This window comes from Apteryx mantelli, chromosome 3 (assembly GCF_036417845.1).
Source record: "Apteryx mantelli isolate bAptMan1 chromosome 3, bAptMan1.hap1, whole genome shotgun sequence".
Lineage (NCBI taxonomy): Eukaryota > Metazoa > Chordata > Aves > Apterygiformes > Apterygidae > Apteryx > Apteryx mantelli.
Genome location: NC_089980.1, coordinates 980,682 through 1,051,245, shown reverse-complemented (window position 1 = coordinate 1,051,245; position 70,564 = coordinate 980,682). Strand labels below are relative to the sequence as shown.

Sequence of the window (70,564 nt, the reverse complement as noted above, 5' to 3'; positions counted from 1 at the left end):
CGCTGGGGATAACTTTTGCCCAGAGGGTGCATGAATCAAGCTCCATAAGGAAAATACAGCCATAAGATGCTCAGGCTATGCTTAGACTAGCAATTTAAAGATGCTTGAGACCCCTCCTGGGACTGAGGCAAGGAGCAGCCTGCATCGATGTTGTTAAACGCTGTCTCCCAAACAGGTGGCCGTGGTGGTGCTTCTAAGTGTCCTGCCCCATTTTTTTTTAACCTTTTCTTGCAATGCAAGAAGCTCGTTTATTTCCTTTACTCTTCTCTGCTGTTATTCTATGAGCTAAAGAATTAATTATTTGCCATTCAAACATGGAGTCTTCAGGACTGGGAGAGAGGGCAGGCAGGGCTTAAGGGGAATGGAAAACTCTCTGGTATGAGTCCAAGAATAACTAATTTTTTAGCTTCCAGCACAAAACTTAGCTCCTTCATTTCTGTGCTTAATGACTATGCTGGAAACAAATATTGATGCTTAAAAAGGCATTAATGCTATTTTTAATGAGCTTTAACATTCCATTTGCACAGAAACTGATGTGTGCTATGGGCTATGCAGCGATTAAGATGACCTATTAGTATTTCCTATTAGGGGTTACAAATATACATCTTGTTATAGCAATTCATTGTGATCCTCAAGCAGGACAGCTGGATCTAAAGGAATGGCTAGCGGCAATTGAATTTTGAGATCGCTCCTGGGAAAAGCTAGCAGAACTCAGTTAATGTCACTCAGAGCGGAGGCAACTAGCTAAGTGCTAAAATGTGAATATATCCAGGGAAGAGAAAGGGAAAAGGAGCTTGGGATGGGGGAAAAAACAAACAAACCTGTTTTCCAAAGGAGATAGATAAAATAATAGAAAGTACAAGTGGTCTTATAATGAAGTTGTTGTGCTGGAATTCAAACACAAGGATGAAGTGAAAGGTATGTGTACAACTGGCTATAAGCCGGAACAGTCTTAAAGGAAGAGTAACTGAAAACTTCTGAAAATTCCCCCTTCATTTCTGCCCAGCTTTGTTTGCCGTCTGGAAACTGTGGTTAATATTTAGACATAGCTACAAAAAATTCACTTCAGAACATCTGGAAAAAAAAATGCTGAAGTTTTTGCTATGCGATGCACAAAGTAGTTATTATCATTAGGCAGGAAAAAGGCCATGGAGACAATCATACGATACACAACCACCGTGTTTCCATTCCTTGCGCCCGTACCAGGCTGCATTTCCTCTAGCGCGAAAAGACCCCGTCCCTGGCATAGGGGGTTTCAGGCTGATGGCTGTAATGCGTCATCAAAGAGTACTTCAGCAGCAGCTCCAAGCCGTTTTAGGGGAGCGTTTCTCCCAGCCTACAACTCCCTCATGACACTGCAGCCATAGACTACCACGTGGCAGTCAGCTTAGCCACAGTGGCATTTAAGAATCAAAATATTGTAATTTTGGGACTTTCTGATGGAAGGAAAAAAAACCATAATTTTCTGAGAAAGGCGGATATATTTTGCAGAAATTTTTTTTCTGGTCAAAGTTTCCATTTCCTATTAACAAAATATTTAGTTATAGCCCAGTTCCAGCCCACCCTACTAGAATACTCTGTATTGAGCTGTCTTGACTATTTAGAATAAATAGCATCTTTCTCAAACAACTGCTAATCTCTGGAATGTGACTGTACAACCTTTGATAAAAAGGAGACCATTTCACAGTGAACATCGCTGGTATGACATTCATTCTAGTTATCAAGTGTTGAAGATGAAAATCATACAAAACCAGATTTAAAGATAAAGGCTGTAGGATTTTTAGAAGAAACGGAATTCATATCTTGAAAATATCAGCATTTTTCACTCTGGTCTGCAAAGGCTGGCAAGGCAGGACATGCAGCTGAGGAAGACTGAGGCTTTATTGAACTCACGGTGCAATAACAATGAAGACATCCAGGATCCAGCAGAGACCTCTGCGACTTCTCTAGACTCCGATGTAGCGTGGTCAGAAATAGGTCTCTCCAAATTCAATATTCAGCTCAACTGAGGGCATCTATGTTTTTCAGCAGAAACAGGTAGATTTGGGTGCCCTAACTCTAGAAGCTAAAAAGATCATATGAAGATCAGTAGAAGATAGGAGTAGAGGAGAAACCTGCATTAGGCTGATTCTGCATCTAGTAAATCTAAGTCAGATTTTCTTGTCAGTAAAGTATTGCAGATAGACTAAATGTGTCATATACTTCCATTTATACTAGTCTGCTAACCTAATAACCCTACAGGAAATATGAAACCGGTATTATATAAGTTGTCTAAACAAGTTTTCACATCTGTCTCTCCTTTTGCTATTTGATATCTGCCAGATAATTATGCCCAGCACTATAGTGAGAGGTCTTCATAGTATCAGAGGAGACTGCAAATTCCAAAACCTAAATTATTAGACTCATTAGATGATTTGATGTATCATTAAAAAACAAAATAGAGGCTAAAAAGGTTTAGCTGTTGGTAACTTTGTGAATCACACGTATTTAAAAGATATGCTTCATTCCAAATCAAGTGGTGGTAAACGTGCTTCATGAGCAGCCACCACATGAAACAGCAATTTGTTGCCAAGAGTTCCTATTTTCTTCTTTGCACTGTGACTGTAATTTGCTATAAAATTGACTCTCTGAAGTGAGAAACAATGTGAGAACCCAATTATCTGGAGGTTTACAACCAGCAAGAGCATCCTCTGTGTCTGACAGCAGATGTTTCTCATCTCCAGTGGCAGCTCTGAGATGATAGATTTATCTGACTCAAAAATGTCTCATGTCAATAAAAATTGGGGTGGGCCTGATTTTCAGACTGCATCTCACTCATTCATATCTGGCTGAAACCTGTAAGCCCCACCTAGAACAGTTTTCCTGAGGTAGCAAATCCAGAGATGATATTGGTGTATAAATGCAGAGTTTATTCCTTCAAATCAACTTGCGGGCACCCTTGTTTGTCACCCCAAGGTGGCTGCTGTCACGTATGCATGCAGCTATGTGCACACTCCTGTCCTTCAAGCTACTGGTTGCACCTAGGAAGCACTCATCCAAACTCTGATCAACCCAAATCAAGTTTTTTCTTTCACCCATGTACCAAAGTCACAGGAGGAAACGGAGGTCAAATGAAAACCAGATCCAGTGCTTCCCTCTCCCCAGACGAGCTAGCTGCATAAAAGATTCTCACTACAGTTTTATGGTCCATGGTTCACAGAGTCACAGAGTGACTGAGGTTAGAAGGCAACTTTGGGGATCATCTAGTCCAACCTCCCTGCCCAAAGCACGGTCAAATAGCGCAGGTTGCTCAGAACCATGTCCAGTCAGGCTTTGAGCATCTTCAAGGATGGATACACCACAGCCTCTCTGGGTAAACTAATCCAGCGTTTGACCACCCTCACAGTAAAAAAAAAAAAGTTTTTTTGTTTAAATGGAATTTTCCGCATTTAAATTTGTGCCCATTACCTCCTGTCCTTTTACCGGGCATCGCTGAAAAGAATCTGGCTCTGTCTTCTTTACTTCCTCCCGTCAGGTGTTTATACACATTGATAAAATACACCCCCTAGCCCTACCCCGAGCCTTCTCCTCTCCAAGCTAAAGAGTCCGAGGTCTCTCAGCCTCTCCCTATACGTCAGATGCTCCAGTCCTTTATGCAACTTCATGGTCTTTTGCTGGGCTCACTCCAGTATGTCTATGTCTCTCTTGTACTGGCGAGCCCAGCCCTGGACACAGCGCTCCAGATGTGGTCTCACTCATGCTGAGGAGTAGTCCATCGTCCTAATTTCTGTCTTTAAGATATGAGCTCAGAAGAAACGTCTGCGAGCACTCGGGCAGTACCTGTGTGGGGTGCTATGGCAAATGCCGTATTCACTGTTTGGTCCTTCATATTCAGTGCACATCTCAATTCAGTGCTTACTAGAGATGGCACTTCGTGATCTAACTTAATGCCAAAGACTGCTGTAGGGTTAGCACCAAGAGTGCCTCGTGTCGTTTCGTATTTACCATAGGAAATGTTCCCCAAGATCAGCTCACATAGGACAGAGTCAAGGATTGAGGTTGAATCAGCAAGACATCCAGCCCAGCATGTTTAGAGAGGAGAGAAATGAAAGTTAGTTTGATAGCAGTGCAGTACCTAAAATGAAGACTTACGCGACGACTTTGATCAGATGCTTTGGCTTTGTGCATCTGCTTTTCCATAGGAACTGGGTTCAAGGCCAGCAACAGGTGCCTTCCCTATTTCTTGCATGCAAAATTTTCCTGGAGCGGGCTTTTGGTCCCCTTGGGAGCTAATTCTCCTGGAGGAGAAGCCAAAGGGTGCACGCTGAGGATAGGAGTGTGTCCAAGAGAACATCCTCCCTCTCTACGGCCAGTCACCAGCTCTGTGCCTGGCCCTACTGCTTCCTGGTATCCTGTTCGCCTTTCCACAGATGTCGCATGACTGAGACTGGGCTGACAGGATCGCCCAAGGCTCTTCTTGGAAAGCCTCAACACGGCTTACCATGAGGACAGCAGGGTGTCCAGTGCCTCAGAGCACCTCCAAGACAGAGAAGCTGGAGGTCAGTGCATGGTGAGGTGACTCCAAAAGGTGGTGGGAAGGCATGGATCACCAGAGAAAGTTTTAACAGGGCAGCTTTCTTTTGAGTGTACTGGCTGAAATGTCTCGCTTTCAATTTATCCCTCTCTTCCTGTTGTATCATCTTTTTCTCCTGTTGTGTCTCCTCTGTGTTGTCTCTTCCTTTCTTCTGCTTTCCCCTTCTGTAGAGTTTTTGCTTGTTTATTTGTATTTCAAAGTATATGTATCAGGTTTCTTGGATGAAATCCCAGAGCTCCACATGTGGCTACTTGTGCTGACTTTAACCCAGACTTCTGGCCAAATGAAAGCTCCTGTTGCAGGAAGAACTTGCTGCTACAGGATCCTGATAGTTATGAGCAGGGTTTGTCCAAGTAAATGAAAGGAGATAGGCACCCAAATTCCACTGACATGCCCCAGGATTTAGTGATCGATCCTTTCATACTCCTGCAAAAATCCCAGCTTGAGTCTGCATCATTTGATGCTTTTGCTTCAGTTGCCAAAGCTCCTCTTCCTTTTGATTGTACCTCCAGAGGAAGGTATCTCAGACATGCCGTAAGGCCCAGAAGTCATTTGCCTCCCAGGTCTCACAGGTCTTTATCTGAAACAGATACCCTGGGTGATGTTGGATGAAACATTTAGCCCTGTTTTCTCTAAAATGGAAGAACAGTCCTTCCTTTCCCCACCTGGTATCTCTTGTTGCCCGAAGAAACTGAAAACTATTTAGGTCAGGGCTTCTGTACAGCAGCTAAGAAAGGCTAAGATCTACCTTTGCATTCAGCTTTACTTGTGTGTGCTTTTGTAAGCCACAAACAGCAAACAGGGGCTGATGGCCTGGGGTTTTAGTCTAACTCGGTGACACGTTTTCCCAGAAAGACAAATTACACCCACCAGCAGCACGCTAATTACTGCTTCCAGCCCAGCGTTTCTGACACCCGTGGGAGTGTTGCCACTCACTTCAGAGGGAGCTGCTCTAAACCCACAGCAATCCCCAGATGACATTTCAGATATTTTTCAGCGGGTAAAGTTCATACCTGCCGCAGGGCTGTGAACTCCGACGTGCATCAGCAAGTTCTTAGGCAAATGCTTTATTTTAAGACTGCAAGAAGCCCTACAAAGGTCCTCGTGTATTTTGAGTTAGCTGTACGTTCAACGCTAGCTCGCTGGTACCTTACAGAGTCAATCCTCCCCTCTTCCTGGGGATTCAAGAGCTGGGTAAATTGCCTGCACGTAAGTTTATGCATATCTGTTCCAACCAGCAGAGTCAATCCATCAGTTCTAAACGAAGTGTTGCTCATGATAATTTGTCCCCCAAAGCTAACACCAAACTATATAATAAAGGAACTTCTTTAGACCAGCATCCATGCTTGAGAAACAAGGTCACACTGCTGTATAAAACCTGCTGACTAAAGAGGCAGCTTCAGGAATGCTCTCCACGATACAAGCTAAGCAGCTGCGATACGACCTTCGCAAAACACATAGACAGTGACTAACCATGAAGTCTCAAAAAATATTTCGCCAGGTGTTTACTTCACAAGGCAGCTGTCTTTTTGCATATTTACTCATCGCACGCTAAGATCCCACACCCAATCTGGTGATAAAAAGGGCATTTTCTCACCACAGGCAAGGAACAAGCACTAGCTGTTGGAGTTACAAATAAGCCCAAGGCAAAAAGTTCAGAGCCAGATCATAACTCCCTAAAGATACATAGGTCCCACCCCCTTCAGAGAGGGAGACCAGATCCAAACTTGAATTCTCATCTCTTTTTTCCAAGGAATTTGGATTTCTAGATCACAATGAGGGCCCATCACTACAGAAAATACTGACTGTGATAAAGAAAGATTATCACTATGAAGACAGGAAATATTAACATCAAAAAATGCCTAGGGTAATTCAGGTATATAAAAGTCAAGGGTCTGGTCTAATTTGATGTGGAGGGAGAAGGCCCTTCCCAGGGCTGGGGGTGGATTCTCTTCTTTCGGGTTGGGATACGTTGTCCTCTGGTAATATATCCACCTGCTATATGCGAAGCACCAGTAGCTAGCTCAGGCTAGGACTGAGATGGTTATGTGAATATGAGATGAACCCCTTGATAAGTTAATGGATGTATTTTCATTACACTGCATGCCAGCTCCTTTTGAAAAATCCATTCACTATTATTCCAGTGGAAACTGCTGGGATGACAGGCACAGAGGTATGGCAAAGCTTGAACTCCTTTGAAAATGTTGCTGCATGTGTCTGTCTTAGACTGCTCCTAGACGGTGGGCTTTCCAAAGCAACCTCGAGTATATCTAATACACAACTTCCAGTCCCTGCAGTAAGAATTTGGCTCCTTAATGAACAGGCAAGGCATCATCTTTGAAAATTCCAGCCAAAAGTTTAATTTTCAAGTGGATTAAAAATTTTCATCGGAACTGCTTCTGAGTAGTTTTTGATGACACAACGTTTTCCCTGAAAAACATCTGTTTTACATGGAAAATATGGAGAATTACATTCAAAGGCAAGGAAGGAGGCCAAGTAGTGAATTTAGCACATCCAAAGACTGAGTTCCCAGGCAGGGTATGCCCTTCATCCAAAGCATTACCATTCACCCATACTCTGCGAGAGCAATCTGTGCCTTTATAGGGTCTCCTTAGGACCCGATAGAGGGGATTTATCAGATCCGTCTGAAGAGAGGACACAGGCTTTTTCTAAAGGTAGAAAAAGTTTGGTTGAGGAAGAGCTGCAGGAAGCCAGCTAGGTCTTGGCCATTAATGCTGGTCTTACTGTTCAATTTTCTGTCTTTAAAAAAAAAAAAAAAATCCTTCAGTTGGGATCAGGTACAGTTCGTCTGGCAACACCTTTTTCAAATCAACAGCTCTTTTAACACATCTTGGTCAAACTAAGGGATAACATTGGCAATTCAGGGCTGAGACTGTAGACCTGTCAAAAATTTGCAATTTCTTTGTCATTTGTCATTAAGAATAACTTTGTTGGGGGGTTTTTTTGCTTTATTTCTTTTGGCTAGGGACAGTGTTAATATTAATTTGCTCTCTGCAATCTGTTTGGCTCTACGTAGAAGAGAAGAAAAAACTGCTTCCTTTCCCCCCCTCCCTACTGATTGTATTATTCTTATATTTAAGTGCCTGTAACTAAACAGGAAACAGTTTGTTTCCAACAGGAGAATGCGCTAGACACAGCAAAGAGATTTCAGCAGTGTCCATTAGCCATATACTAAACATTATCTGCCTGTTTTCCAGACTCTTAAAAAAAGAAACAAGATCTTTCTAATCTCTCACCAACCCCAGACTCAGCAAGCTATTTGAATACAGGCTTGAACTGAAATATGAAGAGATGCACAGTATTCAGTGAGTTTGCTTACGCTGGCTACTGGATCTACCTTTATAGCCAAAGAAAGCAGTGGTTTTAGAGGCTGGTGCATATCTTACATAGCCACAGACACACTCTGGAGATGCTTCCACCAAAAACCTAGGAAGCCCAGGAAAACTATATGTCCTTAATTTACATGCTGCAGGTGGGCTGAATAACGCTAGGTACGGTGACCGTCCTTTTCCAGCTGTCACGTTCTTACTCGGATGCCGGAGAAAGAGACCTGGTATTCCAGACGCTGCCATATTCCCTCGCCCTTCTGCAAGCCAAGCAGCCCCCAGGTGCAAGACCCCAGCTGCCTGAACGTCCCGTGAGAGCGGAAGGGGCGACGCAGGGGATAACCTTCTGCCAGGAGCAAGGCCAGCCTCGCTGCTCTTACCTCGCGGCATCGCTCGGTTTAAAACAAAGCAGTGTCCAGAACGAGCAGGCCAACCTGCCGGGCAAAGGATCTTGGTCTTTGTAATGGATGTCTCTCTTTGGAAAAGACGGCACCCTTCTTTTCTGGCAACTCTTCAGAGAAGGGTGTCTGTGCAAATTTACACACAGGTTATTAACCCGTTGCTTTCAGATCCAGGTGTTTTAGCAAATGCTACCGCCGAGGACTTTCTCTCTCCTTCTCTCCCTCTCTCTCCCTTTAGACACTCGGTTCTACTTGTAATAGTGCTATCTGCAGCCGGATATGTCCACGGAGTAAAAAAGATTTGCATACAGAGGGAAAAGCTGCTTGAGATCTCCAGAGGAGCTGCACACCCTCAGTATTTCCTAGAGTATGACAGAAAATCATGCATATTCCAAGGCAATTGCTGGTTTTGGTGCCTAGTTTAGTATGTGTTAAAATATTTTGCTTCTCCCAGAGGTACAGGGAGAAACAGAAGTTTACAATGTGCCAACAGTTTAAATATGTGTAAAAAACAAGGGTATGTAACAAATGAGCTGTGCGGAGGGTTTATTTGGTAACGAAGGGAAACCATCAGCTGATGCACCTCCTACATTTCATTTTCCATCGACCTAACACACCACTTGTCAGGAGTACGGTGTCAAGGCTGTAGTGAATTAACTCAAAAGTAATCCTCTCTGAAGCGTAGGGAATATATTGTATCACAAATGCCTAAACACAGGAATGAGCTGAAGAGAAAAATTATATGGAAAAAGTGCTGTTCTGCATCAGTAATTCACAGGCAAGAGCCAAAATTGCAGATGCTCTAATGCCAATCAGGTGATGCTGTCCTGGATCAAAGTTCATTTCTAAGAGACCTTGTCTAAAAAAAGGTCTTGCTCAGAGCCCCTTGACCTCAATGGGAGCCTTTCCAGTGGCTTTTATGAGATTTGGATGAGTCCCCACACCAGTAACATTAGCTTAATATCAAAACTGTTAGCTCAATAGCACAGGGGAACAAGAAGTGTTGAAAAGACTTTTTCACACTATTCCAGCACACCAGACCTTTTTTCACAAACCCTGTGCAAAAGGTATGCAGTTGGATCATTTAGCAACTTTTTTCAGCATCATTTAGCAGTTACTTTTCTTCCTTTGCCTCCTTTTTTGGAATAGCACTCAAAACTTTTTCTTGCATTGGTCAAAGTAAGCACCATGTCAGCTATAGGCACTTTTCGGGTACTCTGAAGCTGAAAGGTAATAAGCATGATTATGTGTTCTAAGGGAGAACTTAGAAAATGAGTATTGACCATCTTGTCACAAGACCCAGGCAGAGCAGGAAGGCAGTGAGTTGAGGACATGAGCACTGCAAAGCCCCGAGTTCTCATGGTGGAGCCAACAGCTATGGTAACAGAGATCAGCAGAGCAGCCAGCAGGGACTGGACCCCATGTACAAGGAGGTTAGGGATCCAGGCTGCCAGGACCCCATGTACAAGGAGGTTAGGGATCCAGACTGCCAGGACCCCAGGTACAAGGAGGTTAGGGATCCAGACTGCCAGGACCCCACGTACAAGGAGGTTAGGGATCCAGGCTGCCAGGACCCCAGGTACAAGGAGGTTAGGGATCCAGACTGCCAGGACCCCAGGTACAAGGAGGTTAGGGATCCAGGCTGCCAGGACCCCAGGTACAAGGAGGTTAGGGATCCAGACTGCCAGGACCCCAGGTACAAGGAGGTTAGGGATCCAGGCTGCCAGGACCCCACGTACAAGGAGGTTAGGGATCCAGACTGCCAGGACCCCACGTACAAGGAGGTTAGGGATCCAGACTGCCAGGACCCCAGGTACAAGGAGGTTAGGGATCGAGGCTGCCAGGACCCCACGTACAAGGAGGTTAGGGATCCAGGCTGCCAGGACCCCATGTACAAGGAGGTTAGGGATCCAGACTGCCAGGACCCCAGGTACAAGGAGGTTAGGGATCCAGGCTGCCAGGACCCCACGTACAAGGAGGTTAGGGATCCAGACTGCCAGGACCCCAGGTACAAGGAGGTTAGGGATCCAGGCTGCCAGGACCCCAGGTACAAGGAGGTTAGGGATCCAGGCTGCCAGGACCCCAGGTACAAGGAGGTTAGGGATCCAGACTGCCAGGACCCCACGTACAAGGAGGTTAGGGATCCAGACTGCCAGGACCCCAGGTACAAGGAGGTTAGGGATCCAGACTGCCAGGACCCCACATACAAGGAGGTTAGGGATGCAGACTGCCAGGACCCCATGTACAAGGAGGTTAGGGATCCAGGCTGCCAGGACCCCAGGTACAAGGAGGTTAGGGATCCAGGCTGCCAGGACCCCATGTACAAGGAGGTTAGGGATCCAGGCTGCCAGGACCCCAGGTACAAGGAGGTTAGGGATCCAGGCTGCCAGGACCCCAGGTACAAGGAGGTTAGGGATCCAGGCTGCCAGGACCCCATGTACAAGGAGGTTAGGGATCCAGGCTGCCAGGACCCCAGGTACAAGGAGGTTAGGGATCCAGACTGCCAGGACCCCAGGTACAAGGAGGTTAGGGATCCAGGCTGCCAGGACCCCAGGTACAAGGAGGTTAGGGATCCAGACTGCCAGGACCCCAGGTACAAGGAGGTTAGGGATCCAGACTGCCAAGCCTCAGGCAGGAAGGGACTGCAGTTTTAACCAGCCGGATGAACTGACCCATCTCTAGCACAGGCTTGGAGAACATCATAAATATTATGCAATCTACATAATTTGTAGATTCATAGATTTTTAAAGGCAGAAGGGGCTGGTAATCCATCTAGTCTGATCTCTTGTATACCACAGACCATCTAATGTTATCCAGTTATTGAGTGCCGTTCCTTGCGGTTATCTATAGTTTCCCCTCTGGAAGGGCACTTGTAATTATCTGGAGATGAAGAAGCCACTGGTTCCTTTTGATTTGTTCCAGCGACCAGTCTCTCTCCAGAGAAACAAACTGTGCCTTGCTGAGAAATAAATTGTGCTTTTCTGTAGTTTCTAGTATCTTCCTGCTTCAGGTGAAGGTATGGCCCTGTTGAACTCAGAAACAGAATGTCTGTTCACAGCAGATGATGACTGGCAATTTTGTTAACAAATGTAAAGAAATAGATGTTTCAGTAGGATCTTATGCTAATCATTTTTCTACTGAAGTTATTTAATATATTTTTGTTGCCTTAATTTCAATATTGTAATATCTCCTTTTAAAGAAAACTGGAAGGGGAACTTCTATCAATTCATATATTTATCAAGTGACAACAAGAGCTTGGAATTTTTTGCCGGAGAATATATGTCTTGAGACAAACATATGAGCAGTTTAAGATGAAGTGTGTATGGTATTTCTAATCTGTAGCAAAATCATATGCCAAAATACATTATGCAGAATTGCATTAGAGGCTAACCAGTATGTACCATTGACCTACAGACCAAGAGTCTGCTGTTTGTTTCTCATTAGGATTTTGTCTGGAATTTGCATTTTTAGACTACGCTGAAAACTCTGTCTCTGTTTTGGGGACAGCAGTAAGGTTTGCTGGGTGGTGGCTTGGCTGTTATTCAGGAAAGCTTTCGAACTCTTCAGTTCCATCAGCTCCAAACTTGGGAAAAATGTGTTTTGAAGCCCCCTCCTCCTCAAAGGCTCTGCACACAGCCACGAGGTCAGATTCCTCCTTCATGTAACACTTGGCCTCTCAGTTAACAGCACTGGGGATGAATTTGTCCACCCAGGGAACTGCTCAAAGCAACTTTTTTCTTTTCTTTCCACTATATTTTCGCTCCTGGCTCCTTAACCATTTAATTCATCATTTTCCTTTTCCTTTCTTTCCAAAGGGGCAGCCCAGTACTGACTCTGACTGTTTTCCTGGTGAGAAGCTGCCCTTTAAGGATACCCTTAATAGACCTGCTCCGCTCTGCTCCGTTCCCCCTGTCTATGCTAGGAATTTGGCAGGCATCCCCTGCCTTCCTGGGAATCTGGCAAAGCCGACAGCACACCTGAGTGTTGCCGAGCTGTGGTAGAGACGAAGCCCGCGAATCACTGGGGAAAGGTCAGTGGGAGTTGGCGGTAATCCTGAGCAAAACACCGAAGGGGAAAAACATTCTGCAGCATCAAGGTGAGTTTCTAATTGCCTGTGCACTAGACCCAAAGTTCTTTCATCTCTTGTGTATATAAATCTTGCACGTAAGGAGTCTGAGATTATATGTCAGCGAGCAAACCGTTACAGGTTTCTAGATCCTGAAAATGATGAGCAAAGCTGCAGTCCAGGCAAGGCTGAGCTGTGAGCTCTTTCCAAAGTCTACAGCATCCTCTGGCGGACCCACAAGGAAAAGGTTGCCAAGCAAGAGAGAGGCCTGATGAGGTTTTATCTTATCAGGGCAGGGTTTGGGACTTCTAGAAATGTATCCCAGCTTCACTCATTTGCAGCCTGACCAGGAAGAGTTTTGAGAACAGATCTCCTTTGGAGGGTTTTCATGCAAGCAGTCTTGCCAAGCATGAAGGATCTTACAGATCATTTCTCATGGCCAGTCCAGCATCTCTCTTTTCTGTCAGATTCAGGAGCCCAGCTCCCTCCTTGTGCTTAACTTTGTGTATGGGGAGTCACTCCACGTGCTTCAGAGAGGAAGAGGCAGCCCAGCAATTAGCTTAGGATCTGGGAGATTATATTTCTATTCCTTGCTTTGCTACAGATATACAGAGTGGCCTTGAGCAAGTGCGGCTGGAATTCTCTCCTGGACTTTGCAGGCCGTGTTTTTGGCTTCTAAAGCAAATAGGTTTTAAAGGACAAAACAAGTTGTTGTGTTCTCTCTTATTGCAACAGTCCTGCATCTAGATCACTTATCCCAAGCACTGGATGCTTGGGTTTAGTGTCTTCTTCCCCAGTCTGAGAGAGTTCAGATACCTCTTCCCCACTTCCCAACTTTTTCATCCCTCCTGTTGAAACTGAGCAGAAAACAACTCATGATTCACCAAGCCAGAGAAAAAGACACCCTGCCCTCCCTCTTTCCCCTCAGTAATCAGGGCACTGATCAGGGAGGAGGGAGACAGCGCTTGATCTGCTGTTCTAAGAAGTTATGCGGAAAAATTCGTGAGTAATCCTTGAAATGCAGCTGAGCACCCAGGACATTTGGGAAACCAAGTTCACTTCCTCTGGCCTGAGAAATCCACTCATGGCAGAGGGTGATGTTGAATCCAGCCTTCCCCGTTCCCTGGCGGAGTCCTTTGACCACAGGCTACCAAATGGAAGACGAGCAGCAGCTCTCAGTGCATGCAGGAATAAAGCAATGCTGCTATGTTTCACCGGAGCCAGCACTGACACGTGAGAGGAGGGTTCAGAGAATACCTTGGAAGTAGAGCCACAAAGATTGACATACCATACAATCCGGCGTAACAGCGGTGCCAAGTTTTTGCAGCAATTCATTCAATCTTTATGAAAGAAAAACTAGATTGGATAGGAGTCTGCACTTCATCTTCTCTCCCAACTCCTCTGGGTGGAAATTGTTGAGTAGAACAGGTTTCAGATAAAGTAAAAGCAAACACCATTCCCTTGTGATAATATATAGGAATATTATCCTGACATTTTAGCATGAATCACTCATATTACTGTTCATTCTTTCCACTCCTAGAGCTGTGTCTTGACAATAGAAACGTTCTCCAAATACAAACCAAATAATCAGTGTTGAGAAGTAAATTCACTGTGGAAGCATGCACTCCTCAGTGGGAACTATCTGTCAGGCTAGATTTGGCTTTTGGTGTATATAAATCTAAACAAGTTGAATCTGCACTAGCTATTTTTATTTTAACTATTTTTATTCTATCTTTCCTACAGTGGCTTCGCTTTCACATAACTGTGAGAATATTTATTTTATATATCTGGCAAGTAACCTGATAATTATAGGATCCAGGTTCAAATTTGCTTAATAAAAGTACAAAGAAGAAAGGTAAACAGCGTAACAACTTTAGATGATGTCTGTCTCTTGTTGTTTTTTTTTAATTGAGGAATTTCTTTTACTTTACTTTGAGGAATTACAACTATGATCCAAAATGTTTATAAGCCAGAAGTTAAAATTTTAAAAGATAAAACCTGCCTAAATATAAATGCTTTCAAGGGGGGATTTCTCATGTACTTGGCAGCCCACAGAGTGACTTGTCACATCCACCAACTGTTTAAGATCACTTCACATGATATATGACAGCTTGCAATGTGAGTGCCTGTCCAGATGATAATAATACTGGGTTACTAATTTTGCTTCCTGGAAGAGAAACGGTGACTTGTTTTGCAGGAACAGTGGTTCTTTGAGATGTAAAGCTCATGTTTGTACTCCTCTTGAGCCCAGATTTAGACGGAAATTCCACCAATATTTGGACACTTAAGCGAGGTGCTTGGTCACCTTAAACTCCCTCTGATCAGTGGAAACTCTCTCTAATCACTTTCCAAAGGAACTGCAGATCTCAGACGGACTGAGCAGTCCAAAAGGAGAGCTTGTCAGCCCGCTGACTCTGGGGCAAAACCTCAGGGAAATACGTTCCTGAGTGAGGCTCCTCTTTTAGAGGGAAACCGGACTCTCATACACCCACGCTCTACAGATAGACACCCGGGTCCTTTGAGCCAAGACTGTGATCACAGCCCGCACTAGCGCCTGGTACGTCCCTCTGCTCCAGTGCTTGGGGATTCAAAGGCCAGGACATCGCTGCATCCCAGGATGGTTCTGGGCTGTGTAATAGTAAGGACAAGGAGTGGTTGTATGTTCACTGGTACATAATGATATTCAAGCTTGAAGAGCTGTCCTTGTTTAACATATAGATAATTTCTTGGCCTTTGCTTTCTCACAGTGCCAAATTTCTCAAGGATCAAAACCATCCTATCAAATCAGATGTGTGAGTAAGGATAACTGTCACGGTAGGACCGAGCAAGTAATTCTCTTCCAGTAAGTCAAGATTATGGAGTCTCTTCTACAGCTGGCATTAATTTTTTTCATTTCAGGTGAGTGTATACCCTATCTGAGTGAAATCAGAAATCATTAGATCCAAGAGCCAATTAACACAGACACTGTCCTGGCCTCCTCTAGAGCCCAACCTGCAACTTGTTCAATGTCTTCTGCAGCACAGAGAGAGATATTTTGGATGGGCCTCAGGAGAGGAATATCCGACTGCTGATGGTCACTTGGAAGCAGCCTTCTGACACGGAACTACAAAACATTTTGCGAGTTAGTAAGAGGAGTGACCTGAAGTAATTTAGAGCAATAGAGTGCTCTAAAGACTCCCAGCTTTCCTTGACAAAGGAGAAAGTGGGGAAGATGTGGATTTTGTTTCTCATTGCCTACTGATATACAGATCACTCTGATAATGGCCATCATGAATCACTGCTTTGCTGCAGTTCAGAGGGGGAAGAGATACAAGGTCAAGGAATAACCTGTTTGTCTGATTTGTTTATATACACCTCCAGCTTTTAGGAGTCTATAGGTCATGAATATTTGAAGAGGACCTCATGGTGAGCAAGGCTCAGACACTGCCAGAGTTTGACTCCCAGCCATAAAGAGGCTGCCTATTTTCTAGAAAGAGAAATCTTTAGTCCCTGAAGTTACTGGTGGCAAAGAAAATCCAAAGTTGAATGCCCAGAGATCATGACAACCAGCAACAAATATATGTATATATACAGACAAGTACTTGCATATGCACTGGAGATGTGAGTCCTGGTCCTGGAAGCTGGCCATATCGTCCAGAGCAGAAACTGTATCTGGATCTTTGGTTTCAAATGCTTTAGCAGCTCTACCTGAGCTAAATAAATCCTTTTTGTTATGCAGGGGGACAGCAGCCATCTCCTGAACAGCAACATGCAAGTCATTAGTCTGTTCATGTGCCATTCAGGTGCCATTTTTTCTCCCTGAACCTGAAGAAATATTTGTAGGACTTGGAATGAATGAGCATGGAAAGTTAATCTGCATCACAAGCTGTCTATTTCTGATCATGGATGGCAAAATATTTGGCTGAGCTGTGTGCATTCCTGTTCCTGAGCTCCGTGACAACATTGCTGAAACATTTGTTGATCCATTAGCCATGGAATTAAGAGGGCACTTAAATCAGGACTGTCTTTACAGATGCCAAAGTGCTGTTGAGGACTGCAGATGTACATGCAGCTCCTTATTGTGCAGGCTTTGACCCCGGACTCCATGTGCATCATTGGTTCTGTGAGAGAGATAAAGCTCTTCTCAGCTTATTAACATCATTTTCCAGCAAGACTGACCTTAACCTGCTGTCTTCATCTATTTATAGATTTGTGAACTGTGATTAATCATACAGTTTCCAATTCTGGTTTACTGATGGTAAGCTAGAGCTCAGGGGCAGCTCCTACCTTGAGGATAGCAGGCTCCATCCCCACCAGAACTTTTTAACACTCCATAAAATTATTTCCGTCTTGCACTAAGTGCAGATGGTGCACACGTCAGCACAGCAACACTATGTAATAGGGAGTGTATAGTGGAACAGAAAGTATACTGCACCTCTCTGTTGAGATCCCCACCAGATTAAAAGCGTTAGAGCCACCACACACGTTGGTCTCAGTCTGTAGAAAAGGCTCCCTCAGAAAAGTCACTGCAGGTTCAGCCAACCTCTGCTTTAATCTTGTTCCACCTCTACGTAAGCATGACTTTTCTGATTACATTACAGCTTCCTGCTCTTCCCAACATGTCTTTAAGGTTAGAGAGGAACTTAAACCCTCAATTCTCAGCTCTGGTTACTCCCCCCCATCTAATCATTTCTGCTTTGCTCTGAAAAAAAAGGGGTATTTCCAATCACGTTCCTGTTCTCAGTGTTACATTAAAATTCTGAGTGATGGCCACGCTTCCTAGAGACTCTGAGATCCTGCTGACCAGCCCTGTACTGAAAACAGGCTGATCATCAGAAATAATAATATGGTACTTTGGGGAAGGTGAAAGGTTAATGCACTTTGGAGGAGTTGCTGAGCGGCAGGAAGATTCTGGTTTAGCTGATAACATAGTCGTATGTTAAAGCAGATGTACGGGCTCTTTCCTGGCAGATAGGTCCTCTCTGAGCAGTGAGAAGGTGCTAATGTGCACAGCTTATTGAATGGGAAGAGACCATGGCTGAGGCTTGGCAGATGATGGCTTTTGAGGGCCAACTTTTAGGCCCTCAGAGCTGTCATTTCCATTCTCTGTAGCAACCAGAGTAAAGGTACTGTAAACAGTGATGGTGCTCCACAGTGTATGGAGGAAGAGTGCGTGCTACTACCTCTTCTTACTCCGAACGGTTTGCTCCCTTGCTCTGCAAATTCGCACTTGGGAGATAACTAGACGTTTATTTGAAATGAACCCGAGACAGGGATTTTTTATTTCGTAAGTAATTTTTTCATCCAATAAATATTGATGGTGATTAAAACAGGACAATTGCTCTTATGAAAAAAAAAAAAAGACAATTTACTTCATGGGTTAGTTTTATAATGTTCTCTGTGTTTTTCAAGTTTATATTGTTTGACTCTATTCCTTAACCTGCAGGTTTTATGTTATTCAAATACTGGCAGAAGACCTCTTCAAGAGGGGATCATCCTCTCCCAGACTGAGTAGCATATGTCCTCATGGATCAGAAAGAGTGCTTGAAAACCCGCATGAAAACAAACAGAAACGTATGCACACATATTCTGTGAAAGCACGCTGCTGAGGACTAGCGCTTGGGGGCCTCAGTGAAACCCTGTTTACGCCCACGTATTTGTGAAGGATGCAGCCTAATTTAAATGACTAACTTTAATTTAAATGATCGTGAAAGTATACCAAAAAGCCAGGTTAGGCAAGGGGCCGTCAAGCACTCATCTGAGGACAGAGGGGATAAATGAGGGCTGTGGCATTTTTCGTTCTCCAGGGACAGGGAATCCCTCTCCCTGACAAGGGCTCCCCTAGCCCCTGAGGCAAAGGCTGCCAGCTGGAGGCCCCAGGGCTCCGGGGCTGGTGTTGGCATGGGGAAGGGGAAGTAGGGGCCGGGCTGCCCCGCGCTGCCGGCACCGAGGAGGGGCTGAGCAGGACGCGTTGCCCGGGACATTTCAGTCAGAAAAGGCACCCTGGCAGGCAGCAGTAGGGGCGCTGGTGCGGGGCAGCTCCCCACCACGCGCAGCCAGGGAGATGCCTCTGCCCGCACACCTTGTGGGGCACCGCTTGGGGGCTGCCCTGCAGATGGGGGGGGACGCTGTGGGGACCGCGGCACAAGCGCCTCCAGCCTCAGAGCTGCCAACCCGCCGAGCGCTGGGCGGTTGGGAGGCGCCGCGGGACACCGGGGCGGCCGCAGGCGCTGTGGAGCCGGGAAGGGGGGGGCGGGGGGAGCCCACATCCAAGATGGCTGCCGCCCATTGGCTCCCCTCACTCAAGATGGCCTCAGGAGAGGCGGGGCACCCAAGGTAGCGAGGCTGAGGCGGCCATGTTGCTTTCGGGCAGGAGGCCGGGGGCGGCCGATGTGCGAGCGGCGGACGGGCCGTTCCTGAGCCGTGCCGTGCCGCGGCGCGGCGGGACCTTCGGGGGGTCGTCCGCCGCCGGCTGCCCGCGGCGCCCGGCCAGGAGGAGCTGGCGGCGGCGGCTCGCGCGGGAACGGGAGCGGGGCGCCCCGCCCGGCAGGGTAAGGCCGGCGCGGCCCCCGGGCGGGGCGGGGCGGCGGCGGCCGTTGGCGGCGGCCGTTGGGGCTGGCGGCGGCGGCCGCGGCGGGTCGGGGCCCGCGGCTTTATATCTTTTTAGCTGTGACTGGGGCGGCTGTTCCTCCTTCGGGGCGCGAGATGGGCCCCGGCGGGCTGCAGGCGGCGGGCGCGCGTGTAAAGTTGTGCCGGCTGCCCAGAAGTGACCGGTAGAAAACGGGGGACGAGTCTCCTGCTTAAAGCTCTGCTGTGCCTTGTTGGTGACCCGCGGAATAACCGGGTGCAGCACCCTCGTTTGGGAGTGTTAAAGAGCGTCCTGGAAATGCGGCTATTAATGCTGTTCCGTCTGTAAAGTGCCATCGGCTATGGTTTTCTCATAAGAAGACCATTTTGAATCAATGTCAGGCACTTCCAGTTGTGTCCCTAGTGTAGTGTCCTTAGGGCTCTTTTGTTCGGTTTTTTTTTTGTTTGTTTTTTAGCAAGATAGAATTTAAAGTTCTGTACAGAAAATATTTTTTCATTGCATGACCCTAGTATCCGGCAGTACACAAACAGGCCAGAAACTGTGGCAGGCGAAGTGCAGTTGTTGCTTTTCACTAGGAGTTCGGATGTACGGACACCTAACTTCTTATTTATCTGAATTGTGTGGGAATTTATGTGAATAAAGTTGATTTTCCAGATGATAAATACAGCTGAATAGCTCCCACTGTTATTTATGCCCTCTTTTAATGCCCTCTTTTGCCACCATGGTAGCTTAGTATCTCACAGTCATTAATATATTTTTATCATCACAATATTCCTGTAAGACAGGGAAATGTAACCTGATTTCACAGAAAAATAGCTGAAGCAGAAATCAAAAAAAAGAAAAAGAAAATCACAGTCTCTGGTCAGTTTGAGAACTGAAACAAGGTCTTATGAGTTTAGGACAGTGAGGCTTACTGCCCTTTATTCATGGCAGTTTTTGTGGTCTCAAATATTTTGTCTACTGTACTGCAGCTTTGACTGTATAATCGCATCCTTTCAATGGTTCCTTTTATCAGTCAGAATTCGGGGGTTTGCGGTGCTGTTACGATCTACCCATGTTGGTCTTATTTTGCAAAGTTGCAGCCCAGGGATCAAGAGGAGCATTTTCATGCTCTTATGCCACACCAGCACTTCAGTGAGGTATTTGGGCAGTTTCTGCAAAGGATACACTGCTTTGTTTTTGTTTGTTTTGTTTTTTCCTAACACTGTTAATATTTCCAGTGTTCCCATTTTGACTCTTGCCAGGGCCCTTCATTGCACATATACATGCAGCTATTGTGAGTTTAAAAGAACCCTCCCTGGGGAAATGAGTCATGTTAAGGGAGAAGTCTCTTCTCTTCTCTGAAGAGAAACTTAAGATCTAATTGAAAAGGCTTAGGGGAGATCAAGCAACTAAAGATTGTGTGTACTTTGCAAAAAGCAGGGCATATATATGTGAAATAAACTGAATTGCATACTTCTGAAGAATCCCCTCCCCCAAATACTTGAGTGTATAATACGTAATACTTGGGTGTATAACTTCAAAAGGTCTCTGGCCCATAGAAATTTGAAAATAGATGTGAATAGCTAAAGTCCAAGAAAAAAATCTATTTTAGAAGTATTTACTGTTCTTTTTATAAACCCAGTTTTCCTGTTTTCATTTACTATGTTAATTATTTTGAATTACAGACTTGCTATTGACTGCCTCCTTGCGTCATAAAAGAGCTGTGCTGTAACACAGCATAAATATAAATCACTTCTTGGAGATTGGAAGCCACTATTAGGCTTTATTTTTGAAAAGAGCTGGACATATTCCGAAAGCCTTATTAAGTATTGTAATTGAATTGAAACATGCTTTGCCTTTTGCAGTGGTTCTATTAGACTAATTACGTTTTCTGTAAATCCTGCTTCCATGAGAATTCTCTTAAATATTCAGGCGAAAAAGAGTTGAAAGAACTTACAAACAGAGCCATAAAATGCAACATTTGGAAAAAATGTTGTTCTTATACTTAAAACTCCCCACTGAGGATAAATTGCCTCAGAGACTAGCAAGTTGCTGCTTTATTTCAGAAGTAGCTTCAGGGTACAGCAGAATGTATTTGTTAAGGTTGTTAACCCATAACCAATTCTTTTTTGCTTGCTGGTTTCATGAGCAATAACTGGTTCAAGATGATCCACAGTGATTAGTGGTGTCTTTCTCACAGCCGGGTGTGAACTCCGCCACCTCTCTGGAGGAGCTCCGAGGGCTTTTTTGAGGTTGTGAGAAGATACCAAGAGAGAGGGTGGAGCAGCAGAGAGCACTTGTCTTGCTGCATTGCCCTTTTTGCTGCCTCCATAACCATCCTGAGTCACCACTAAGGAACTTGTTACGCCAGACTGCCAGGTTAAGTTGGCATATTTGAAGAACAGCAGGCGAGAGAAGTGCTGATCATTATGAGATTGGGTTGGGTAGAGTGATGGAGGGCAAAAGAGACAGGGTGCAGCTCTGGGAGTGCTTGGTTCGTGGGTGAAGCTGAGAGCCAAAGTTGGGATTACGCAGTCCAGGGTGTCTTGTGTTTGGAGATGGAGGGACAGAATTAAGCCTTATACTAACAGTGATGTTACCATTATTTTTCCTATTCAATTATTAGTTGTTATTTCAAGCCAAGATTGACCTGTAATTCTTCTTACAATAAAATATGTCCTTCACTTTGGTTCAATAAGTAAATGATTTACTGCAACATTTGTCATCATTTCAGTTGCTCTGGATTGGAATTCCTTGAGCATCTTTTCTTGTCATTAAGTTTTAATGAAGTGTAAAGAGCAAGGAGGGAAACAGTTTTCCTAATCCATTGGGGTTATGAAGCTGTCCCACGCCCTGCTTCCCCCGCTCCTGAGAAGAGTAGAATTTGTATACTGAAAATATCCGGAGTATTAACCTCTGGATCTGCATTTCTTCCTGCAGCCTGCAAGTGTGCTATAGCATCTGTTATGTCTCCCCATAGCTGGTGTTCACTGATTGGGAATGGCTGTCAGATTTTGAGTTGCAAGCATTTGGAAGATGCTGCTTAGTCTCTTGGAACAAAGTGGTCAATTCGCTGTTTCCTTTTATAACATCTGACACATGCAGGCTGTGATCTGCTGTCCCCTATGTGCTTCTGCAGTGTAAATGATAAGTAACGGCTACAGCTTACAGCAGTTTGCAAAAATCCCAGCCAAAATGAGGTGCAAAATAAAAATGCTGTAGGCATTTATTGAAAAGATCGTCCTTGCTCTCAAGAATATATAAGGCGATTGTGTTATTTATTGTACATTTGTGAGAATTTTGAAACGAACAGTCCTTGTCTGGTAGAATTCAGATAACGCTATTTTACAGGTCCCCCACAATTTCTGGCTTCTATGGGATATTTCAACACATGTCTTTTTATTCTTCTACTTACTCTTCTGAAGTGTTTTTCCTATAATAACATTTTTGTTTCCTTTTCTCTGAGTAAATATCTTTGAACTCGCCAGCAGTGAGGAATATGGGGTAAGGAGAAGGCTGAGGCCCCAAGCAGTCCCACAGACTTGGGTGAGACTTCTCACGGGATCTCGTAGGGAAGAGTACTCTGGATCAAACCCTGAGTTACGTACAAATATTTAAGGTTCTGCATAACTCAAATTTACAGACATTTTATGTCTTGCGAAATCACACCTGTTTCCTATGAACATGTTGTGTACTGCTAATGGGGTCGTTAGAAAAATCTTAAAACCAAGAAGCGTGTACAGTTTTAAAACTTTAAATACAGTTTTTAAAACATTATTTGGGATGCCACAAGTTATGAATTAACTAATGTCTTACAGATTAAAAGATGATTATCCTTTGTGGCGCTTGCTGCAGTAGCTTGTAATAGGAAGAGTGTTCTCAGAACTATCTTTTAAGCTTGCTGTTCAAACCTATCTTATGTATTGTATTGACTTAGTGGTACTGTAAGTTGAAGACAAATTTGTCTTCTTACTCACACAGTTTATATGTGCTTAGGAATGCTTGTGATATAATGTCAAAATTGTAATTCGGATGAGAAATGAAAATATAGCCTAGTGTAATTCTCCATCACCCGTTATTACTGTGAGGATCAAGTACAGCAAGTCAAGCTTAAACAGAGCCTTAAGTAATAGCAAGCTACTTCAGCTGTTTATTTTGGCCTAATGTTCCTCCCTTGGTTACAGAACTGTTGTAAACGTGTTAAATAACAGACATTTAAAATATTATGCTAGATCAGGAGCATCAGCTTTGGGGGAACAAATTTTCTTTCTAATTATGGTATATAGAGTAGGTGTGTATATTTAGGACTCTCCTCCAAGTCTTTAGTGACTCTCTCCCTGTTGTTAGTGGCAGATGAATACAGACAACACAATCTGTTCCTAATGTAGTCGCTAAATAATTTGCTTATTACTTTTATTTTTGAACTGTTGTTCATCAGTCACTGGATGGGAATATGGATGGGAATATGCGAGTTTATCTTCAGGATTATCACTACTTCTGTCCTGCTCCCTTACTTTCTCAGTCCTCCTTTCTTTCAGCCTTTTCTTCTCCTTATGTCTTCTATTGTCATTTCTCTTTATTTCCTCCCAATGTACATAAATGATAAAGGGCCTTGCTGTGGTCGTAATCTTCTTCCTCCTCTCTATGTTATATCAGTGTCATATGTGATAAAGTAATAAATGGTGGGTAAGATATCATTACATTCAAAGGTCAAACTCCCAATAAGATGAACAGCAGTGAAGAAATCTACACCTCTTAGTCATTGCTTCAAGTCTTTTGCACACTCGCAAAAGTGGCCATGAATCACCGGTCTAGACTGGGGCTGCATCTGGACAGTTGATTTTGCAGTGGGCTAGCAGTGTGTGCTCATTTGCTTAAAATAAATAAAATACTTGGCCTGGGTGGAAATTAAGTATGGTGGAAAAGTAGCATGTGGTAAGTGGACCAAGCTTTGCCATTAGGATAACCCTTGTTGACTGAATTGTCTCCTAGTCAGGAATTTGAAGTGGATGGGATTTTTTTTTTTTTTTTTTTTTTTTTTACATGCACTGGATTCATTACAGAGAAAGGGGTATATTAGCCACGAGAGACACAAGCCTAAAATTATCTTTCTTGGGATAGGGTTTTTTATTTATCTAGCATGAGGAGTAAATGTGTTGCTGTAGGGAGGTAAAGTTTCAGATGAAAACACACAGCTTCAGTAGTTCACTAAGTTCTCCCAGACTTCAGTATACCGCAGTGGACTAAAGATTGTGAAATCATGTGTGGCTGAAGCTCCAGAGAGACCAAAAAATATATGCTGTAGAAGACAACCAAAATGCAGGCATTGTGTTACATTGCTCATATGTAATGGAAATACTCAGAGTTATGCTATTTAGGGCTAGGTCAGGATACCAAATCATGCTAGCTACCACTGTAGATGATAAATAGTTCTGTGCTTTGTTGTTACGTTTAAAATGCTGTTCATTGTGCGTAGACATATAAAAACCGATGCATCATCGTCTGCAGTTAGAATAGTTCAGTGCTACAAAATACTCCTTGGAGGTGGTTGTGTGAATGGCATCAAGCCCACTGGATGGGGAGAGAGATGCTGAAGGGCCCTACAGTACAGATTGGGTCACAGAATTCATAGTTTCTCCCTCAAAGGGAAGTGATTATATGGATTAGAAAGCACGCTATCAGAGCTTGACACATGATTTCCAACTTGTGCTGGAAAGGGTTTGAGACAGTAGAGGATGAAGTGAGAGGATGAAAATCAGATGGAAGTAAAAGAGTCGCAGTGGAATAAGTACATTTCTGTCTATATGTAGATCTTGGTATTCTGATTCCTTCACAGTTGGTGTATATCAGGATACCATGGAAGTAACTGCAGGTATTCCAGATTTTTATTGATTTAATTATCAGAATACAAGTTTCTCTGGTAGCCACTTTCATTCTTGCTGGCATATGTCAAGTCTAAGAGAAATAACCCAAAGCCTGATTCTGTACTTCATCATATAAAACGTGCAGTGAAGGTGCAACATACCACCAGCTTACTGTGGTACACTTTTACGCTCATTTTGCCTGGAAATAACTCAGTAACTACACAGGCTCCAAGACAAGAGACAACTGGGACCTCACTGTTTGAATTCACGTAGGTTCCCTGTACATTTGCTAATGAAATGAAAGGCCCTCACACACACACACGCACCCGTGGTCAAGCATTTTACTAGCTACCTTTCTGGAGTCCCAGAGAGCATGTGTGCACGCAGCCTCTAGCTTAGCTCCCTGCGGCGCTGGGTTTCAAGTAGCTCTCCCTTAAGGGCGAGATCTTCGGTGCGGAGAACAGCGCTCCCTGGAGCTGGTCTACATCTAAATCTGTAAGGGGTGAATGTTTCCTAAAGGTGGAGAAAAGGGTTTTCAAAGAGCGCTCATCCTCGAAACCTTGCCGTAGTAACTGCTGCGTTGGGTTGCTGCTCTCCATGAAGCCCCTGTTCTGTGGGCGCTGTGCTGCCTGGAGGACGTAACGGCAACGCGAGGTTGTTATCTGGGTACCGTATAACGTGTTGCAGCAACACAGCTGGATCACTGAGTTAATTGCTTTTTTGATATACCCGAGTTACACAAATACGCCGTTTGACTTACCTTGACTTGCTGCAGCTGGAAAACCTATTTGTGTGTCACTGTTTCACTGGACCAGCCCATGCCGTGTTTTGCCAGTGTTATTTTAAGTGACTGACAGCTGAATGCGTGGGGGGAGAGCGTGGCCCCTCTCAGATAATCTCTTGTAGGTTTTTAACCAAACAGTGCACCAAAAACTTGCATCCTGTCTCAGGAAAGAGGGGGACCTAGGTTTATTAAAAATAGCTTTTGCAGCAATGAGGAACAGAACAATATCTCAAATATTTGTTATTCTTAGGATGGATGTGTTATATCCTAGCTAGTTGGGTTTTTTTAAGGGAGGGATCTTCTGAAGCGCTCAGTGTTGTCTGTGTTGCTGCTGAGGTCAATTCCAAGCCCAGCTGCATATCCCCAAGGCCTCTCGTTCATGTGGAGCTTGGGGCTGTTTCTGCTGTCTGTTTCTCAAGTATTAATCCCGAATATCTCTGCTCAACTCATTGGAGTAAAAACAGTTTTGCGCTGCAGTAAGCAAAAAAATTAAGTCCCTAGGTGTGTATGCTTCGCTTATGTCCTTAGCAAGGTAGGATGGGATTATCTGATTAAATGTAGACGGTTTACATGTGACCTAGTCCCTGTAGCCTGACTTCATATAGAACAGCAGTTTAGTCAAAGGTGTGCAAGCGTAATTCCTTTCATTCTACAGTAGATGTGTAAAATGCATTAGATGAACTGCACCTTAGAACTGCTCCTTTTTGTCCATTCGCCATGGTAGGAGCCAGAAGCCGTGAGCTCGGTGGTGAGCTATTTACGTTGTAAATGATAAATATTCTGGAAAGTGGATCCTGTCCCGGGTGACTGCAGAATGATTTCAGACAGTTGCTTTGAACTTGGGTTCAAAGGAACTTGGGTTTTTAAAACAGCTAGCAGCAACTGGCTGGCCATTGCAGCGAAGATGTCTTTAGGATTTCTCTGAACAGCACACTGAGAAAAGTGGAACCTGCCACGTGGTCTCGCTGCGGACCCCCGGGAGGCAGTGACTTTCACCTTAGAGGGGCCAGTTTCTTCACGTTACCTAGGGGGAATCAGGATGACTAGTTCAGGTGCATAGCTCTATCACAAAAAAAGTCCCGTCCCCCCCCCCCCAAGAAAAGCGATGCATGTCTCTGACTCCTACAGATATTTCCCATGACAACAGTATTTGGAGTTTGAGCTTTCGCCATTTCTTTGTCTCCATCTTTTTGAGGCTGCAGCTTAGGCCTCTTCAGCTCGGTAAAAATGAATCCTGCCAACAGTGACTAGATCAGTGTTTCTATTGCTGAGATGTAGCATGCATTGACTGGATTTATATAAAATAATCTGCCTTGAAGAGGTGAAAGCCCCCACTTTATCATTTCTCTCAGCTCAGTTACCTAGTAGGAGCATACTTCTAATTTTTCATTAATGAAACTTTTTAGAGTAGAAGTATACTAAAGTAACCATTTGCTGCTGAATAATAATAATGGACTTAAATTGGACAATATTAATAAGCATCTGCTATTATGGGAATATCTAAAGGCCTCAGTAAGGCTCGTAGCATCCTTGTTGTGCTTTATAGGCAAGGGTAAATGAGACTTCTTGTTCCAGAGGTATAGATGTCATATATGGGTTGAGAGAAGAAAGCCACAGAGCTCTCAAGCATCTGTTTTCATGGAATAATACTTAGTGTCTGTATCTAGAGCTGGCTAGAAAATGCAAATTTTTCTTTTGAAAATGTTTGGAGAAAAACTGGTTTTGGAAGTCAGAAGACTTTTGAGCCTTGTATTTGTTGACTAAAAATGAGCAAACAGTTTTGAAATATTTTTCAAATAAAATACTATTACCTCCTCAATAAGTTCTAGCTATTTCTAGATGTGTCTTTTATCTTTGTATATTATCCGCATTTCTTTAAGCGACCAAATACAATAGAAGCTTACTAACTCTTCTTATTAATCCCCAGGTATGATTGTTTTCATGGAAGAAAAGAAATAAAAATGGATCAGATTTATCTGCCTATTCTGGCACAAGGGACAGCTTAGTGCAGTGAGTAGAGCTTGGGTGCGAGACTGTGAAAACGTAGGCTCTGCTCCTAACACAAGCTTGGAAACAACTGGAAGCAACTTACTATGCTTCAGCTCCCCTATCAATACAAGAGGGATGGGAAAAGATGCTTGTTTTTACTATAAATTGTTGTGATCTCTACTGTTGAAGTGTTTATATGAGGAGTGTTTTATTATTAAACAGGGCCAATCGTGTTACATTTCATTACTGTTACCAGCTGTGCTACAGAATATTCATTCTGAAGGATTATCCTAGAGTGTAAATCTAAATCTGTGACAGTAATAAAGTGTGTTTGTTGAAGGCAGCTACTTTAATAGAAGTCTTTGCTATGGTTTGTAAATTTGAAATTAGGGCAGAGATCTCCGCTGAGCCTTTTAGGTAAGCGATTAATGTCATATATGAATGAAAAGATAACTCGTGGAAGAGGGAGAACATTCAAAAATCTATCTGTTTTTCTGGCAGGATGGAGAAGAAGAAAATTCTAATGAAATCCAAGGTTGCTGCTTCGAACCTCTTACGGGCACTGCATTCTCTGTACCAGTTTGGTCACCTCTGTGATGTGACAGTTCACACAGAACATCTAGGAATTCAGGAGGAGTTTCTGGTTCACAAAGCTGTCTTGGCAGCTTCCAGCAATTATTTTAAGGGGCTTTTTCTGCATGATGAAATGTTGGACACTAAGAATTGCACAGTGACTCTGCAAGACATTTACACGGAGGAGTTCACCTCCTTTCTGGAGTTTGTTTACACTGCAGAGGTAGAGATTGAAGCAGAAAAATTGCACCGGATGAAAGAAATAGCTGAAAGACTTGAATGCAAGGATTTGCTTGATATTTGTGAAGAAGTGAAGACAGAGGGCAAGAAAGGTTTAGATTTGAGCCTCCATCTGAAAGGTCAGCTACGTGAAAATGGTGGATCACAGTGGACTTGCATCCAGCAAGAGGAAGACCACAAACTAAGTAACTCTTCCCAAGTTGTGGCTATGCCCATGCAGAGGAAACTTTGGCATAGGCAAAAACATACCAAGTTGCTGGCTGGCTACGAGCTCATTGAAGGCCAACCAGCGAATCTTGGGCAAGCGGGCACTGCTTTTCCAGAATCAAAACCTAGGACAGCAAAGTTACCAAAATGTAACAAGGCAGATACCAAAAAGACAATCAGCATGGACATCATTAGTCTTGAAAATGAGACTAGTCATTCCCTCTTAAGTCAGACTGACTCAAAGGAAGCCTGCATAGTAATTAGAAACACGCTGCCTGAGCAGTGGGAAGATGAAAACAATTTAATTTCCAAACTTGCCAGTAAAACTGAACGTAGGAAATCACTGCGGCATGTGGCAAAAGTCTTGCCACAGATTGCGTGTGAGAAGTGCAATGAATCATTCCATTTCGTCAAGCAGTATCGGTCGCACATGGAGCTCAAGCATGACATTAATCTTGCTGTCAAGTACAGCTGTAACGTATGTGAGCAGCTCTTCTCCAGTCACCAGAACCTCAGGCAGCACCAGCTTACTGTTCACAGTGATGAGCGATGCATCTCCTGCATGGTCTGCGACAAGAGGTTTAAGCGCCAGAAGGACATCAACGACCATATCCGGAGAGTGCATGAAAAGAGGCGGGATCCCCAGGCGTGCCCATACTGTGACAAAGTTATCAGTTCCAAGTGCGGCCTGACGGTCCATATACGAACGCACACGGGAGAGAGACCTTACAAATGTGAGCAGTGCCCTGCAAGCTTTGCTCAGAGGTCTGCCTACAATACTCATCTAAGGTACAGCATTCTCTGTGTGTGTGTGTGTGTGCGTGTGCGTGTGTGTGCGCGCGTGCATGAAAATGTGTTTGTTTCTGGGCACCAGGATAAACATGTTTTTGAAATCTTGATTGCTTCAGTTCCAGAAGTCCTTGGACCTGATCAAAAGTGTGTTGAAATCAACAGATTTTTTTCCACTGACTTCATCAAACTTTCAGTCCAGAATACTGTGTTGAGGTTTCCCAAACTGCATCCGGAATTTAGACGAGTATTTCCCCTTGAGTCAAAGAGGACTTGTGCAACCAGATCTCTGAGGTGATTTTTTGCAAGCCTCAGATTAGGGTTTTTAAATAGGGCCTTGAAAGAATTGGCATCTGTTTAAAATGAACAAGAAAATGCCCCTTTCGTAAATGAAAGGGCAGTCTGGTGCTTTTCAGTATGCTTTTCATGGGCCAAGTATCCTGCATGCTGTTTTGTTAGGTAGCATGAGCTTCTATATAGGCTTACCAAGCACTGCTTGCCTGAAAACAAGATGCTGAAATTGCACAGTAGTTTCCAGAGCTGCAAAAGCTACTGCACGTGTCAGAAGTCTCAGTATCCTCCCTGCGTGGTATAGAAATATATGGTGTTTTACTGGATTCCAGTTTGCCTTTTAAAAATGTCTGAAAATCATTGCTAGTTCGTTTCAGTAGCCAAAAAAAATCTTCTAGATATGTCTTGAGTGCAATGGATATAGCTCTGACTTTTTGCCTCATCTGTAGGCCAGGGTTTAAAAGTGAGAACTTACCTGTCCTCATTGTTTTCACTGAGGCTTTAATATTTAGAAAAATGTCAGCATCAACTATTTGACTGGCAGCCACTGTATTGTATGGAAGGTGTGAGACTTATTGCAGCAAAGAGGATAAATGGAGAGTGTAAAGAGAGGGAAGGGATGGGGAAAGGACAGGGGATGGATAGATTGGGAAGGAATATAGTGTCAGTATATACAGATGATGACACTGGGTCAGACTACAGGTTCAGCTAGTTCAACATCTTGTCTGAATAGTAACTGAAGCCTGGAGAAAGAGCGTAGGAAACCAGGCATGCATACGGCAATATTTCCTGCCTTTCAAGGAACTAGCAAAAATGCAAAATGGTCTGCACTGAAGATGACTGTGAGTCTCTGCTATCCTTCTCATTTGAATGAGTAAGTCTAAGCAGTATCTTTCCGGATTCCATTTCCATTGCTGTGGCTGACCTTTGCTCAAAGCAAAAATAAGGTCCATGTGGCATTTACTAAATCCCAGCATTGAGAAACAGCTTTACACCAGCTTTTTGCACTTTTGCAAACCTTCCTTCCCCGAGGCCAGTTCAGGGCTAATTTAGCCTCTTGCGTTACTTAAAACAATTGAAGGCATCCTTGCGCTGGGTTGCATGAGACCAGCACCACGAGGCTAATAGCAGTGATTTAACTGCCGTTGTACAGCCAGGTTAGAGCAAAGGAAGCAAGATCCGAGGAACTCTTTGCAAAGCTAATAAGACATGACCCCCCCCCCCGCCCCCATTTCTTTATTGGGACTTTATTAGCAGAAATAAGTTCTTTGCTTTCCAGGATGTTTTCAGAATATTGGGAGCTCAGGGGAGAGTAAGTTAGGTTCCTTTCCTCATTTATTTTCTTGCTGAGTTTTCTCCCCATAGTTTAGAGGGAATAAAGTATTTCCTCCTTCCTGCAATCTGTGACCAACTTCTGTAGCAGTTTCAAGGACTGCTTCTGTAATCTAGGTAATGTCTGCTGTAAAATACCCTTGTTTCATTTTGTGTAGATCCCCAAGGTGACGCGTGAAAGAATCCGAATTTGCAGATTCCCTCTGCAGAGGCTGCAGTGATCCCTGCTCCGTTAGCTGAGAGTTGACCTTGGGAGTGGCAGAGGACAGTGACTTTTTGCATTCATGAGTAGAGTTGTAAAAAGCTTCTTTGCTCAACAACGTTTGACTTCTTGCAGTATCCAGCTAAGGGACCTCATTCCTGATGTGCTGCTTCTCTCATCCCTCCAGTCTTCCCCAAGGATCTCGATCTTATCCTCATGCCATCTAGTTTCTTGAAGATTCATTCCCCAGAGGATGATGTTCTTATTCTTATAGCTGTATCTGACATTAGGGCTCCTTCTGACATTGAAGCTGAAGCCTTCAGCTTCCTCAGCTGTGGGAAGAACTGTGGGAAATGACTGCCTACATAATTAGGAGTGTTACTGAACATGACTTTTAGACATGTGGTGATGCACCTAATTCAATTAAACACCAAGCAAACATGCATTTCCTAGACAAATTTCTCATCTTTTCACATTACTCTCAAGGTATTAAAGATGTTAACGAAGAGACAAAGCCCCAGCTTTGTCCTGTACATAAGCACCCTTGTTTCTAGTGAGAACAAGTCCTGGAGCTGAGCAGTGTCTGATACCTCTTGGAGAAATCATGTGGTATGCAGTGAAATCAATAATATTTCAGAGAAACATGTTAAAGAGAAACATCTGTCTTTTTCTCAAATAACTGCAGAATCTTGCCTGTAGTTAAGCAGTATTTGGCCCATTTCCAAAAAAAATCTTCATTTTGTGAGCCCTCTTTGACCTGTAGTCCAAATCTGTGTTTTTCTTAGTTTGAGAGCTGTTAAAAAAAAAAAAGGGAGGGGGAGGAGTTCTAAATCAAAAGTGGCAGGTGGGATTGCTTGTTTAAGCAGTAACTAGAGATCAAAGACAGTGTGTATGTAAAGCTGTGACACTCCTTATTTATTGATATCCCAGAATCCCAGAATGATTGAGGTTGGAAGGGACCTCTGGAGATCATCTAGTCCATCCCCCCTGCTCAAGCAGGGTCACCGAGAGCACGTTGCCCAGGATTGTGTCCAGGCGGGTTTTGAATATCTCCAGGGATGGCGACTCCACAACTTCTCTGGGCAACCTGTTCCAGTGCTCTGTCACCCTCACAGTGAAGAAGCTTTTCCTCGTGTTCAGATGGAGCTTCCTGTGTTTCAGTTTGTGCCCGTTGCCTCTCATCCTATCGCCGGGCATCACTGAGAAGAGTCTGGCCCCATCCTCTTGACACCCTCCCTTCGGATACTTATACACATTGACAAGATCCCCCCTCAGTCTTCTCTTCTCCAGGCTGACTGGTCCCAGCTCTCTCAGCCTTCCCTCATGTGAGAGATGTTCCAGTCCCCTAATCATCTTTGTAGCCCTCTGCTGGAGTCTCTCCAGTAGTGCCACATCCCTCTTGTACTGGGGAGCCCAGAACTGGACACAGCACTCCAGATGTGGCCTCACCAGGCTGAGGAGAGGGGGAAGATCACCTCCTTCCACCTGCTGGCAATGCTCTTCCTGATGCACCCCAGGATCCCATTCTTCTTGGCCACAAGGGCACACTGCTGGCTCATGGACAACTTGTTGTCCACCAGGACTGCCAGGTCCTTCTCCGCAGAGCTGCTTTCCAGCAGGTCAGCCCCCCAAATAATCAAAAAAACCCAATAATAATAACAATAATAATAATCAAAAGTTCACCAGGAGGACCTCAAGCTGTATTTGGAAAAATGCATGTTAGTCTCCAATCACAGAAGCATAGAAATTAAGTCCAGAAGAAGATTATAAGAGGTCATAGAGTCCATCCATATGCACTAAGTTTGTATCAGCTGTACCTATGTTATTTCTGCAGATGTTTGTCTAAGTTGTTCTTAAAACCCCTGCAGTGCATGTTCCACATCCAGACTACTGGTAAACATAGTTAACCACCACAGTGGATTGTTTATAAGGAGCTCTGCTTTATTTTTCCATGTAGATGTTTAATCTAAATTTCCCTTGTTTTAAGGCCTTAACTTCTTTTCCTGTCTGCTGTGGTCTTGGAGGAAAATTTACAGTCCATCCTATGTTACTAGTCAGATGACAAATACGTATACCTGAAAGTCTCCATCCTTGGTGAACTCGAAGATCTTAAAATTTTTTCTGCGGTCTTGTCAGCAAATGTCTAGTGTAACATTCATTGATGGCTGGAAAGAAGAGAAAAATGCTCTTTGAGCAATGTTTTTACAAAATAACTTGCGTGAGACATTTTAATTTTCTTTGTTTATCTGGGCCAACTCTCTGCAAAATTTTCCTGTTGTTTGGTTCTCTAGATACGCTGTTAATTCCCTAAGTGGTATGAGGAACACTTAAAGAGAAACAGCTCTTCCTCCAAGATGCACAGCTATGAAGTGAAACAATTAAACCTATTAAAGTTGTGCTCTGTTGTTTGTTTTAACAGAAAAATCCATGAATCTGGGCAAGAAAGGAAGCTTATGCCAGTCTATTGGATGGTAGTTCCACCTGCACGTAGACCAACTGCAACAAACTGTGAAAAAGACACTGGCAGAGAGACATGGGACAGGGCACTGGAGGCTGAACTACGAAGGTGTGCCAAGCACAGAGAGGCCTCCAGTTGCGAGGAAGAAGCTGCAGGTTCATCTGTCACCGAAGCAGATTGTAGCAATGATCAAAAAGAAGGAAAGCAGAAATATAAGGAAGCTGAAGCAAGAAGGGGAAAAGGGAATGAAGAAGGGAAGGAGGATGAAGGTGAAATGAGTGTGAAGGGAGAGCAAGAGGGAGATTATGAAGCAAGGTATTCAGAAGTTGAAGATAGTAAAGACAATGAGGAGGTCTGTACTGAGGAGGAGGATGAGAATGATGAATACTCTAATGAGAAGGAAGCTGAAGAACATGAATCAGATGAAGACTTTAAAATAAAGAAGGTAATTAAAAGTGGGGTGAATAAGAAATCTGCCTATGTAATAACATGTGATAAATGTAATGAGCAATTTGTTTCCCGGAAAAAGTATGTGGATCACTGCAGAGATGTCCATCAATGCTTGCCTGGTAAAGTTTATCGGTGTGACATCTGCAGCAAGTCGTTTGCTAGTTACAACAGCTGGAAAGAGCACCGAGCCTGTGTCCACACTGAAGAAAGGCAGTTTGCCTGCACCCTTTGCAATGCTACTTTTAAAAGAAAGAGAGACGTGAGAACACATTATATGCGGAAGCATGAAGGCAGAGTCAAACGCCCTCTCTGTTCTGTCTGCGGGAAGATCCTCAGTTCCCGAACAGCGCTAGTGTTTCATATGCGGACTCATACAGGAGAAAAACCTTACGAATGTGGCATTTGTCATTCAAAATTTGCTCAACCATCACAGCTTAAGATCCATACCAGGTCAGCCTAAAGTACTGCTTCTCCCATTACTACATCCTGCATGCATAGTGTACTTCAGCGCTTTTTTCCTCCTCTGACTTCCCAGTTCTGAGTCATTCTCCTTGGGTGTCCTTCTAACAGGAGCCCTGGAATCTAATTTGATCTGTCATATCTGTAATTAATTCTTTTATGTAAAGGCTTTGTCTACATCTGGTCATTACCTCAGTTTTGGTAGGGATTTTGAAAAAGACTCTCCATCCAAACTTATAAGCAAAAACCAACCATTTGAGACTTCAAAATAAGATGATGGCCTTCACTGATGTAAAGCAGCATAGGCTGAAGAATTAGCCCAGGACCTCGGAGACCAAGGTTTAGAGCGCTGCTCCTTCTTTATCACTCTGAGCAAGTCATTGAGTGTGGGATTTCATTTCCCCTATGCTATTTAAAAGCTGGGCATCTCGTCTGGGCTCCCTCTATAGTCAGTGGAGCTAGACTGGATGTATTACTCTCTGGTAGTATCTATGTTAAATGCATCCTATCCCAGGAGAATATGAGTCATACCATGGAATTTCCCATCTATCTCTAAACAGGGAGTCTCGCAGATAGCTTATAATAGGGCAATAACTGTTGGAGGGCTAAATTAGGTGAGAGAAATCCCATCATTAGACTGTAGACCCATAAAATGGGGACAGTAGCTTTTCTCTAGGTGTTCTTACAATGATTTAAAAAAACTGTGAGGTATGCTGATTCTGTAGTGGTAAAACATCTGAAATATCAAGATACCTGTCAGCTGAAAAACAACAGAGCTATGCTCACTTACCACAGTGTAAAATGTGACCTGAAAATTTGGAACAACTCCAACAAAGCAGTGACGCATGGGTTTGTGTTCGGTAACTGGTTGTCTCCAGTTTGCAGCATTTTGCCCAGCAACTCAAAATCATGCGTTATTTTACACATCATACAATCTGGGATGCAATAAGGAAAGTCAGCACGGTATTAAGATAAAATATTAGGATCCCTGGCTCAGACTTTCCCTGGTTTGAGCTAGTTTAAAATCAGGTTTCCAGCCTGAAACACAGCTTGCCTTTCTGTAGTGCCTCTGGTCTTAAAAATGGGAACATCCTACTCAGTTAAAAATTGCAGGCCAAAGGGTATGGGGCTGAGGGGCTTACAGAAGCCAAGAATATGGCTCAGAATGTCTCGAGTTCTGCTGCTGGCATCGTGCCGGAGACGATCTGCATGTGCTTTCTGTCTTAACACAGCAGCAGTTTATCTTCCGCACTTATGCCTCCAATGCTTATGCTATGAGCTATAACCTTCAAAAGAAAAGGTGGGTTTCTCAGGGACTGAAAGTGGGGTAAAATAGACCCTTAAATGGAAACCAGAGAGTGACAATGAATTTTTTGAAAGCCAGTATTACAGCCAAGATCAGTCAGCTAGCTTAGGACCATAACCAAAATTCACTGACAAAACTCTGCTGACCCGAAGAAGCTGTGCTGGATTGCATCAGCTGAGAACAAACCCTGGGATTTTGATTTGTGAGATCAGAAATACCCATCAAATGGATACCTGCGGTATTTCAGTGGTTCGTTTTTCCTTCAGAGGTAAGCCAAACAGTCTCTTGTGAGTACCTCAACATTAATTGGTATCCGGAGTATCACAGACAAGTAGAATATGGGCCTCAGTTGACAGCCAGAACAGGACAGTGTTTACAGTGTTTTGGCCGCAGTTTGAGGCAGGAAGGGGAAAAAAGGAATGGCTTGAAGCAAAGTGTGGCTTCACCAGTCCCCTTAGAGGACCCGTTCCTCAGTTGGTCTGACACAGTTTAATGGAGCTACCGTCTTTCACTCCATTTGAAGACTAACATATTCAATTCTAAGTAACTATCCATGCTAAAACTTCCCTTGCTTTTTTAGTGAAGAGAAATGGTTTAGTTCTGTTATCAAGCAACAGAGTTACCCATTGGGATCTGGGTCTGCGGAAATCTTTAGTGGAGTGTTTACCGCTATATAGGCTACGTTTCCTGACTGAGCAGAATGTACTTTTTTGCAGTTCCTTCATTTAAAATATGTAAGTATGCTGCCTGTAATGCGTAGAATACAATTTCAGATGCACTATTTTAAGAACAGCATATAAGAACTATGTTATCAACAGTCATTTGTGTTTCGTTTCATTTAGGTCCCATACAGGGGAAAAGCCATATATTTGTGAGGACTGTGGGGCTTGCTTTGCTGATAAAGGCAAACTCACCGGCCACAAAAGGACCCATACAGGTAGGCATTAAACACCCCTCTTTCTTCTGTCTGGTCCTATTGAGTACATCCACAAAGGAAAGAACAAACAGTTCCCGTTACTGCCTGAAAGGAGCTGATGGGGAGTTGAAGATAACATTTTTGTAACTCGCAAGAAGGACTTCAAGTATCAGGAATGAACTTTCAGGGACAGAAAGATGTTTGAAAGGCAACTTTGAAGTACAAAATTGAACAGAAAGATAGTATGGGGAACTGGAGAGTCCTGTGCACTGAAATAGTAATTAAGGGGTGAGTGAGTGAGTGTGGTCACAAGGGACGCAGGGTACACAGGGTTAAGGACAGAATCAAGGGATAAACAAAGCCATATGAAAGTCAAAAGATTAAAGCTTATAAAGTATATAATTCTGGAGAAGAGAAATACTTGAATGTGTTGAAAACAGGTAGATAAATATGCAGGAAAGAACCTTTTAAAACTTGGTCAGGAAGAAGTTACAGGGAGAAACTGATGAAAGAATTTAGAATGCCTTTTCCTTTCTACTCAGGAGAACGCCTTTTTAAATGCGATGTGTGTGGAAAACACTTTGCTACCAATGAATACTTAAAATGCCACAAGCGATGCCACATGGGTGCTAAGCCGTACAAATGTGAGGTTTGCGGGAAAACATTTGGGTTGAGAGCCTCGCTAGCCCAGCACAGTAACGTCCATGCAGGTAATGAAACAAATCATGTTATGGAGAATAAACAGCACTGGAAGTTTGGATATGAAGTGCTTTTACAGTTTGGGTGCTAACTTTTTATTCCAGAACCACTTTATAAGCTCCTTGAATTAGGTGATGAGGAGAAACAGGGTTCATGCTGATCCTGACTTATTAAACCAGAACATGATATCATCTTGTATCATATCATATCTTGTTTATATATAGGTAGATATTTTTATATATCAAACTGGATTGTCTCTTTTGATACAGGGTGGAGAATACATGTTAACTGGACCAAATGTGCAGTGAGGAAGATGACTTACAGACTGTGAATCCCCCTAGAAGGCCCTGATTCTGCAAGCATTTTTGTGCTTGTACCCCTCAAAGCGTGGCTAAAACAGTCTGGGACCCATAAACCCCTCGTGTTTCTCTCCTCCATGGCAGTCAGTGCAGGAAAGCATAATGTTAGAGCAGAAATCAGATGACATTTGCCCAGAAGACTGAGGCCTGTTCTGTGCTGTGGAAAGATGTTAGAGCAGACAGCTATTGTAATTGCTGTTATTTCCCCTGAAAGATCAGGGAGCTGTTTTCAGGCTTTCCTTCACAGCCAAGGAAGACTAGAAACTTTTATCACATAACTTTAGAAATCAAGGCCCCAAAGCATGGATCTTCCTCTGTACACCACTTTATCCCGATACTGCTCTTTTCAAACTTCCCGTAAAAAGTTCAGTATGCTCTTTTTGTCCATTGAAGTCAGGACCAAAAGAACCTGTCTGAAAAGTCTGCGATTCCTGTTTTGCTTTCAGAGACCCGTCCATACTTCTGTGAACAATGCGGAAAAACATTCACGCAGCAAGGCGCTCTGCGGCGCCATCAGCGTATTCACACGGGGGAAAAGCCATACAAATGCAGAGCTTGCGAGAGAACCTTCACAGATATGTCCACCTTGCGGAGACACGTGTCGGTACGCTGCCTCTCAGATATCTTTTTGGCAATCAAACTGTGGTTGTGACATTTAACTATGGGCTACACTTCTCTAGCTGAAAGAAGTTCCTTTGCTTACTGAGGGTTCATATTGGTGCTTAAGTTCTGATCTTTATGAAAAGGAAATTACAGGAGAATGAAGATTGGGACTGGGAGATTAACCTGCTAGCTGGGTATGACTTTTAAAAATACATTTCTGAAGTGTGCAGAATTTTCCTCAGTGCAAGAGCACAGCAGTTCCTACAGTCAAACCAATCATTTCCAAAATAGTTGTATCATTGTCTTCAAAGAAAAATCTAATCTTATGAAAACATATGAGGAAGGACAGTGGCTATTTAAAATGTTTACTACTAATTTAACAAATAGGATACTATCACATTTTGTATTACTAAGGTTTCTTCAGTCTTTTAAGCCTCTTATTGGAGATAAAAAGGTCATAGCATGATGGTTTACAATGTCTTCATATTGTACATAAATATGATTTTACATATTTTCAGAGTTCCAGTACACTGAAAAATGGACTGCTGAGATTAGCTGTTTTCAGAGATGTTTGGATTCTTGAAGTGATTGCTAAGAGAGAACATACAGTTTTTTTTCCAATTGCAAGTTTTTAAGTCTAAGGTTTGCCCATATACTAAAAATCTAATTTCTCTTAGAAGTGCTTCCTGGCAACAGAGCCAGAAAAGCAGGGCAGAGTTAGTAAAACAAATCTGTTCTTGTGTTTCAAAGCTCAGCTTTTGCTTTGCCTGTGTTAGCACACTCAAGCACAGTATCAGAGAGTTAACATTAACACTGTTAGATTTTGAGCTTGATTAAATCCTCAGTTGTTAAAAATACTGTCAGAAAAATTTCATCCATAATTTTTTTCCCCCCCTTTTTCCTAGATTCATGACAGGAATGCTCACTGGAGAAGTTTCTTAATAGATCTTACAACCAAAAAAGACCATAACTGGTCCAAAATAGAAACATTATCAGAAGCCTGTATGGGTGAAGACTCAGCACCTGAAATTTGGTCAGTTGACCAAGGTAAACTTTATAAACCAGAAAGCATTATTCTTAAAAATGTAGAACACATGCCATCTAGTGTTAATAATGCACGAGACACTGATCATTCTCTTTTATACTTATAACATCAGTTTTTTACCAAAAAACTGTACAATCTCTCCATGTTATAATAGACTAAACTATTTCAAATCTTTGTTTATTGTAACTGCCTCATTAAGCTATTAATATAGTGCAGTATCTTCTTTATACAAGTGGTCTGAAATCATATACATTGTAGTCAGAGAAAGGATTCATAATTCTTATTAAAAGAATTTATGCCAGTTAAGATTTTAGATATGTATATAATTTTATTTTTGTAAAGTCTTGAATACATCATATAAAATATGTTTATGAAAGCATATGTTTTGTGTTTGCATGTGTGTATATATATGCACATGTATTGTTCTGTTACTGCAAATTACTGTCTTTTTTAATAAAGCCGTGTTCATGACATAAAATGACCATCCATCCTCTAACTAATTTATTTGCATGTATTCAACTGTAGAATATTTTCCCTGATAAATATGAAACTTGTTAATGTTGCTGTGGAATGTTATAAACTGACTAGAAGGTAAATGCTTAACTGGTGAGACAGCTGTGCTGTATGTTGTTTCTGTTCGCTTAACTTTGAGTTGATATGGTGATCTTTTCATTTAGCTTTTAAACATAATTTCTGTGTATATTCATAATTCTTCAACATTATTTCTTAAAAATGATGGACATACAGTACATCTACATATATAATAAATAAAAAATGACCAAATTATTGGCTTCGTCTTGTAATGCAAAACACTGAATTTACAAGTTTGATTTGGTGTATTTTTAGTGATCTGAAAGCTTGAGCATTCACAGTTCCCTTTGATTCTCTTGGAAGGTTAGGCTCTAAGCAAGTCGGGATCAGATGTTTCATTATTGTAGGTGCAACAATTGGAGTGACAATAATTAGGTGGGTAACCGGATAAAATGGCTGATGTGTAGTCGAGCACGGCTGCTAAAGGTGAACCACTGATGAGGGAAACGGGGGTCCCGTGATTTACACTGTAGCTGGTGCGGACTGTCAGCACCTCTGGAAAAGAAAAATCAGTGAAAATCAGTGTTTGTGAAACACCCCTTCTGGCTGCGGTAACGCGAGGGGGCCTGGGACGCCAAAGCCTGCGGCCCACCGGCTTCCCTCATCTGCCCGTCGCAGCCCGAGGCGGGCAGGCAGGCAGGCAGGCAGGAGCTCCTGCCGCCGCGCCTCAGCCGCGGAGCCGCCGCCGCCGCCCGCCCAGGGGCCGCGGGGAAGCGGCGCCGCCTCGGCCGGCCCCGCGCAGCCTCGGCCGGCCCCGCCCCGCGGCGCTGGGCCGCGTTGCCCGGCAACGCCCTCCCGCAGCGCCCTGCTGCCCCGCGCCACTTCCGCCGCGCCGCGCGTGCGCCGTCGCCTCCCAACGGCCGTTGTCGGAGCGGGCGGGGCGGGGCCAGTGCGCGCCAGCGCTTCCGGCCGCCGCCGCCGCCGCTGCGCGGAGCCTCTGCGGTGAGGAGCGCAGCGGAGCGGCCCGGCCCCCTCGGGCGGGTGCGGGGCTGCCCGGTGAGTGCGGGGGAGGGAGGCGGCGGGAGCCGGCAGTTAACGGACGCCCCGCGCGCCCCCCCACCCCCCGGGGCGTGCTCCCCCCCCCTTCCTCGTGTGGGGGAGGGGTGGGGTTGGGGGTCTCCCTCAGCAGCCGGCCCGTAGCCTCGCTGTTACGCCTTTGGGGAGGCCGGGGGGGGGGGGGCGGCTGCTGCTGAGGAGGAGGAGGAGGAGGAGGAGGAGGAGGGTGGCTGTGTCACGTGAGCTGCGGGAAGCCATGTGGCAGCGCCGCAGCCCTGCTGCCCGCCGGGGGTCTCCGGGGCCGGTGTCCGTGCGCCTCGCCGAGCGCTCCTGCCCCCCCCCCCCCCCCCCGCGGGGCTGCCGGCTCCTCTCAAATGTCGCAGCGCGCCCGCCTTGCTGCACGGGCTTAACTTCTGCTTCCGCCCTGCGGAGCGTGCCGCTGGCTTCTGGTGCGGTGGTACCGTTGTCGCGGTTCGAGTAGCTGGAGCAGTCCCGAGTACGGCAGGTTGGTGCGTAGCAGTGATTTCTCCTGTTAGACTGGGTGGAGTTTGGTGCAGAAAAAGAGACACGCTTCTGGGTTTACAAGCACTTTTAAATCTAGCTGATTTCATTTATTTTTGTCTCTTCAGCTAGTTTTGCCTTTAGGTGGGAACACTGTAGCATGGCAGATGATGACTGACAAGCAAGAATCGCTTTTATTTGAATGCCGGTTCTGCAGGTTGGTCCATGTGAGCAGGCTCAGTTTGCAGGTTTTCAGGCCTTGTCTTTTTTAGGATAAGTAAAAGAAGATAGTTCTGTTGATGGGATTCTGCCAGTCCAGTGCTCAGCACCCTAGTATACTTGCCACTGGAGATAATTAGGATTAAAAAATCTTAACAGTGTGGTATATATCTTCTTGTATGTGTTGAATTACTGTTTCTTCTTTGAACAAATTCCAAAACAGTGTAAGTCTAGTGATGCAAGCAAGTGGTGTATTCTTACAGTGGCTTTTGCTTCTTTGAATACCATGGTGGGAAGAACAGGAGGCTTCTGCTTTGCAGTGTTAATAAAAATGTACTGACGTAATGCATCTGTCACACGTCTGTGGTCAGCTTCTGAAACAAATAGCCTGCTGAGTACAGTTGGGAAGTTCATTTGCTCCAGTGAAAGAAGTTTGTGCTTTGGGTTCTCCTTTCCTGCTGGGGACCACTGTTGTCTATATGTGACCACAGCTTTTGCTCTTTGTTCAAATAAAAAAATAGATGGGTATTATGAAATAACATGATAAATAGTTTAAGATAATTATATTGAAAAAACAAGTTAAGTTTTGATAAGCATTAAATGTTTTATCTGAAATAATCAGTCTTGTCTTAATTCACCCTAAAATACATGGAGTGCCAATGTGTCATATGACTGGGAGGAAAAATGTCTAGGTAAATACAGAGAAAGGGAAATGAAATGTAGACACTTTTTTATACATATTAAGAAATGTCAACCTTTCAATTAGGAGCCAAATCATGTCATTCCTGGTCATATGAAATTCCAAGAGGTGTAGACTACACTGGGAGGTGTAGAATTGGGTTTTGTTTGTAAAAACAGATAATACTCTGAGATGCTTGTCATGCTCTGAGCTGGCACAGGCAAGAGGGGAATGGATTCTTCATCTCCTCCCTAAAGCTTTTATTTTTTATGTGGTAAGTGTGACTACATAAGAGGCTTTTTTTAAATATTTGTTAGAATAATGTTAACAGACCTCCTTATCTTGCATTAAGTTTATGGATCTAAAGAATCAAAGGTTAGGAAATAGGAAAGTTTTGATTTTGAGGATAATTTTTTCTGTAGAATCTAAGATTGTGTTTGGGTGCCTGAGGTGGATTGTGTTTACTTTTCCGTCACTTGCTTGTTGCGCAACATTGGGAAAACCTTTTTTACTTCCCTGGTGTCTCATCTGCCTTTTTTTGTAAGCTCTTTAGGTCAGGGACTCCCTGCAGCTTTTTGGCTTGTGTAGAATCAAGTCCATCAAGCATTCATTTTATATGACTACTACTAATCTCCATGAAGTTGGGTATTTTGTAGCTCTCCATTTTGCAGCATAAATATTAGACTTCTTGAAAATATTCTATCAAAACTGTTTTAACAGAAAATTATATTAGGATGTGAGATTGATTTTTTGTTTTGTTGAAATGAGTATGGACTAAAACTTGAGTTTATATCAATGTTGAGTATTGGAGGGAAAAAAGAATTTGTTGTTTCTGATGGTATGAACATTATTGTTGTGTCTCTTTCTCGTACTTAAAATGGTTTCCTTAATGTTATATTAATATAAATTTTGTTCCATTTGTGTACTACTTTTTGTTTTTATCTTTCTGAGCAAGATTTTCAGTGTACCATGTATAAAAGGCTTCAAGTCTACTGTAGGAGAGATTGTATAAAGAAACGCTAGTTAATTTTTAGAAAGTGGAAAGAAATTCTCCAGATTCAAAATGGGTGTATTTGTAGTTACTACAAACACAGTAAAACTGAATACATTGCCAGGGAAAAGGGTTTTGCTCGGAGCTTCCTCCAAGTCCCACAGAAATATTGTTTGTTCTGGAATCAGACATTAAAAAAAAAAAAAAAAAGCTTAGCCATGAGAGAGGTTTGTTTTGAAAACTTTGGAGTAACTTAAAATATCACTTGGAAATACAACATAACCTGAACAGTAGTGAAAATGATGAAGCCCTTGTAGGGTACAAATGGGCATTCAAAAAGTTAGAGGCTATTAATTCATTTTGAGTGATGAATTAAAGAAAAAAAACACTTTTGGAGGAATTTTATGGTTTCTTAGGTTTGCAATTTGAGGATATAATTATGCAGTCTCCTATGCTCCTGCAGGTGAAACATTTAGAATTTTAGCCAAGTCTTGTTTAAAAGTCTTATCTCAAAAGCCTATTTAAGAAGCGTTTATTTGGGCTTGTCAGTTTACTTAATCTTCCCTTTCTCTTATCATCTGATTAGGAGAGAGAATAATTTCTTAATTCCATATGCCTTAATGAGAACATTTCTTTTATCTTCCTGTTTGCTTTGTTTCTATGACACTTTATAATAGTCTCTCTCTAGTGTCTTAGCTAAAACTACAGTTGAGATTTAAAATCAAATTAACTTCCGAGAAATCTGTTCATATGACTGACAGCCCATTTTTAAATATTACTGCATAGGGTGACACTTCTGAAAATCTTTCCACGCTTCTAGCCAGACTTTTCTCAGTACTCCTTTGAAAGTCTGATCAGTTAAGCTCAAGCACCTTAAGCGCCTAGATGTTAGTGAAGCTCTCTTGAAAGTCTGGACATGACTTTTGGCTGCTAAAATCTTTGAGTTTTGTTAGTTTCCGTGGCAAATTGCTAATGTGCAATGTTAACAGTTTTTTGCAGAGAGAAGAAAGATGGAAAGTAATGCAGTTTTACTGGAATCCAAGTCCTCTCCCATCAACCTTCTGAATGAAATGCATCAGCTGCGTCTCCTCGGCCACCTTTGCGACGTGACAGTTAGTGTGGAATACCAAGGTGTCAGGGCAGAATTTGTTGCTCACAAAGCTGTATTGGCAGCCACAAGCAAATTTTTCAAGGAGGTGTTTCTTAACGAGAAGAGCATGGATGGCCCAAGAACCAATGTGTTCTTGAATGAGGTCCAGGTTGCTGATTTTGCTTCATTTCTTGAGTTTGTCTATACTGCTAAGGTAGAAGTGGAGGAAGACAGAGTGCAGCGTATGCTGGAAATAGCTGAAAAGCTGAAGTGCTTGGACCTCTCGGAAACCTGCTTTCAATTAAAGAAGCAGATGCTTGAATCGGTGCTGTTGGAGTTGCAAAACTTCTCTGAATCACAGAACTCTGAGGAAGAGGGTGCTACCCAGCCAAGCATTTTGCTCGAGACAAAAGCACCTGCTGTGGCAGAAGCTGACCAGGCAGACTGTCCTCTGGACCTTCCGGATTCCCCAGTAGACAGGCCTAGCAACGGAGTGGCTCTGGAGATGCCAGCTGCCAAATCAAAAGAGAAAATAGACAAGAAGAAGGAAATGATGAAGCCTCCCTATGCCAAAATCAGAAGGGCAAGTGGGAGGCTGGCTGGGAGGAAAGTATTTGTGGAAATCCCTAAGAAGAAATACACAAGGCGGCTGAGAGAACAGCAGAAGAACGCAGAGGTTACTGTTGAAGAAAACAAATACCCACAAGACCAGAGCATGTACGATGCAGAGAGGGAGGAGGAGCAAGCAGAGAACAACATTAAACCAGAAAGTGAAGAGTGCGGTGGCAACTTTGAATCAGAAGAAAACCTGAAAAAATCTGAAGAGGATAAAAAGAAACGAGGCAGTAACTTCAAATGCAGCACGTGTGAGAAGGAATTCCTGTATGAGAAAAGTTTCCTCAAGCACATAAAACACAGCCACGGCATTGCAGCCGAAATCATTTATCGATGTGAAACCTGCAGTCAGACCTTTGCCAACCGGTGCAACTTAAAAAGCCATCAGCGCCATGTCCACAGCAGCGAGCGCCACTTCCCTTGTGAACTCTGCGGTAAGAAGTTCAAGAGGAAGAAGGACGTCAAGAGGCACATTCTCCAGGTTCATGAGGGTGGTGGGGAACGTCATCAGTGCCAACAGTGTGGAAAGGGGTTGAGCTCCAAAACTGCCTTGAGGCTTCATGAAAGGACGCATACAGGCGACAAGCCTTATGGGTGCACAGAGTGTGAGGCTAAATTTTCTCAGCCTTCTGCACTTAAAACACACATGAGGTATGAACAGACTTAACTGGCCTTGTTCGATTCTGGGGGGAGAAGCAGAATCCCCTGGAACACATCTTGAGCCTTCAAGTGAAGTGGGGATGTAAAACATGACTGACCAGAATGTTTCAGTATTTCCTTTTTCATAGCTTTTTTTTCCTGCTTTTCAGGTTAGGGGGGTTGATGTATTTCTCTCTAAGCCAAAGTGAAGGTGCATGGGCCACAATCCTGCTAATGCTAAAGTGCCCAGTTCACTTTTCTCAGGGGAGTAGACCTACTGAGAATCAGTGGGACTGTTCACGTGAGAAGGGCTGCCGTGCTGAGCTGTTTGTAGGATTGGGTCTGTGGTGATTTCAGCTTATTTGATACCTCTAAATTTAATAGAAAAATGTTCTGCAATAAGTATGAAAATATTCTAAAAAGATGTGGCCACGTGTTGCATCCAAGGTCACCAGATGTGGGGTGCTAAGCATAAAAAACAGCTGAAATTTGGCTAGAAGCAGACCTGTCTAGTGGAGGTGAGCAAAGCACCGACGATACCCACAGCAGAGCTGAGGAATTCAATTGTAACACTTGTATCCCAGTGAGGCTTGAAGCTGGAAGTGCAAACACATGATCTTGGAAGTTCATGGGAGAGACATTTTTATGAAGGCAAAAATTCTGCTCACTAAGGGCTTGATCCTGCTGGGTGTTGAGCAGCACTGGCTTCAGTCTGCCAAAGCAGTGATTTGAAAACAAAGTTCAGACTGTAGACACGAAGTAAGTGTGGAGAGAAAGGTATAGAAGCAAAATCCCAGACTGTTACTTCTCAGATCCAAAAAGCGAGTGCAGTAGTGCCAGCATCTTCCTAGATGGCATTTCCTGCAAGGTGCAGAGTGTTCGTTAAGCACTGCTTTGTCTCACTAGCCCTCTCGAAGCCAATGGGTTTGCTCCCAGTGGCAAAAAAGCACACCCAGAAGCAAACTTCTGCCAGAGTATTCATATATTATTGCTGATGCAGCTCTGCGGAATCTCTTTTTCATCAAGTGTTCTTTTCTAAGCTTAAGTGACTGCTTTGTGCTTCTTAAAAATAATTTATTGGCATAATTGAGGATACAGTTTCTCCTCCTTTGTGTACCACTATGAATATTTCAGAAGCCGGTTTCTTAAATGCTAGATATTCAGTGCTGTTAACTTGCATATCATGACAGTTTGGGGTGAGAATTTCTCATCTTTTTATATATATTTTTATGTCTAAGCTGCTCTTCTTGACGTGTTACCGTGAAAGCTGGCCTACTAGTCTCTGTGTCTGCAACACTATGTGAAAGATTCCTGAAGTTTGCATAGGCCGAAAAGTTATGATAGAGGAAACTGAAACACTGGTACAGACAACAGTTCAGTAAACTGTTCTTCATGTACACACGGTCTTCCCTAGGAGATCTCACTGCAAACTCGGGGTGAAAGTAAGACAAATGTCTGTATAAAAATGACATCTTTTTATTCTGCTCCTTGGGTGCCACTACTTTCAAACGTAGCCACTGACTTATTTTCTGCTTGATGACCCTGCAGAAGAGATGCAGTAGGAGTGTGCCAGGGAACACATCAGTCACATTCTGGGTGCGGAATATTTTATTGATAGTGTCAGCTATATAAAGATAATTGCTTTATTTCAGATCCCAAGATGGTTACATTTTTCTTTCAGTCTCTCTATCCACACGTAAGTTTTCTAAACTTTACTCATTTTTAGTTTTAAAAAGTCTCTTTTTCCCATTTAAAAAAAAAAAAATCTGCATCTGGGCTTTGATTATGCAGCACGTTAAAATAAACCCAGCATTGCATAAACCATGATGCAGAATTGGGCCCAGCTGAAGGTATTTTTTAAAAGACAAAAAAATCACTTGGAGATGCGTAGTCGCTTTTCAGAGAACAGCCACAAAGTGAAGATGACTTGCACTGTGCTGCAAAGAGGAGACACGTACCTTGGTATTTTATTGTTGCTTTCTTATTTCAGAATCCATACTGGTGAAAAACCTTTTGTCTGTGATGAATGTGGCGCCAGGTTTACTCAGAATCACATGCTTATATATCACAAAAGATGTCACACAGGTAAGACTTTCTTTTACAGAGTACTGTGTATAGGAGCAGGCCTGCTGTGCAACCAGATCCTTTTTGCATTCAGAAGCCAAACGCTCCTGATAGTTTTTGGTAGTAAAATGGTGTCTAGGAATGAGAAAATCTAATTTTATGAGAAAGGTTTTTTGCTGATCCAGGTTGCTAGATTTAAATAAAGTTGCACGAATTATTTAGTTAGAATTTCCTTAAAAACATTAATTAGTTTTCAGTGAAATACCAGCTGTATCATTCACAGCACCCATATACCACTAGACCAGGAGCTTCTGTATGAGGTAGATGTATTTTTCTAGAAAATCCTGCTTTTTTGTAGCAGTACTCTGTACAGTAGAAAAATTCTTCAAGTCATTACATTAATGGTCTACTTAATTTACAGCTGTATGAGTACTTTTAAAAATAAGATCGCAGGTAACCACTATTTTTTTCTTAATGTGCTGTCATTTTTTTAATAAACTGGAATGTGCTGTTTTTCAGAGGCCTTAGAAATCCTCTTTCTTGACTAGAATTCTCAATTAAAAAAAAAAAAGATCTTTGTTATCACGGTTTCAGTTATGCAGCACTTCATGCAATCCTGTAAGATTGGGGCAGGGTGGGGGGGTTGGTTGGTTTTTAAGTCTTCCTCCATTGGGCTACTCAGCTCTCAGCTCCTTATAGGTGGATAGGCAGATAGTAAAAAGAGCAAAAGGAGCTTAATGAAGAGAAAAGAAGTTTCCTTCCGAGTAGGATCCAGCATCTAAAGTGTGGATTGAGGCTGCTTTGGATATTCACTCGGTTCTATCATCGGTAGAAGTTCTAGCTGAAGTCCTAAGAGAAGAATAATTTCTCTGTAGGACTGAAATAGTTAACCCAACGAACATAAAACAGTTTTCTTGGCTCATCCTGATTTGCAAAGACATTTTTTTAAAAGCACGTCTCCTTCAGAGTATACTTTGTAGTCTAAGTCGGTGTTTTGAATTGACCGTTCACACCAGCCACGTCACGTGCGGTACTTCTGCTTTTCTAATTGACCTGTTTAAAAGTGTCCACCTTATGCCTGCGACATGTAACTAAATGCAGCTGGCAGAAAACTTTAAATTACAGTGAAATACAAGTATAAGAACACTTTTCCAGAGCATTTTAACTAAAATTGGCTTATTTCAGGTGGAGGCCTTTCATCAGAGGTGTGCGGTGTTGTATTCGGTATGACAGTGAGGCAGAATACCACAAATATACTGAGAAGACTCTGAGCATCTCCCTGGGCTTTTGCTCGTACTATATAGAGATATTACTGTACTTTTAGATGGTTATGGTTACCCTTGTAGTATGAGTGTTTTGTACAGATTCCTTGTAGGAAAGTTCAGTGCCTTATGCAGAGGTCCTTGTCGCTGTGTCCATTCAGATCCTCTTTTGAAGTTGGCCTGTGGTTCATTTGTATCTAGTAATAGCTTTCAGCTTTTGCATCTGATGTTTGATAGTATTCTCAAACGCGGCTTTGTCCGAATTCTCCACTTCACCCTTGCTGCAGGGGAAAGGCCTTTTATGTGTGAAACGTGCGGGAAGAGCTTTGCCTCTAAGGAGTACTTGAAACACCATAACCGAATACATACTGGATCCAAACCATTTAAATGTGAAGTTTGCTTCAGAACGTTTGCACAGAGAAATTCACTTTACCAGCATATTAAAGTTCACACAGGTAGGGGCCTTCTTTCTTTCTTTCTTTCTTTCTTTCTTTTTAAGCAAAACGTCGTGATTTACAGACATACATCTCTGTTTCATAACACAGACAAGGGATTTCTCAACTAGGATTTTCCATTTCTTTAACTCCTATTCTGTGTGCAAGTTTTTATTCTTGGTGCAGTGTATTGTTTCATGCACTTCTCTTAGTGCTCCCTGTATTTCTTGCTGGCTGTCACAGCAGTTCTTTGAAGTATTTCCAAGAGCTGGGCAGATGTTGCTAATAATGTTGATGCATTGTAAGAAATCGGAGGATTATTAGTGACTAACAAACTGTGTCCGTTTTAGCTCTGAGCAAAGCACTGCAGAGGGTTGCTCTCTTTCTTGTCTGCTTGTCCACCTTCCATGTTTGCATTCTCTCCCACTTAGATTTAGTCTTCAGCCTCTGTTTCGCTCCCGCCTGCTGCTCTGTTTTTTGAACTGAAAACAGTGACCATAGGTGCAATAACACTGACTTCCAAGCAGTGCCACCTGGAGCGTGTAAGCTTTGTGTCACTGCTGGGAGGAGGAGAGAAGAGTCGCTTCCACTGTTTGAAACCCCGGCGTTTCTACCCATTTTCCATTTTCCCTTACCCTGTCCCTTTTAGAGGAATAGAACTCTGGTTTCTTCACAGTGCTAGCTCTAAATTTCAGCCCTCCTGAAATCTTACGCTTTCTCTTTCAGTTTTCTTGTCTGCTCTCTAAGTCCACGTTATTCAGCACTACAGCAATTTGTAAACGTTCGTGTTATTTTGATAATGTAAAAAATAGCTTGCTTTCTCATCCAGTGCTACTCAGTTTATAACATTTGGAGAGAACCTAGTGGTTATGAGAAGTTCTGATATTCCTGCTCACACAATATATCATGTAAATTGGAAAACTTTTATTCCACGACAGGAGTTCAGTTGCTGATGTAAAATATATGCAAAAAAATGCGGAGGCTTCAGTGGTTGCAAAGATTTATGCAGGCTGTGGATCTAGCCCTTAAGCTATAAGTAGCTGTTTATTCCAGATGTGTCCAAACTTATCCAGCTGTGAGAGTTCTGAAGGCATCTCACTGCTTTCTGAAGATGCTTGTGCTTGCCTTATCACTCAGTGAAGTTCAGGGGTTACTCGAGTTTACCCTGTTACGCTCTTAATACACCTGTGCCATCGCTTTGATGCTGTGCTTTGCTTTCAGGTGAACGACCCTATTGCTGTGACCAGTGCGGTAAGCAGTTCACGCAGCTCAACGCGCTGCAGCGCCACCATCGAATACACACGGGCGAGAAGCCGTTCATGTGCAACGCGTGCGGGCGAACCTTCACTGACAAGTCCACCCTCCGGCGCCACACTTCAGTAAGAACCTGTGGCTCTAGAGCCTTGGTCCATGTCCCGGTACTGACACGTAAGCTTTGTCAGGCCTGAGAGGGGGCTTCCTGTCTGGTTTCTGTTGGTTTTAGCACAATAGTCCTTTGCCTAAGTTGGCATAAAAATATCGGAAGGGTTTATGTTCAGTCCTGCATCTACGGTAAAGCCATTCTTAATCCATTACGGCATAGGTCACATAGGTCCCGCCCGGAGACTGTTCAGTCGCAGGTTTGTTCCTGATATAACTGGGAAGCGACAGGAGACTTCCCTTTCTGGGCCAGACTCCCTGCAGGGTCAGTCTGATGCTCTAGGAAACCAGAGGAAGGAAACCCACCAGGGAGAGTGATTAGTGCCTGGATGTGTGCCAAGCTAGTCTGGGGATTCTTATGCGGGATGGAAGGAGGGAGCTTTTCTTCAGCGCACCGTACGAGCTGGGTTCAAGCTTTTGCCTGCCTGGCAGTCACTGTGCGTTCAAACTTCTGTTTCATTTTCAGATACACGATAAAAACACCCCGTGGAAATCCTTCCTTGTCATTGTCGAAGGAGCATCTAAGAATGATGAAGGTCATAAAACGGAGCTTCCTGATGAGGAATATGATGTGTCGCCTAAAATACCAGAGAAGCTGCTATCTTTCTCTGAAAATGGCCACTATCAAAACTTGACCGCTGTCCCAGGGAGCGTGACTGCACTGCATGACAGTGGCTCTGCCACGGGGACAGACTGTAAGTCAGATGGGACTCCGGGACCCCAAGAAGCCCTTATAGCTACCACTTTAAGTGAACTGACAGTACTGCATACGCAGACAGACTCCATTCAGCCACAGCTTCATGCTTTGGTGAATATGGAATAACTCGGTATTTACAAATCCAGTTTAAGCTGCACCCTTTGTATAGTCCTTTGACTTTGCCAATAACCTACTGAGGGAACTAGGAGAAGCTATAAAAAGGAAACGAGGCTAGACATGAATGACATCCACAGGATTTTCCTGAATTTCCCCCCAAAATTCATTATCCGCTTCCAGTGTGTACGGCTCCCTCTCCTGAAGGTAGGGTAGAATAACACCAAATACGGATTGGTTTTATCAGCTGAAATAAGTTTAGATCCCCATAAACTTACTGGGATTTTTGTCTCTTCCACCACCATTATGTTATTTCCTAGGAAAAGAAGGAGGTTGGAAGTTGGTGTAGTTCAGATCATCTGGCTTGCGCTAGCTGGTGTGCAGGGAAAGGAAGCACCTACGTTCAGACAGGTTATAAAGAAGGTGCAAGTTTGGTTTGCAGCTGATTTGATTGCACACAAGTACAATCAGGAGAAATAATGTTGCGTTTCCTGGCCCAGTAGTTTAGTCAGATTAATTGTATTTTCCCTGGTAGAAATTTGTACATAAAAAATAAACTTCTGCTAAATTGCATTTCAGGAAATGTTGAATTATCTCTTCTCTTGCCAAAGATCCAAGCAGTGAGCCAGCTCACTCCTTGGAAATAAAAGTGGGAGCAAGCTTTGGAAAGACTTAGTTTCATTCCATGAGTTCTGATTCTTTAGTAGCAAAAATGAGGCGAGTGGAAGCAAAGCGCTGTGTCTGTACAGCTGATGGTATTGCCCCGTTTCAGTAAAACTTGGTGCAACTTGACACTTATTCAGTCAGACGTACTTTGTCTCTAACTGCTCTAGCCTACGTGAAACTTGGGAATTAGAGGCCAAAATCTGTCCTGGAAAAGTGCTTTACCAAAAGCAGTACTTGAGGTCTCCTGAAAAAGCTAGAGTAACGGAGCCCCTTGTAGAAAGACAGCTCATCAGCATTTTCCTGTTAAAACATAGCTGAAGAGCTTTCTGTTGGTCCAGATACATCAGCAGTGCTGTGTTCTCCACCGTCACTTAAAAATCCCTGCTGTTCAGAACTGCAGACCTCCTTTTAAATCAGTAGTGCTCTGGTGGGGAAAAGTTAATCGCTGTTTTGCTGCTGAGCTGCTACAGCTAGTTCCGCTAGTCCGAGAGTCGCCAGGGGTAGGTTCTGCTGCAGATGGGAGATGATAGCGCTCATACGAGCAATGGAATAAAAACATGCGAGTAAGTGAGAAGCGTGCTGGACAGGTCAAGGGGTTTAGGCACCTCGTTCCCAAACTGTGAATACCTTGTCAGTAAGACTGTGGTGGAACCTGAATGGCAGTTTTAGGCTAGTGTCTTTTTAACTGTCCCAAGGGAGGCAGGTGTTAAGAACATAAGTTATGAATAAACTGAGTTCAGAGGCTTTTCCTGATTAGCATGTGCTGTTCGATTTTAGTAGAATAACCTTTGTGTTATTGTTAATGTGTGCCTTTTTTTTTTTTTTTTTTTTTTTTTTTTTTTTTTAGTAAGGAGTGCAACAAGGTGAGGCCCATGTTTTTTCAGGCACTAAAGGTCCTAAATATGACTTCCGTTGAGCCCACGCTCTAAAACCTCAACTTCACACAGCCTTCTCCATCATCCACTGGGTTTGGATCCCCCAAACACCAATCCTTAGGAGAGTCCTGCTTCTGTTTGGGCATTTCTCATTGACACAGCAAGATCTTCCCTTTACATATACCTGCCCTTGCCCAGGGAGAACATACCCTTACTCTCCCCACTCATGTCCAGTAGCTGGGAAAGCTGTTGTACGGGCAAAAACCTCCGAGGCGGTTTCTGCCCGCGCTAAGCACTTTGTGCGTTTCCGGAAGGTCAGCTGTCTGTCTCGTATCAGTTCACCTCCAGTGTCAGCAAAGTTACTGCGGTTGACCCAAGGTTTGCCTGGCTGGAGTACTCATGAGGGTGCTGGGTTTCTTCCGATGGAAGAAATCGGGAGAGCTGCCTTTGAAATAATTTGCACTGAGAGAGAAGCGTTTGCCTGGGCCAGCTCTTGCTTTTGGAAGCAGCTGTTAATGGAGAGCAGCTTGCTGGTGTGGTTAACTCCTCAGACTCAGGGCCAGTTTCCTAATGCCACCGCATGAAAATCTGGAGCTCTTCTGATTCATTTTTCTGTTTTGCTTTTCTCTTTCTCCTTATTTGAATATGAAAGTGGTATTTCCACAGAAACGTTCTCCTCGGAAGCTTTGAGAAAAGCTTGTTGAAAGATTGCTGGTAAAGGTAAGCACAATCAAGCCTTGTTATGGCCCGTTCTAAGGCTTAGGGGTTGGCAAAGCAATAAAGATATCCGAAGTGTGGCACAGAGCTATTTTTGAACCTTAAAGGGATGTCTGATGTTACCATGGAATTATAACTTAATCTAAAGAAAGGGATTTTTTTTTTAAGAGAACATTTCCAAGAGGTTATATTTGAAATATTTATTCAAGCACGATGTTACTGTTGAAGCTCAGTATTCCCAATGACCAATGTAAAGAGTTTGTAGATATATTTAAGTTGAAGCATTAGTACCTATAGACAGGGAAGCTTTTGTACTCCATGAATGTACGGAAGTGAGTTACTTGTATGAATTGTTCTTATTAAAATATTGAAATCTTAGGCCTGACCCTGCAGTGACTTGATTATTGTATCAAACGTTAGTATATCCTGGGCTTCCCTCTGTGGGCATTCATTCTAAGTGTGGAAATCTCCTCTTAGCTTAAAAGATATGCTAACATGGGTCTTTCAAGTTACAACACCTAGGACAGAGTCTATAGAAAATAAGTGACCAGTCACAAAAGGAAAAAAAATTGGGGAGCATAGCAGGAGGATTGCTTTTTGGGTTTGGGGGGTGTTTTTGGTAAGCAAGTGGCGAATGAAGTACCACTCGAATAGTACTAAAACACTTAAGGACAGTAAGCCAAACTGAGTTGTACTTCAGGTAAGTATTTAGATTAAAAACAAAGGGAAGAGGAGCGTGAAAGGCAGCATACCGGCTTCTGGGGGCGCGAGCAGACCCACGCGATGTCTGCGGCAATCCCTTCCTCCCGGAGAAACAGCAGGCAAAGCGCAGAGGTGCTGGCGATGCCCGCGGCAGTCGCTGCCTCGGGGGGCTGCTCTGATTCTGAGCGTGATTCAAAGGAGCGGAAAAATACGAAGCGACAACTCCTGCTGCCGCGTTGTGTGGGACCCTCCGTGTATACAGCGGTGGTAGGTAGCTTAATTACTTCTAGGTAAACTAAGCGTGGCACAAAAGAGCCGGCTTGTCAAATTTAAACCCGGGTGCTTGGAAAGGAAGCTTTGAAGCCTCTAAGCCTTCAGGGCAAGCCGGACCCGTCGGTCGCCCGGAGGGCCAAGGGGACGCTCTGGCAGTGGGGTCTGGGGAAGGGGGTCCGGGCCCCTCCGTCCAGCCTCGCGCAGCCCCATTCCCACGGCCCTGCGGCGGCTCGCTGCTCTTCGCTCCTGCTCCGCATCTGAGAAATGTTCCCTGGCAGGGCCTGGGCTCCTCCAGAGTTACTGGCAGCGGTGATGCCGGGGAGCTCCAGCTGCTGCTGAAGGCGCCTGCGGCCCGCCCGGGGCAGGCAGCGGCTCTTACTGACGGGAGAGGGGTGGTGGGAAGGAGCCTGACCGCTCGGTTTAGCCGTGCGGATGGGCTGCCAGGCCGGGGCTGGGTGGAGCAAGCTCGGGTCCTGCCCTAGCGCTGCGGCCCTTCCTCTCCTCAAACCTCATTCCCTCGCGGTCTGGCAGAGCTCCGCCACAGACCAACTGGGTTTGGGGTCCCAGGAAACTGTCAGCTCCTAATGCGGGCTTTCTGCTAGCCCAGGTGAAGGAGCAGAAGGACCGCTGAGGCCTGTGAATGGTGCAAGGAAGAGGAGGAAAGAGGTGAAGATGACATGTTGGCTGTGATCCCTGGTCTGTGGGTGGAGGACATGCTTCCATGCTGCAGGGAAGCAGACTCCCCGGGCCAGGCCCACAGGAGCATCTCCACGGAGCAGTGATCAAGTGCTCAGGATGGATTGCTCCATGTGCTGGGGGCACCTGGAGCCCTGAGCCAGGCACCCTGCAGCTCCCCATGGATGCCACACCAGCAAAGGCCCTGGATTCAAGCACCTTGAGCTGCCACACCTGCCACATCCACCAGTGCCAGGAGAAGCTTTCAAGCTCACTGGAGGTGAAGCGGGTGCCCCCTTCTCCATCAGGTGGGCAGGCTACAGTGCAGCAGCCAAGCCTGGCACTGCAACGCAGCGGGGCAAGCAGGGAGGGAGCAGGAGCACCTTGCAGTGAGGTTTCATGGACTTTGGGATCTTGGGGTTATTCCCTTGGGGTTTTAGCTATGGAGCTACTGGAGCAAGTCTAGCAAAGGGCTACTAAAATGATTAGGGGACTGGAGCATCTCTCACATGAGGGAAGGCTGAGAGAGCTGGGACCAGTCAGCCTGGAGAAGAGAAGACTGAGGGGGGATCTTGTCAATGTGAATAAGTATCCGAAGGGAGGGTATCAAGAGGATGGGGCCAGAGTCCTCTCAGTGATGCCCGGTGATAGGATGAGAGGCAACGGGCACAAACTGAAACACAGGAAGCTCCATCTGAACATGAGGAAAAGCTTCTTCACTGTGAGGGTGACAGAGCACTGGAACAGGTTGCCCAGAGAGGTGGTGGAGTCGCCATCCCTGGAGATATTCAAAAGCCGTCTGGACACAATCCTGGGCAACGTACTCTCGGTGACCCTGCTTGAACAGGGGGGATGGACTAGATGATCTCCAGAGGTCCGTTCTGACCTCTAACGTCTAGGACTCTCTGATGGTGCCAGCGAATGCTGTGTCTTTTGGTGGTGATTCCTTGCCTTCTGTGGCTAAAGTCAAGGGCGTAACACAGGTTACGAAACCTGTTGCTAATGCAAGTTCCTGGGTTTGTGATCAGCAGGCGCTGTAACTAACGGCAGATGAGCTGAGGCGAGGGCGGTGAAATCTCCGCCAAGGGCGGGCGGGCGGGCGCTGCGGGGCGCGGCGGCGGCGGGGAGCGGGTGCCGAGGGCGGGCGGGCAGAGGGGCGGGGCCGGAACGCGATGGCTGCGGAGCGAAGGGCGGGAGGGTGGGGGAGCGCTGTGCCACCCCGGCGCCGGGCATGCCGGGAGTGGTAGTCTTCCGGCACCGGGCTTCCGGGCAGCCATGTTGCTTTTGCGCGGCATGCTGGGAGCGGTAGTCTTCCGGCACAGGGCTTCCGGGCAGCCATGTTGCTCTTGCGCCGGGCATGCTGGGAGCGGTAGTCTTCCGGCACCGGGCTGCCGGGCAGCCATGTTGCTTTTGCGCCGGGCATGCTGGGAGCGGTAGTCTTCCGGCACCGGGCTGCCGGGCGGCCCTTTTAGTCTGCACGGCACGCCGGGAGCTATAGTTTTCTGGCAGGGGTTTTCCCGGCAGCCGTTTTAGTCTGCAGGGCGTGCCGGGAGGTGCAGTCTTCCCGTACCGGCCTTCTGGGAGACCGTGTTGCGCCTCCCGAGGTGGCGGGAGGTGCGGTTCTCTGTCGGCGGGCTTCCCGGCACCTGTTCGCGTTGTGCTCTGGGGCAGCTCAGCAGCTGTACTTCCAGGTGCCTGTGCCTTCTCCGCCCTGCAGCAGTGGCCCGCTGGGGGTGTGGGTGTGGGTGGTGTCCTTACCGGACACGTGTCACTCGGGTGTCGAAAAAGCAGTACTGCACCGTGGCGCATGCACACGGCGGCCGGCCGTGCTCCCTGCTGCCCTCGGGGTGTCCAAAAAGCGGTATTGCACGAAAAGGGGGGGGGGCGCATGCGCACTGCGTTCCGCCGCGCTCACTGCTGCCCTCCGGTGTCCAAAAAGCGGTACTGCAACCCGGGGGGGGCGCAGGCGCACTGAGTTCCGCCGCGCTCCCTGCTGCCCTCCGGTGTCCAAAAAGCGGTGTTGCACCAAAAGGGGGCGCGCATGCGCACTGAGTTCCGGCGCGCTCACTGCTGCCCTCGCGTGTCAAAAAGCGGTATTGCACCCAAAGGGGGGGGTGTGCACGCGCTCACTGCTGCCTCGAGTGTCGAGATAGCAGCACTGCCCCCCCCATAAGGCGCTCACGCGTCGTAGGTTCACAGTGCTTATGGCTCCCCCCCCCCCACGTTGTCGAAAAAGTGGTCCCGCACCCAGCGCGGACTCACATGTGCATGGGGATCACCGTGGTCACTGCTGCCCTCGCACGTCACCAAAGCAGTGCAGCAGAGAGTGGGCGCGCACCAGCACATTACTGCCTCCGTGCGTGCTGCTCCCCCCCCCCCGTGTCGAAAAGTGGTATTGCACCCGAAGGGGGGGGGGGCGCACATGCGCACTGCGTTCTGCCGCATAATAAATAAAAACTGAGCAGTCTGTCGAGCAACTAGCGCGGCTTGCTTTGGCCTGTTTATTTCGTTTAACAATCAGTAAAGGCAGGAGGTGGAAAGTCCTAAAGAAGAACGGCCGCTTCTTGGACCGCTTGCAAATTGTCCCGTGAAGGAGGTGGGTGGGGGGGGGTTTGTTTGCTTGCTTGTTTCTTTTTTTTTAAGTGCAGCCTCTGCCTCTTTTTTGTCTGTGGAGTGTTTTGCAACGACGTGCAAAGGAAAGCGCTGTTCCTGAAGCCTCCGGGAGAAGCGGCTCGAGCACGACACGCGGCGACTCTGCGCCTCGCAGCGGGCGCTGTAAATAAGGGCGGGTAAGCTGAGGCGAGGGCGCTGAAATCTCTGCAAAGGGCGGGCGGGCGGAGGACAGAGGGGCGGGCCGGAACGCGATGGCTACGGAGCGAAGGGCGGGAGGGTGGGGGAGCGCTGCACCACCCCGGCGCCGGGCATGCTGGGAGCGGTAGTCTTCCGGCACCGTGCTTCCGGGCGGCCATGTTCCTTTTACACGGCATGCTGGGAGCGCTAGTCTTCCGGCACCGGGCTTCCGGGCAGCCATGTTGCTTTTGCGCCGGGCATGCTGGGAGCGGTAGTCTTCCGGCACAGGGCTTCCGGGCAGCCATGTTGCTCTTGCGCCGGGCATGCTGGGAGCGGTAGTCTTCCGGCACCGGGCTGCCGGGCAGCCATGTTGCTTTTCCGCCGGGCATGCTGGGAGCGGTAGTCTTCCGGCACCGGGCTTCCGGACGGCCCTTTTGGTCTGCACGGCACGCCGGGAGCTATAGTTTTCTGGCAGGGGTTTTCCCGGCAGCCGTTTTAGTCTGCAGGGCGTGCCGGGAGGTGCAGTCTTCCCGTACCGGCCTTCTGGGAGACCATGTTGCGCCTCCCGAGGCGGCAGGAGGTGCGGTTCTCTGTCGGCGGGGTTCCCAGCAGCTGTTCGCGTTCGCGTTGTGCTCTGGGGCAGGCCAGCAGCTGTACTTCCAGGTGCCTGTGCCTTCTCCGCCCTGCAGCAGTGGCCCGCTGGGGGGGGGTGTGTGTGTGTGTGTGTGTGGGTGTGGGTGGTCCTTACCGGACACGTGTCGCTCGGGTGTCGAAAAAGCGGTACTGCACCGTGGCGCATGCACACGGCGGCCGGCCGTGCTCCCTGCTGCCCTCGGGGTGTCCAAAAAGCGGTACTGCACGAAAAGGGGGGGGCGCGCGTGTGCACCGCGTTCCGCCGCGCTCCCTGCTGCCACCCGGTGTCCGAAAAGCGGTACTGCACCCGGTGGGGGGGGCGCGCGTGCGCACACAGGCGGCGAGCACATGCTCAGTGCCGGGCGCCATGTTTGCCGCTGCTCTCCGCCGTTTCGGTAACGGGTAAGCGAATGGCGCGTGCTCGTCGCCCCTTCCTGGTGCTCACGGAGCGGCCACGGGCGCGGGCAGCCTCGGGGCGCTCGCTGGGAGCCCCGGGCTGCCGCGGCGGGCTGCGGTTCGCACGCGTGAGCCGCCCGGCTGCAGCGCCGCGCCGCGAGCACGCGAGTGCGCCATTGCGGGTCTCGCCTCCCCCCCCGGCTCCCCCCCCGCCCCTGGGGCTCCCCCCGCTCCCCCTTCCCCTCGGGCTCCCCCCGGCTCCCCCCGCCCCTCGGGCTCCCCTCGCTCCCCCCTCCCCTCGGGCTCCCCCCGGCTCCCCCCGCCCCTCGGGCTCCCCTCGCTCCCCCCTCCCCTCGGGCTCCCCCGGCTCCCCCCGCCCCTCGGGCTCCCCTCGCTCCCCCCTCCCCTCGGGCTCCCCCGGCTCCCCCCGCCCCTCGGGCTGCCCTCGCTCCCCCCGCCCCTCGGGCTGCCCTCGCTCCCCCCGCCCCTCGGGCTGCCCTCGCTCCCCCCGCCCCTCGGGCTCCCCCGGCTCCCCCCGCCCCTCGGGCTCCCCCGGCTCCCCCCGCCCCTCGGGCTCCCCCGGCTCCCCCCGCCCCTCGGGCTCCCCTCGCTCCCCCCGCCCCTCGGGCTCCCCCGGCTCCCCCCGCCCCTCGGGCTCCCCCGGTGGCTGGGAAGCAAGATGGCGGCGAGCAGGGAGGGCGTTTTGGCCGGGCGGCGGCGGCGGGTGAGGGCGGAGGCGGCGTGGAGGGAAGGACGCGGGGCCCCCGGTGAGGCGAGCGCGCAGGTTGGGGGGGCGCCGGGCGTGGGGCTGCGTCCTGCCCGCTGCGGCCGTCGCTGCGCGGAGGCGGCGGTGCGGGGCGAGTGGGGGGGGGGCGGGCTGGGGCTGGGGCTGGGGCTGGGGCCGGGCGCCGGGAGCGGCGGGAGCGCGGGGCAGGGCGGGCTGGAGCGCGGGTGCGACGTCGCGTCTCGCGTGTGCGGCGTTTAGGGCGCCGGTTCGTTGGCGGCGCGGCCGGGCAGGAGCGGGGGGGCAGGCGGGCCCCGGAGCAGGGCTGCGGCGCGGCGTCGGCCCTGTAGCGTTTCCAAAGGGTTTACTCTGTAGCGTGTGATGCAAAGCGGTGTGTTAAGAGCTTTCCTTTGGGGGAAAGAAGGAAAAAGAAAGGGGGGACAGGGGGGAAAAAAACACGGGAAAGAGAAAAAGAGCGTGCGTCAGTCGAAGTGTTTTGTTGGAAGCGAAACGCAATTTTCTCCCTTCGTTACAGAGGCGGAAGCGACGATAGCGAGTGCTGACCAAGAGCCAAGGCGGACGAGCGAGCGAGCGAGCGGTTTTTTGTGCTTAGTCCCTAAGGGAGGGGCGGGCTGAAACGAGGAAGCAAGAACGCAGCAGCGGAGCCTCGATCTCCCCGGAAGCCGCGGCAGCAGGAGGCGTTCCGGCCCGGGTAACTAAGGTAACTCTCGATGCGGAACGTTCGTTGTTTCGGCCTCCCGGAGGCGGCGCTGGGGACTAAGCGACCCGTCGCTGCCCTGCGGCTATCGTTAACCGTAGCTGCCTTAGTTTTGCTTCGGTCGTTTGTATTTTGTTTTGTTATCGTACACGCGTACGTAGAAAAGGAAAGATGGGATATTTAATTTCTAGATTCATTGCCCCGGCTGAAGCTGAGGAGGCCAGAAAAACGTAAGCGAGCCGAAGTAATCAAATGAAAAGGAATCGAGCGAGAGCCGTCTCCGTCGCCCCAAAAGGGAAAGCCCCTTCCTCCCGGCGAGGAGGGTTCGCCGTTGATAGCGATCGGAATAACGGACGACCGACATCTAACGGCAGGTGCGTACGCGTTACGGAAAGGACGCCGCGTCCATCCATCTCTGCGCGCATGACTTTCTGCGTCTGCGAAGCGTCTTGGTGCTTTAAGAGCCCCAAGGCAGCAAATTCCCGTCTTAGGGGAACGGCGGTCAGGCGGCCAGAGAGAGAGGGAGAGGGAAGCGTGCGAATTGTAGAACGGAGAGGTGGCTTTGAGGAAGGCTCAGTTAGCGCGACCCCGGGTGAATTGCCTGGCAATGGCGTTTGGGGCAGCAGGAAGGCGGCAGCTAGAAGGAAAGTGAAAGCCTCGCGGAGTTAAGACTCCTTCTCGTCAGTTCCAGCTCCGAGCAATCTTAGGAGGATTTAATTTCCTCCAGCAGCGTTAAGCTGGCTTTGCCGGTATCGGCGCACCGTGATGGAAATGACGGGAAAGGAGTCAGGAACGGAACCGGAACGAGGAAGGTGACGCTGCTTTCGCTAAAGCGGAAGGAGCGGCCGTAAAATCTGCTGCCCTCAAATTCCCGGGACGAGGCAAGGCTTTTTCAGTAAAGCTTTCCGCATCTGCTGCCTCCGTGGGAGCAGCGCCGTTAGAAAAGAGCGGCAGGGAAAGCGGTTGCCGGTAGCATCGTCCTTCCATGCCCTTTGGGGCCGCAGCAAAAACTCTCCGGCTGCGGGAAGGGCTGTTCGGCAGCCGCCTGGGCTGTAACCGCCTGCGAGGCTTTTGCCTTTGAGAGCGCGGAGGCGATGCGGCCTGCTCGGTCGTGCCGAAAACGGGGACGCGGGAGGTTTCTGCAAGATTGATCTCCGGCGGCTGCTTAGTCGAACTTTCCCTTCGCAGCCAGCCCGACTGTCGTCGCGGCTCCCAAAAGAGGGCTTGGGGGAGGCGGTGTTTGTGGCTCGCGTGTTCTCGTTCATCTTGTGTGTGTGTGTGTGCGTGTGTGTGAGATGCGCTTGTGTGAATTTTTCTTTTTTACCCCTCCTTCCCTCCTTCCCTCCTTCCCTCCTTCCCTCCTTCCCTCCTTCCCTCCTTCCCTCCTTCCCTCCTTCCCTCCTTCCCTCCTTCCGTTATTGGCTTTTCCTGGGCCTCCATCAGACCAGAGCTGTCACCTCCCAGTACAGGCTTTAGGCAAGACACGTTCTGCCAGCCACGAGCAGCTTAGCTTTGGCTGCCACAATTTCAGCTTAGCTTTACGCTCTCTGGCACTGCTGTTTTTTTCTTTTTTATAAATTGTGTTACTCCTAGGCGTTGGGCACGTCGGGGAACGACTGCGGGCTCCCGCCCTCAGCCCTTTGTCGGCAAGTTCTCGGGTGTCGAGAGCGGCCGGGGGACTCGGCGTGCCGGCGGAAAGCTTCTCTGCCCGCTCCTGACGGGGAGCCTTCGGCCGCGGGACGCTCGGCGGCGTCCTTCCCGCGCTCGTGAGTCGTAGGCCGCGGTTCGCGCGCCGGCAGGGCAGGGTGTGTGTGTGTGGGGGGGGGGAATAGCGCCTGGCAGCCCGGCGGCTCCGGCGTCGCCGTTGCTAGCGGGGCCCCGAGGCCCGTGTGCGGCCTCGGCTGCCTGTCGGGAGCTTTCTTTTGGTGCGTTGGCCTGGCAAAAGCGGCGAGGGAGGCCTCAAGTAGGAATTTTCGCGCCTAGGCGGCTAAGCCGTGCCCCCAGCCAGCTGCCTTGGCCTCGCTTTGCCGCTTAGCGTCGTCACGGCGACTCGGGAGGCCGCGATAAAAACCGTTCCGGGGCTGAGGGGAGGCCCCGCGTTTGCCCCGCTTGGTTGGGAGACCGTCGTTACAGCTTGGGGGGGGGGCGGGGGACACGAAGCTCCGAAAGGAGACTCTGCCGGTGACCTCGGCGGTCCGATTCGTTTGCAGGCTGACGTTCCGAGGGCCGGCGAGCGGCAGAGGAGCGGCTCAGCCCGTTCCCTTGATTTCAGCGATACTGTTTGAAGGAAGCGCGTAAGTACAGACGGGGTCTGGGGGGGGGGTTTCGCCCGAGACGGGAAAGAGCGAGGAAGATTGGAGAGTGCGGAGAAACTAGGTGCCGCGGGCACTGAGGCTGCGAAGGGCCGAGAGAATTTGGGCTTAAGCATCTGAAAGGGGCTGCTAACGCGCGAGGAGCGGTAAAATACCGTCGCTGAACAGCAGGCTCCTTTGCAGCCCTCCGTCCCCCTCGGCGGCCTTCTCGTTCCGTTTCCGCGCCTCCGTTCGGCTCCCCGTCCGCCCGTTTGCCTCCCTCTCCCTCTTCTGCCCTGCGCTGTCCCCTTTCTCTGTCCGCCTTTGCCTCCCTCTTTTTCCCTCGCCGCCTTTGTGGCCAGCTCTCCCCCCTTCTCGCTCTCTTCGGAATTAAGGTGCAAATGAGCCGTATTAAGATGCTGCTGTTGAAAGCTTTACGGATTTCCCCACCGCCCGCCATTCCCCCCCCACCCCCCCCCCAAAAAAAATGCATCTTGCTTTTCCTTTTTGGTTTATCATAACATGTAGATGCCGTAAATCTCTTGGAGACTGGGAAACATCTGTTTTACCGTCTCATTCCTGTTTAACAAGCGCCATCTGCTATTAGGCTCTCAGGAGGGCAGCGATCGCGGAAGGACGCGTCTTTTGAGATGTGCCTTTGCAAAGGGGGTTCGGCCGCCTGGGGGGATGGATCGAAGCCTTGGAGGCTGCCTCCGATCTGTTTCATTTCGTTCTGAATTTCTTCCTTTCTTTGCTTTCTCCTAGGGCGTCTGTCAGCTAACGAGCAAAGAAGGTGGAACGGCCCGTCCGCGCGGGAGAACCGACGCACGGTAAACGCAAATACGCCAGACCTCCGCTACGTCACGGGCGTTTGTTTACGTCCGTGCGTTCGAATCTCTAGTTGCGCGTTCGGGACGCGGCATCTGCCCGGTGTCCGACTCCTCCGTGTAGCGCAGAAGGCGCTGTACAGCTGCCGGTCTCTACGGGAGGTTGTTAGCGAGGAGGAGAACGGCGTGTTCCGGCTCGCGGCCGCCAAACGGGCTCCTTTGTGTCCGCTTTCGGACTTGGGGCCTGCTCCGTCGGTCCGCTTGGACGCGGTTTCTCGGGGGGAACGCGAGCGCTTTCCCCGTGCTTTTCCCGTGTCGAAACCAACCGGTAGTTTATAGGCCGGAGCGGTTGTGCCGTACCTTCCTTTGAGAGGCGTTTCGTCCTCGTCTCGGGCTTCTGGGAAAATAAATTGGACGGAATTGCCGAAGGCGCGCCTTGAAATAGGCGGTAAATCCAGAAGCGTGTCTGGATTGCGAGGGGCTCGTGACTTGGTCTTTGTCCTCAACGTCTGCTTTTCTTTCGCTCTTGTTGCAGGCTTCCCTCCGACGATCGGCGTCGCTGCGGCGTCTCGTGTTTCACGGGCAGCGCGCTCTATTCAGTGAGGACATGAGAACGCCTGCGCTCCCGGAGAGCCCGGGATCCCTGCTCCGGGCTGCTCATTTGAGGCCTCTGTGCGGAGCGTTCTTTCTAGTTACGCGCCCCGCGTGAGCCTCTCCTTCGGCCGTTTTCCCAAGGCGTTGGAAATGCTTCCGGGAAACGCCGTCGTTTCCGAAACGTTTCGCCGTGCCCTTGCCGGTAGGGGATCCCGTGAGAGCGGGCAGAGGCGGCCGACGTCCGCGCGAGGAAAGAAGCGCGGCGCAAAGAAGGGACCTCTTTGGCCCGCCTGGTCCGCTTTGGAGAGTTTTCTTTTGCACCTGAAGATCGGGTCTGCGAGGGCCGCGCGCAGCGCACGCGTTTGTCCCCCCCCCGTTCTTTTAGCGAGACCGTGCGCGTCCTCGAGCTGTTTGTCCCGGGGGGGGAGTCGCTGCGGGAATTGCTGGGGAGGCCCTGCCGGCGGGACATGAGAAAGACGCCTTTGACCGCGTGCGCGCGGCCGAAGAAACGTCAGCCGAGGGATCCCGGTAAAGAACTGCTCGCCCGGGTTTGCTGCCTCGCAACGCGTCGTCGGAGTTTTTTACGAACGATCCTCCTCGGGGAAGCGCCTGTTCGTTCCGTGAATACGAGTGCAAAAACGCGCACGTTACCGACCCTTGAAAGCGAGTCCGTGGCGCTGGGGTGGCGTGCGTAGCCGAGCCTAAATCCCGTAGTAACGCCTTTCGATGTCGTTCTCTTCTACGGAAGCCCTTAGAGCAGATGAAAACGTTTCTCGCCCTCTTTTGTTTGTCGAACGGGCCGCGATCCCGAGAAAAACCTGCGGCGAAGGAGACGTAGTAGCGGGTTTCCCTAGAGAAGGTGTCTTGCGCTGTGCTCGGGGGCTTGCCGTGCGCTTTGTCCGAGGGCGGGCGGCGAATGCCCGCTTTCCTCTCGAGCGGCCCCTGGGGAGCAGAGAGTTGCGCCTCGGAGGCAAGCTGTTTCTTGCAGCTGGTCAGCGCTGGGGAGTCGCTGGAAGCGCTTCAAAGAGCGTCTTTCCCTTTTCGAGCAGGCGGTGCGCTTTCTCGCTAATCCCCGTAGTAAACTAACGGAGCCAGGTAAGTGGTAGCTAGGTGAGCGAGCCGTTAGCCTTTCTCCCCTAGGAATAGCCTTTAGGCTGCGATCGCTGCTAGAAAGGGCCGGCTCTTTTCGAAACGGAACGAGCCTTTGGCGGCGCTACGGGACACGAGCTAAAAGGTGATGGGAATAGTAACGTTTTCATGCTTTAACGGGCCAGACGTACTGTGTGCCAGCATCTCGTGCTGTTGAATAATAAAAGCTGAGCGGTCTGTCGAGCAACTAGCGCAGCTTGCTTTGGCCTGTTTATTTCGTTTAACCATCGGTAAAGGCAGGAGGTGGAAAGTCCTAAAGAAGAACGGCCGCTTCTTGGAGCGCTTGCAAATTGTCCCGTGAAGGAGGGTGGGGGGGGGGGGGGGGTTGTTTGCTTGCTTGTTTCTTTTTTTTTAAGTGCAGCCTCTGCCTCTTTTTTGCCTGTGGAGTGTTTTGCAACGACGTGCAAAGGAAAGCGCTGTTCCTGAAGCCTCCGGGAGAAGCGGCTCGAGCGCGACACGCGGCGACTCTGCGCCTCGCAGCGGGCGCTGTAAATAAGGGCGGGTGAGCTGGGGCGAGGGCGCTGCGGGGCGCGGCGGCGGCGGCGGCGGCGGGGTGCGGGTGCCGCGGGCAGAGGGGCGGGCAGAGGGGCGGGGCCGGAAGGCGACGGCTGCGGAGCGAAGGGCGGGAGGGTGGGGGAGCGCTGCGCCACCCCGGCGCCGGGCATGCTGGGAGCGGTAGTCTTCCGGCACCGGGCTGCCGGGCGGCCATGTTGCTTTTGCGCCGGGCATGCTGGGAGCGGGTAGTCTTCCGGCACCGGGCTGCCGGGCGGGCCCTTTTAGTCTGCACGGCACGCCGGGAGCTAGAGTTTTCTGGCAGGGGTTTTCCCGGCAGCCGTTTTAGTCTGCAGGGCGTGCCGGGAGGTGCAGTCTTCCCGTACCGGCCTTCTGGGAGACCGTGTTGTGCGCCTCCCGAGGTGGCGGGGAGGTGCGGTTCTCTGTCGGCGGGCTTCCCGGCAGCTGTTCGCGTTGTGCTCTGGGGCAGGCCAGCAGCTGTACTTCCAGGTGCCTGTGCCTTCTCTCGCCCTGCAGCAGTGGCCCGCTGGGGGGGTGTGTGGGTGTGGGTGTGGGTGGTCCTTACCGGACACGTGTCGCTCGGGTGTCGAAAAAGCGGTACTGCACCGTGGCGCATGCACACGGCGGGCGGACCGTGCTCCCTGCTGCCCTCGGGGTGTCCAAAAAGCGGTACTGCACGAAAAGGGGGGGGGCGCGCGTGTGCACCGCGTTCCGCCGCGCTCCCTGCTGCCACCCCGGTGTCCGAAAAGCGGTACTGCACCCGGTGGGGGGGGCGCGCGTGCGCACACAGGCGGCGAGCACATGCTCAGTGCCGGGCGCCATGTTTGCCGCTGCTCTCCGCCGTTTCGGTAACGGGTAAGCGAATGGCGCGTGTTCGTCGCCCCTTCCTGGTGCTCACGGAGCGGCCACGGGCGCGGGCAGCCTCGGGGCGCTCGCTGGGAGCCCCGGGCTGCCGCGGCGGGCTGCGGTTCGCACGCGTGAGCCGCCCGGCTGCAGCGCCGCGCCGCGAGCACGCGAGTGCGCCATTGCGGGTCTCGCCTCCCCCACCCGGCTCCCCCCCCCCGCCCCTGGGGCTCCCCCGCTCCCCCTTCCCCTCGGGCTCCCCCGGCTCCCCCCGCCCTCGGGCTCCCCTCGCTCCCCCCTTCCCCTCGGGCTCCCCCCGGCTCCCCCCGCCCCTCGGGCTCCCCTCGCTCCCCCCTCCCCTCGGGCTCCCCCGGCTCCCCCCGCCCCTCGGGCTCCCCTCGCTCCCCCCCTCCCCTCGGGCTCCCCCGGCTCCCCCCCGCCCCTCGGGCTGCCCCTCTGCTCGCTCCCCCCGGCCCCTCGGCTGCCCTCGCTCCCCCCCGCCCCTCGGGCTCCCCCGGCTCCCCCCGCCCCTCGGGCTCCCCGGCTCCCCCCGCCCCTCGGGCTCCCCCGGCTCCCCCCGCCCCTCGGGCTCCCCCCGGCCTCCCCCCGCCCCTCGGGCTCCCCCGCTCCCCCCGCCCCTCGGGCTCCCCTCGCTCCCCCCGCCCTAGGGCTCGCCCCGCCCCTCGGGCTGCCCGGCTCCCCCCGCCCCTCGGGCTCCCCCGGTGGCTGGGAAGCAAGATGGCGGCGAGCAGGGAGGGCGTTTTGGTCTGGGCGGCGGCGGCGGGTGAGGGCGGAGGCGGCGTGGAGGGAAGGACGCGGGGCCCCCGGGGTGAGCAGCGCGCAGGTTGGGGGGGCGCCGGGCGTGGGGCTGCGTCCTGCCCGCTGCGGCCGTCGCTGCGCGGAGGCGGCGGTGCGGGGGCGAGTGGGGGGGGGGCGGCTGGGGCTGGGGCTGGGGCTGGGGCCGGGCGCCGGGAGCGGCGGGAGCGCGGGGCAGGGCGGGCTGGAGCGCGGGTGCGACGTCGCGTCTCGCGTGTGCGGCGTTTAGGGCGCCGGTTCGTTGGCGGCGCGGCCGGGCAGGAGCGGGGGGGGCAGGCGGGCCCCGGAGCAGGGCTGCGGCGCGGCGTCGGCCCTGTAGCGTTTCCAAAGGGTTTCCTCTGTAGCGTGTGATGCAAAGCGGTGTGTTAGAGCTTTCCTTTGGGGGAAAGAAGGAAAAAGAAAGGGGGACAGGGGGGAAAAAAACACGGGAAAGAGAAAAAGAGCGTGCGTCAGTCGAAGTGTTTTGTTGGAAGCGAAACGCAATTTTCTCCCTTCGTTACAGAGGCGGAAGCGACGATAGCGAGTGCTGACCAAGAGCCAAGGCGGAACGAGCGAGCGAGCGGTTTTTTGCGCTTAGTCCCTAAGGGAGGGGCGGGCTGAAACGAGGAAGCAAGAACGCAGCAGCGGAGCCTCGATCTCCCCGGAAGCCGCGGCAGCAGGAGGCGTTCCGGCCCGGGTAACTAAGGTAACTCTCGATGCGGAACGTTCGTTATTTCGGCCTCCCGGAGGCGGCGCTGGGGACTAAGCGACCCGTTGCTGCCCTGCGGCTATCGTTAACCGTAGCTGCCTTAGTTTTGCTTCGGTCGTTTGTATTTTGTTTTGTTATCGTACACGCGTACGTAGAAAAGGAAAGATGGGATATTTAATTTCTAGATTCGTTTGCCCCGGCTGAAGCTGAGGAGGCCAGAAAAACGTAAGCGAGCCGAAGTAATCAAATGAAAAGGAACCGAGCAAGAGCCGTCTCTGTCGCCCCAAAAGGGAAAGCCCCTTCCTCCCGGCGAGGAAGGTTCGCCGTTGATAGCGATCGGAATAACGGACGACCGACATCTAACGGCAGGTGCGTACGCGTTACGGAAAGGACGCCGTGTCCATCCGTCTCTGCGCGCGTGACTTTCTGCGTCTGCGAAGCGTCTTGGTGCTTTAAGAGCCCCAAGGCAGCAAATTCCTGTCTTAGGGGAACGGCGGTCAGGCGGCCAGAGAGAGAGGGAGAGGGAAGCGTGCGAATTGTAGAACGGAGAGGTGGCTTTGAGGAAGGCTCAGTTAGCGCGACCCCGGGTGAATTGCCTGGCAATGGCGTTTGGGGCAGCAGGAAGGCGGCAGCTAGAAGGAAAGTGAAAGCCTCGCGGAGTTAAGACTCCTTCTCGTCAGTTCCAGCTCCGAGCAATCTTAGGAGGATTTAATTTCCTCCAGCAGCGTTAAGCTGGCTTTGCCGGTATCGGCGCACCGTGATGGAAATGACGGGAAAGGAGTCAGGAACGGAACCGGAACGAGGAAGGTGACGCTGCTTTCGCTAAACCGGAAGGAGCGGCCGTAAAATCTGCTGCCCTCAAATTCCCGGGACGAGGCAAGGCCTTTTCAGTAAAGCTTTCCGCATCTGCTGACTCCGTGGGAGCAGCGCCGTTAGAAAAGAGCGGCAGGGAAAGCGGGTGCCGGTAGCATCGTCCTTGCATGCCCTTTGGGGCCGCAGCAAAAACTCTCCGGCTGCGGGAAGGGCTGTTCAGCAGCCGCCTGGGCTGTAACCGCCTGCGAGGCTTTTGCCTTTGAGAGCGCAGAGGCGATGCAGCCTGCTCGGTCGTGCCGAAAACGGGGACGCGGGAGGTTTCTGCAAGATTGATCTCCAGCGGCTGCTTAGTCGAACTTTCCCTTCGCAGCCAGCCCGACTGTCGTCGCGGCTCCCAAAAGAGGGCTTGGGGGAGGCGGTGTTTGTGGCTCGCGTGTTCTCGTTCATCTTGTGCGTGTGTGTGTGCGTGTGTGTGAGATGTGCTTGTGTGAATTTTTCTTTTTTGCCCTTCCTTCCCTCCTTCCCTCCTTCCCTCCTTCCCTCCTTCTCTCCTTCCGTTATTGGCTTTTCCTGGGCCTCCATCAGACCAGAGCTGTCACCTCCCAGCACAGGCTTTAGGCAAGACACGTTCTGCCAGCCACGAGCAGCTTAGCTTTGGCTGCCACAATTTCAGCTTAGCTTTACGCTCTCTGGCACTGCTGTTTTTTTCTTTTTTATAAATTGTGTTACTCCTAGGCGTTGGGCACGTCGGGGAACGACTGCGGGCTCCCGCCCTCAGCCCTTTGTCGGCAAGTTCTCGGGTGTCGAGAGCGGCCGGGGGACTCGGCGTGCCGGCGGAAAGCTTCTCTGCCCGCTCCTGACGGGGAGCCTTCGGCCGCGGGACGCTCGGCGGCGTCCTTCCCGCGCTCGTGAGTCGTAGGCCGCGGTTCGCGCGCCGGCAGGGCAGGGTGTGTGTGTGTGGGGGGGGGGAATAGCGCCTGGCAGCCCGGCGGCTCCGGCGTCGCCGTTGCTAGCGGGGCCCCGAGGCCCGTGTGCGGCCTCGGCTGC

At 48.1% G+C, this 70,564-nt stretch overlaps 1 protein-coding gene across 1 annotated transcript; it reads left to right on the top strand.

Moving 5' to 3' along the window:
* The first annotated feature begins 27,733 nt into the window (after positions 1-27,733).
* On the top strand, positions 27,734-54,450 carry GZF1 (GDNF inducible zinc finger protein 1). The gene is made up of 14 exons (XM_067293826.1): positions 27,734-27,991; positions 28,076-29,383; positions 33,628-34,566; positions 36,724-36,818; positions 37,340-37,507; positions 38,302-38,459; positions 39,364-39,603; positions 40,896-41,090; positions 44,470-45,836; positions 47,815-47,909; positions 49,438-49,605; positions 50,806-50,963; positions 51,470-51,698; positions 54,008-54,450. Exons 1-14 carry the CDS (start codon positions 27,942-27,944, stop codon positions 54,043-54,045), a joined length of 5,208 nt encoding a protein of 1,735 aa, XP_067149927.1. The 5' UTR covers positions 27,734-27,941; the 3' UTR covers positions 54,046-54,450.
* Positions 54,451-70,564: the final 16,114 nt, after the last annotated feature.

Bases quoted from the DNA above. Each gene is read 5' to 3' on its own strand.
- GZF1 (XM_067293826.1), top strand. From the start codon at position 27,942: ATGGTTTGTAAATTTGAAATTAGGGCAGAGATCTCCGCTGAGCCTTTT. The intron at 34,567-36,723 runs GTCAGCCTAAAG...CGTTTCATTTAG, and splicing joins CAGCTTAAGATCCATACCAG to GTCCCATACAGGGGAAAAGC. The intron at 49,606-50,805 runs GTAGGGGCCTTC...CTTTGCTTTCAG, and splicing joins GCATATTAAAGTTCACACAG to GTGAACGACCCTATTGCTGT.